This window comes from Fundulus heteroclitus, chromosome 16 (assembly GCF_011125445.2).
Source record: "Fundulus heteroclitus isolate FHET01 chromosome 16, MU-UCD_Fhet_4.1, whole genome shotgun sequence".
In the NCBI taxonomy this organism is placed as follows: Eukaryota; Metazoa; Chordata; class Actinopteri; order Cyprinodontiformes; family Fundulidae; genus Fundulus; species Fundulus heteroclitus.
Genome location: NC_046376.1, coordinates 9,806,912 through 9,879,000, shown reverse-complemented (window position 1 = coordinate 9,879,000; position 72,089 = coordinate 9,806,912). Strand labels below are relative to the sequence as shown.

The window sequence follows — 72,089 nt, the reverse complement described above, 5'->3', positions numbered from 1 at the left end:
GACATGAGATAGCACAAATCATTTAATGTTTATTAAAAACAGAAACTATGAAAAAAGGTGCCTTAAGCTCTGTTTCCCACCACATCTTAAATATAATTTTAGATTAAAAAGAACACTTGTCTTTAATTATTCTATAATTTATTGCAAGGATAGAAAAGCACAAATCTGAATAATTCTGAACAATCTGGTATATGGGGTGAAGGGATTTTGTGGTATGTGGTTTGCATATTAACACTTTATTCATCATTCATTCTATTTCTGAGGCTAAACCGAGTGCACTGTGGGGATTCCAGCAAAAACCAACAACTAACACAGATTATTACAAGATAAAACAAGAGAAACGTTGCCACTTTAATTAGTTTATTGAATGTTGTTTCATTTTGTTGTCACGGGTTATGCAGTTAAAAGATTTATGTTTGTGTTCCAGCTGTGGTTGTATTTCAGAATTTCCAGATTTGAAATCAGAAAAGGGAACAATCCTTACAGCTCATACTTTAACTTGGAAAGTAAAAAGTTTGTCTGCAACCATGAATTCAAAATCACATGCAGCTGTTTTAAACATTACACATAGTGATAGCTTCAGTAATAAAGCCTTTATTAGCACTGAAAAACCGTGAATTTGTTCTTGTTCAGCCAACAGTAGCAGGGGGCAATGTGTGCAATATTATGTTTATTTAAAAAAAAAAATCGATATTAATCTTTGTATCGATTTTTATGCACAGCTCTAGTGTACACTGCTTATCAGTCTGGTAAGGAGCTGGTAGAGCCCGATTTCAAAGGTGGGACTAACAGGGACAGCGTCATGAGGTTAGTCGGATGACTACGGATGTGACGTAAAAAACTCCAGTGAACATTTTTTTCTTTTGTCTGATATCTGAAGATAAATGGTGTACTCACAGACACTTTCTTAATCTTCCAAGCAACAAAAATCTGCATGTACCTGGACTGTTATGGTAGCAAAAATGCACTGCTGTATCATGGGTAATTCTGTCACCGAGAGTGACGCATCGTAAAGTCCCGCCTCCCGCGATGTGATTGGTCCAGTCTGGTTTGGGTTGTAGGGAATGGAACCTTCACAGACTGATTTACGCTCTGTGTAATTCTGTCCCACTGGCCAGGCTAGTCTTTTGCACCATGTGAGCCATTTCAGAAAAGCTGGTGTCTGATTTTCAGCTTTTCAGCTACACTTTGCGCTAAATCTAAGGGCTAAGTCACATTTTTTTTTTTTAAAGATCGTGTGACACTAGGAACCTTTATCTACAGTTTGACATGAAATTGACAGAGATTGAAGGGGGAAGACGGGCAATTAAGGCCCTGAGGACAGAAATCAAATCCTGAACAGCTGTGTTGAGGACAAATAGCCTCTGTATAAGATAAGACTTTATTCATTCCCGTAGGGGGAAAACTGAATTGTCTCAGCAGCAGACAGAGTCAAAAGGTGCACATATAGGAAGATAACTTAAAAGAAAATTATTAATGGAAACTGTGAAAATAGTGCAAGCAAAAAAAAAAAAAAAAACACTTAATTAAAAGAAAGCTGCAAGAAATATGAAATCTAAGGACATAGAAAAAAGAGGTAACAAATGAGGTGAAATATATTGGTATAAACACATTTATCTGTGTTTATTGTGGTCGTATTGCTGATATGTGGAAAGACCTTCTAAAGTGTTCCTTTCTGCACTGACAGCTACACTGCTCCTGGTTCACTGTTTTTAATCTGAATCACATTGATTATTTTTAGCTCTAAATCCAGAATACTTTCACTTCAAACCAAGTGAAACCAAGTGAAATAGATATTAAACACCTTTAAGGAGTTAAACTTTAATGTCCTCTTCATCACTTTGAAAAGGTGCATAAAAGGAGCATCGTCATTGTTCTTCAAGTTCCTTTATTAAAACTTTTTCCTAAAGCACACAACTTTCAAACAGATCTATCTTAGTTCTTGATAATTTAAAAATTTTACATAAAGAAATGTTATATGAAAATTTTATAGATTTTTTTTAAAGAAAAATCCACAATGTTCCACAACAAATCCACAGCAAATTTCTTTTTATATTTTATCTTAACCCTTTATCTATACAGGTAGTGTTTTTGAGACATGTTTTCATTTACAAAGGACACATGCAAATTGTGGAGGAGAATTTGAATGAATTTATGCAAATTCATTTAAGATGGAAGCAGTTCAAATACAAAATTGTATGAGTTCTTGTTAGAAATTGTCATGGTTGGTTTTAGGAGAATCTAAGTACGGAGAACTTTTGTAAAAAAAAAAAAAAAAAAAAATCAAGTCTTAACAGTATAAAAGAACCTTAGCAAAGAATAACTGGTGGCTACACAGGCAGCGAACTGCAGGATAATGGCATGTAAACAGAACCCAGAGTAGAGCAACAGATGAAACCAGCAGTGAACAGCAAGAAGTCAAAGGCTTAAATACTGAGGCTGGGGAGGAAAACGGCAAACAAACCAGAAGAGCTAATCAGATCAAGACGAGCAACAGCTGAGGCAGAGTGAAAGCAAGGCAGCTGAAGGCGGGAGACCAATTAACACAGAATAGAGCTGAACAGAACCATAAAATAAAAAAACGAGAAAATGGAGAAGTCTCAAACAGATTTCTGACAGGAAAAAGGTGCAAAGGTACAAAAACTGCTAGAATAAATGTGAAATCTAAACACCTGAGGACTGTGACAGAAATAAAGGCCTCTCTTGAGTGAAGTCCTTCTTCTTCTTAATGTCTGGTAAAAAGTCTAACAAGGAAAATAAAGTTTTTGCATTTATTTAAGAAAATAGGGTGTGTTAAAAGCTAATAAAAATGAGACATTTAAAATACACCTGTTGTGCAATTAAACACTTTGAAGTTATATAATATTTAATTAAATAACCATCAGTCAGGTATTGTCCTGTGTGTCTGATCCACTTTTTAGGCAGACCTGTGAAAACAGTAATCAATTCGACTAAAGATGCTGAGACATTAGTCCTTTATTCCTAGAAAGGTTCTTCAGGTGATAGATGGCCAAATGTAATGATATTAAATGTATTGATACTAAAGTTCAGTGTGGATGTTTAAGGAATGGAGGTTTATCTTAAAGAAGTTGGAGTAAGGTCAAATTTGCCTAACTAATTTAGAACAACAATTGGCATGTGTTCAATCCATTCACAGTGCAACTCAAACAGTTAGACAAAACGTTATTTAAGAAAATATTTTAAAGAACAATATGCCAAATTAGAAATAACCTTTAGGACACTTAATTATTTATGAAATTATTTATATGGAAATGATAGATTTGAATTGGTAAGTTAGGATGGTGGGAGGAAGCTTTAAAGGGACGGAAAAAAGTCATGTTGATAGTATATCTGGGTCTTGTGGCTAACCATGAAGCAATTAGCTTGATAGCTTTCTCTTAAGTTCCACAAAATACCATAAATCAACATTGACGTTCCTAATTAATGTTATATGAACACTCAAGACATTATCGGGCAATTGGGGAGCAAACAAAAACAAATATTATATTTAAACAAACTATATTTAACTTGTACTCATAGCAATCTCTTAGTGTTAGCATTACACTGAAAGTATTTCAGTGTAATGAGCAGATCAGAAAACACAAATGTTTACGTCCCATCAGTGTTTAAAATCCTCATGAAAATAAAGTTTGTCATAACCTTAAAACACAACCCAAAACACATTCACATCAGGCTCAAAAGACTGCTAGTTGGTAGCTCAGCCTGTCAGCGTTAGCTTCAGGTTCTAACCTCAGTTTAACCTTAAAAATAGAAGGAAAACACATCAGAAGTAAGGATTACCTAAATGTTTCATCCAAAACAAACATTCCCTGTTTTTCTGTGCCAAGATTAAAGTATTTAAATTTATGTTTTACATTACCGTGAGGCACAACACCCACATTTAAAAAAAAAAAAAAATAGAAACAAACTCACTCACAGGTTTAACTAATGAATAAAAAATCCTAAAAGTCATAACATTTATTGGCTCAAAAACAGGATTAATTGTGATGCATTTTATAATTACAGCTGAAATTTTACAATTCTGTTTATTGAATATACATGATCAATATAATTAGTTGCAAACATTTACCATTTTATAATTAGGAACTATTCACTAATGTCCATCAAAGCTAACTGGGATTCAGAATAATGCATTCTGTGTTGATGCCTCTGCTTTTGAGCATCATGGACTGAATGAAACGAATATGGTAAAAATTGTAATAAGATTAAAAGTTGTGACAGAAACTGGAAAATTGTGGTCCACGTGAAGCAACTCCCGCCAAAGCAAAAATAATTATGTTGATAAGGCCGTCCTGCAGCAATAAACCGCCCCCATATCCCGAAAGCAATCAAATGACTCCAGTGCCTCTTCATGCTCTTTGAACATAGCCACACTGCGGTTGATTTTTGCTACAAGGATTAATCAATCATCCTTGTGAGTCACCATCAGCATCATAAGAACCTAATGAGTTTCAGTGTGACAAAGTGCCTTGATAACAACTTCAGCTACAATTAGACAACTACTCACGTTCAACTTTTTCATTAGTCACCACATAAAAATGGCTTAGTGAGTAATGCTGCAGTGTAAATGCATTAAAGTATCTTTTTTTTTTCAGATGGACAAGGCTTAACTGCCACTAAAACCTGGTTTTCCACTATCATAGGTGCTAATAAAACCACATGAATATCATTGGAATGACACCATGATGTTATTAAAAAGTGAGGCATTTCATAACCTGTCACGCTGCACAGCAGGCGCTCCAGCTGTAATCTAGCACTGGACACCATCATGGATGCATCCCTGCAGGATCAGAAAGCAGTCATCATGCTTTTCTGCATCCTTCAAGCTTCTTTCCCCCCTGAAAGAAGGAGGAGGCTTTGTAGGAAGCAAAGCCAGTTGCCCTTCCTGTCCTGTGAAAATTCTGTGGATGGTGCAAATCATAAACGTAAATACCTCATAATGTTGGAGAGGAAAACCCTCACTTGGCTGCACTGATTCTGTGTCCTCGGCAGCAGCATGAAGGCTGGATTAGCGGCGTTTAGCCAGCACTAGTCTGAATCCAGTTCAAGGACAGAGGTTTAGAGTTTAAAATAGCTGCCAGATACACACAACATTAGCATTCTGGGGGAAGTCCACGTGTGTGAATGTGTTAATACTGAAAATGGTAATGAAAGGACAGGCCTCTTGTCTTTTTCTGTAGCCCTGAATTAAATTTGTGTTTTCTCTTAATTTTTTTAATGGTTATGTGGCAGTATGATACTGAAAACTGAAGAATTTTTGATTTTTTGGCAGAAACGTTCTTAAACTATAAGTATAAAAGAACATCATAAACATTCACCATCCTGCATAAAGTTTTTAACACCCCCTCCCAATTTCTTGTAACACTCACTTTCTTGTATTTTGACAAGAAAGTACTGAACAAAAGTCCGGTCACCTCTGATTCAAGCCTGTTTGCTGTTGTAATGACCAGGACAACTGAGAATTTGCACAGGCTTGTTGTTGTTGTTGTTGTTTTTTTTTTTTTTTTTTTTTTTTTGCAGCTTTAATCAATAGATCTCCAGGCTTTTTGGTGGAAAGATGTAAGTATGTCCATGTCCAAAGTAAAATCCTCAAAATTATTAGTAAAAAATAGTTTATAAAAGTGCAGCTGACAAGGAGGAAAATCCCCCAGAGTTCATTGCTACTGAAGGTGCTGTAGCCTAAAGTGAAAGAAAAAAAGTGCATTGAGAAAAAAGTTGCACAAGTAACAGGAGAAACTGCAGCGCTGAGAAGATTGTGAAGCAATGACTTTACAAAAACGTTGGGGAGATTCACCAGGATAAACATCAGAAACATCTTACCTGGGCTAAGAAGAAGAACTGAACTGTTAGGCAGATGGTTACATTTACATTTTGTTTAATATTGTGTCATATCTGAGTCTGGAGGAAGAGCAGATACGCTCATATTTCAAGCTTCTTAAAGTAAAGTGTGAAGTTTCCTCAGCGGTTGATGATTTTGGGAGCTATGTGATGGACCTACACTATTATATTAAGTCCAGAGTACTTCATGCATCCCTCAGCTGACAATGACCAGCAAACAGAGCTGACCTGAGCCCCAAAGAAAACCCATGGAGTATTTTGAAAAGGAAGATGACAGCCAACAGACCCAGCAATGTAGAGGAGATGAAGGTCCCTGTGGAAGCAGCCTGGGTGCCATAAAACACTTCACTGATCGTCTCCATGCATCGATCAGGTAATTCATGCAAAATGAGCACCAACCAAGTCATGAATACACAAAATGTATTACATGGACATACTTCTCTGTAGGTTGCCAGTTTGGGAAGGCAAATCTTTTTATTTTTTTCTTGTTGTAATTTAATATGTAAAGCTCTAGTTTACACAAATTTAATATTCTAATGCTCAGAGGAACTTTGATATGGGTTTTTATCAGCATAAATGATAGTTAATCAAAAATGAAATGAAGTCTGAAAACATGGATTACTGCCCTTTTTTATTTTTATTTAGATGTTTATTACTGACCTTGGGCAACTTTAAAGAGCATAAATATTGCTGTGAATGTATGCTTCATTTTAAAGGCATGCTGGGAACCAAAGCCACTCTTCTCACCCCTGGTCAGCTGCCAGTAGTAGGTTGTGGTGCAGAAGGTTTCGCAGGCAGATGGAGGGCATGTCCTCTGTACCTCCTACAACGCAACAAGACTCAGTCACAGCATGCTAGGACAGAATTTAAAGTTATGACCATTTGAAAAACTTTAAAAATGTCCTTTCCTTTCCCCTGGTCTTTCCTTGTTATGCTGCTTTGCCCGCAGAACAAATAAATACACTTCAGCCCCATCGCTTTTCCATACCGCACAGCTCCCCTGGTTGGCAGAAACATGTCAAACCTGGCAAATGAATAGCTCCCCTGGAACCCAAATATTGTAATTGCTACGATCCTGCTTTTCTTTCCTGAACATGGGGGCTTATGCAGGAAACCCCCACTGCCTCCCCCTGGTTCTAAGCACAGGGAAACTCAGTTTGAACGATTTAAAGCCTCTACCCCGTCAACCGCACGATTCCCATTTACGGACACAAAGGTCCAGCTCTCTGGTGCGCCCCGTCAGCTTCATGCCAAACACTTCGTAACATCAGGTCAAATTAATATTTAATGATCTCCACTGGGAATTAGAGGGATTGCAGTAGCAGATAATAAGAGAGGAAATAAACAAAAACTATGTGCCGCAGCAGAGGAGTGAGCTAGTTTGAGCTTTCGCTGCCAATATGTTTAAAATCAAACAGGCTGAAGAAACCCAGACTGCCACAAATAAAGAAAAATGATGTGCTAATTGACAGAGGGGAATGATTTAAGAGCGGTTTCAATTAGAGGCTGGTATTACATTTTTAATTCAAAATCTCATAAATGCAGGGAAAACCGATAACACTCACAGCAGGCCAGAATAAAATAAAACAGATGCTCAGAACATGTAGAACAAAAGATCGGTCTCAGTGTTTATGTAATGTCTGGATAACAGTTTTTTTTTAATCTCAAAAGCTGAGTCAGAATGTCAATAAAACATAAGCAAAAATGATCAACACCAATACTTAATACAATCCACATTTTCTCTAAAGGTAACAGGATTTCCAGAACACACCCTTTAATTTCCAGGTATGGAAGCTTGAAATATTTGTAAATTTAGCTGTAATTTCCAGAACGTACCCTGAAGCTCCAGGAAAGACCTTTTAAGTTCTGAGACAGTAATCCTCATTTTCATAAACACTCTTCCTGAGTCCTGTGAAAAATATTCAGTAAAACTGCTAAAAACTGAAAGGAAAGCTCTGGAAAAGACCCTGCAAGTCAAAGGACTGTAACCTGTAAATTCCATCCAAAAATCGGCTTACACTATCAGGTTGCACATCTCGTGAGAATACAGGATTGTTCCTGAAAGTTCCAGATTAGCAACCTAAATGTTCAGAGAAGGTGTCTCCTAACAAAGCCTGGTTCCTAAAAATAACCCACAAAAACTAGAAAGGCCCTCTGAAAGGCCATATTATGTGTAGACAGGAGATAATCAGTTTAGGAGGTAATAGAAGTCTATCGCCAACCTTTCACCTTTGCTGTTTTTTACTCTGACCTATTCCTGAACTCAGAACCTGTACCTTCTCCCCCCATGTTACCACACTTACCCCTGGGTGAAGTTGTAAACAGAGGGATGTTTCCTTCTCCTCGGTGATATTTAATAGGTCCAGCGGAGATAAACGGTGGGACAGAGTAGGTTGTGTGCACCAGGCTCTGAGGTGTTTAACTCTGAGACCTTTAAATGTGACCCCAGAGGCCACGGCAACACAGGTCTGCGCTGCTGGACTTCAGCAGGACGGAACAGGCTCACTTACCGTCGTAGCGAAGACCAAAAGAGGTCAAGAACCTGGATGCTCATTATTTCCAGACAAAGAAAAAAAAAAAAGAAAACAGTCATTTTGAATGTTTTTACAACTTAAAGGAATGAAGTGGGGTGTCGGGGTTCCAGATCTTGCTAATCACAACCACACGCACAAACCCTCCGCCGTTCTCTGCTGGTCGGATACCTACACGTTGAATTACGGCAAATTATTCTCTATGCAACCGAAGCGTTGCCTCACACACCTGTTTTTGATGAAGCAGCAATTGTGCGTCTTTTCTGTAAAACTGCGCCAACCAGTTACAAGCAGCTACAAGCCTTTGGAGCACGCCGGCTGCCATTCACAGCAGCACATAGCTGCCGCTCTCCCCGGGAGCTTTAGGAATATTTAGTCTTCCCAGTATGTTTAGAGGAGAAACCTGCGCTGTTATAACTAGGGGCATGTCCGAGATGTGTAATTGTTTCCATCCATGGTCGTGCTCTTACGAAGCTTGGCCAGAAGAGTAAATGTTTTTTTTTTACATCTCCAAACACACCAGATACCGGAAAGAAGTGTCCTTTAGCACGGTTAATTGATAAACGCGTAGAGACTCATAAAGTTGTGGCTAATTAGCCTAATGTTATCTGAACAGCTGGTCAGTGCTAAATTAATTATGCACAAGTGGTCAAGAAATGCCACCACAGCTAGCATGTAACATCTTTTACGTGTTTAAATCATTCAGATGTGAAGCTGGAGGCGTTTCTATGTCCTTTTTTACATGGGTATCCATTTCCTGGCTGTCCCCAAGCATTTCATGTTGAACATATAGAAATTAAGGGAAAACAGATTCGCGGAGAAGCAGTTTTCCCACCATTTCTACAGCTGTCTTTTTTATGCTTTTTTATAATTTTACTCATTCAGGTTATATGTAATTTACTGTAATTTACTGCAATTTACTGTGATTTTTCAAGCTTTACTGCGATTCTTCAAGCTGTACGCAAATGTAATTTCGTTCTGTACGCACTCTGTGCATACAAAATGACAAATAAAGTTGTCTAAGTCTATATATGCACAATTCTTTTTTTATGTGTAAATCAAATATTTTATTTCAGAATTCACTTAAAAAATCCTTAAAAAGAATACAAAATGTAATTCTTCTTCATGCAATCTTTGTAAAGTGCCTTGAGATGACATGTTTCATGAATTGGCGCTATATAAATAAAATTTAACTGAATTGAACTATTATAAACCTTAAGCACATTGGATTTTGCATTTAGAAGCTGATTTCCTTGCATATTATTTTAAACATTGCTTGGTAATTACTTGAGTTACAGAGCGCTGCTTGTTCACCTCCAGACCTTATGGCGTCAGGTTATTAAACTTTTGGCCTACATTTTTGCAAATACTAGCCAGATTAATTTTTACGGGTATTTTGAAAGCCAAACCTCATTCTTTTCTTCAGGTCTTTGCAGCTTTGAAACCAAATGTGAAGCAACTTTTGTGCCAAACTGGCAAATGTTGACAGCATCTTAAGCTACTGTGATCTTTGTGTTGCAAAGAAACAATCCCTTTTGTAAAACCCTAAAAACAAGTATTCTCTAAAATGATAGTGGGTTGTTTTTTTTAATAAAGATTTCTGATCTGAAACGGCAGCTTTGTCCTTATTGTGTGTTACACTTCATTGCTCAGCCCAAAACCTCAGTTTCAGCTCATTTTCGGCTATAATTACAGGCCTATTATTCTTGGGAACAGAACGTAACTGTTTTCATGGGAAATGAAAGACCCAACACAGTAGCATTAATGAAAAAAACTTTTCTAGGATACACAAACATTAAACAGAAGGATGTGAAAAACTATAAAAAATAAAGTAATTAGCTAACTTAAATTCTTCACCAGTCACCACTTTTCTTCACTTTGCAATTTCTCCTTTATTTATGCATTATTCACAGTTCTTGCTCCTATTAACTTTGTCATTTTTCCATTTCCATCGAGGATGCAGTGTTTTGCTGTATCATTTTCCTAGACAACGTCGCTAATGGAGCTGGTCACTGACCTTTTCTATCTTCTCTTTTTTATGTCCCAGAGAAGGTACTGCTGCCCCTGAGCTGGTGATCTTAGCTTTGTCTCTTTCACAGAGAAAACCGCTGACAGAGCTACTGCTACAAATAAATTGATGTAAATTCTTTGTTTTTCTTTCCATATGATAGGAGTCATGGGTCAATGCTTTTACTTAGGTCTCTTTCTTGAACAAAGACTCTGACAAAACTGTTTCCACATGCCTGCTCGGGACAAAGGATTGCTGAGCTTCTTTAATTTATTTTTTTCTCATCAACATCATGTCATTGAACAATCAGATTAATTTGTATTATATGACAATCTGGATTGAACTGCACGGACTGGACGTGCAAGTTTTTAACCAATAATTTGAGATAATCATGGCTGCCTGCTTTATTTCCTCGGGAGAAGTAGTATGTTGGTGAAGATTCTCAGTGATCCAGGTCAGGATTAGTCCAAAAAACGTTAAAACATAAACCAAATGGACTTCTATTCTTAAGCTTTATAGACCTGCTGGTGAGGCCTTTATAGAATAAAGCTATGAAGCTTGTAACTCCACACTATTCCAGACATTTTGAATTGAGAAAGCTTCTTAGAATAGAATAGAAGTCCAGTTGTTTTCATTTTTTAAGCTTTTTTGAATTTTCCAGAGAAGCACAACTTTTGATTTGATGATAATATAACTGAAATTGTCTGGTTTAATATTTTAATGTGTTTTTATAAAAAAATATTCCCTCTCAGAACCCTTCATATTCACATACCCACACATGCAGTCGTATCTCTTCGTCTCCACCCCCCACTTACCCCTCTTCAGTGGCCCACCCTCCCTTAAAAGCTTTCTTAATTATGGCACCCATTAAAGCAGGCCTGGCTCCTGGCTCTCACCGAGAGTAGCGTACGTACCGCTGTCCCTATGAGCCAGCCACATGCTTACATGCATTTATGCAACCACAGACACACATGCGTGTACAGTACACACAAATGCAATCACATAAGATAGTGTACAGTACCAAATGCCCCAACCAGACAACCGAACTGGCTCCAGTGGCATTCAGTCTTTTTAATTGTGTTTTCCAAAGTCTGGTGTCATTTAAGTGGTGGAGAGAGCAGAAACAGCAGGAGCAGAGCAGGAGAGGAAGGAAGATGAAGATAAAGGCCAACGACCAGCAAAGCCATAAAACACTGTGTCCGTGCAGGCCTACAGCAGAGGTGTGTGTCTGCTGCAAGATTATTCTCATTGAAAACTGAGAAAAAGTGGGGCTAAATATAGAAAGGCTAACAGGCAGAATGGATGTCTCTTAAGTAAAAACCAATTAGTACACTTCTAACTGTTGATTCTCCATCATAAAAACAGTCAATAGGAAGTCTGTAGTGAGCCTGACCTGAGCTGCGAGGATAGCGTGTATTTACACATGCATGTAGAAGTGCAAGTTTAAGTGCTCCCCGGCCAGTTCTACCTGAGCGAATATGTTCGTGTTCATTGGATCCCGAGGCAGTCTGGCCTACGTGAGACACTAATCTAATTGTCACTGTTCTGAAAGACGTATTTGACCCTTGGGTTTCTGGGGTCACACTTGCTTCCTGTTTGGACCAATGGGAGGACTCCATCAGTGGTCTGACAGGCTGCTAAAGCCGCTCTCGGGTTACACTTCCACGGCCTGGGAGCCGCACTGCTCCCGGGGCACTTTTTTAGAGATGTCCATATGTGATGTGGAGCTACAGGGTGGGGCCTTGGGAGGGACACGGAGCTACAACCTGACCCACTTCAAAGAGTCCCTGTCAGTCACATCCCTGGGGAGCGCCCTGCTGCTCATCGCCTCTGGCACTCCGACCGACGGGTCCAGATCGTGGTGGCTTGTGACGCAGGTCCAGCTGAAAGACCTTGAAGTCTGACACCTTCCCAGCAGACCTTGCTGATGGCCTTTCCTGTGTGTCTCTGATTCTCAGACCATCCCAGATGATGACGCTTCCACTTTGAAGTGTAACCTGAGAAAACCACATCAGAACCACAGTACTTCCGTGCGCTCAGCCATATAAGCCATATGGAGCAACCTGCTCCGGCCTCTGCCTTTAAAACGAAGCACTTAAAGTCAATGTAAGTTGGGGCGTGTTGCAGGCTTCTCTGTTATCAGCTTAGATGTCTACAAATGGGGAAGGCACAATGACAACAAAGCTTCTCTTGTTCTCTGGATCAGAATTATGCACATGAAAGCTTTTGGTGAGTGACGATCCTTTAAAAGGTGAAATGAATGACTTCCATTATGTGATGACTTTCAGTGGCGACATATGGATTATTTGTCTTTTTTAGTGCGCTTGTTGGTGTTCTGATTGGCTAAAGTGGAGGCACTCCCACTAATTCAGAAGGTTATCATCGTTATTGGCGGAAAGAAACACTTTGTCACCTCCATGCTACATTGAAACTGGTCGTATTTCTTCCAGGACAATTGTAGGACTGGATGTAGACAAGCCCTAGAAGCAATTTGTCCATAACTCTAAATGCCAATAATGTTCTCCTTTAAACTCCCACTTTCCAGGAGATGGATTTGATAAGGAACCCAAACCACCTTCATTAGTAAGCCAATGGAGCATGACCTTTTGACACAACTTCGATTTTTCACTGACGCTCTGCTCATTCTGATGCTCATTGCTCATGCTGATTAGATGAACTAAAAATTTTAACAGATCTCTGCGAGAAGGAGCTTTGACAAAAGTACAAATGCTTTCAGTCGCAGCCCCTGAGGCTTCCAGCTATAACAGTCCAGGAAATGTTTCAGAGAGGACCAACCAGCTTGTCCAAGGTCAAAGGTTACACAAAAAAGTCATTCTAGTTTAAACTATGTCCACTGACAAAGACTAAAGGGTGAATGTCATGCCTCTCAGTGGGAAATCCTAAGCTGGCCCAAGACTCCCTGAGATGTTTATTATTAGTATTAGTGGGAGGTTACCCACTCTAGGCTGAGTGGAAGTGCCACAGATGAAATGTAGAGGTGTTAAAATCAACTCCCTCTCCCCCTGATCAGGTTGTCAAACCCAAACAAACAGGAATGCAGCCATTTAGCGGCTAACACCTTTGGACATGTCTTCACATAAACAAAAGGTTGGGTCCAGGCCAGCCGGTGTGACACAGAGCTGATCAGAGGCACATGAGCCGATTCTAATGCAGGGCCTGGGCAAATACTGTGAATATATTAGGAACAGATTGTCACAGGGCTGAGATTTCATCCCTAATCTAATGCTAACGTTTGAAGGTTTCAATTAGACAATAACAAAAAAGTTTGCCAAAAATCAGAATTTGTCTGGTTTAGAAAAATAAAATATTTCTGAGCATTTTAAAGCAGTTTGTTGAAGACGTTTTATGGCCTTGAAATCAAGGTTTGGTCTCATTCAAGTAATTCAGGTGCAGGAACAAATTTTCTGATTCATACTTTTATGGTCCTTTTCAAATGTATGTAAACCCCTTCAACTTTTACATTTTATATTTTGTTACTTATAGCCACAAACGTATCTTCCGTATTTTATACGATTTAATGTAATGAACCAACACAGCGTGCTTAATTATAAATAGAGGACAAATCATAAAACTTTTTTTTAACCTAGTTTATAAATCTAAGTCTGAAGAGCATTTGTATTTGGCTCCTGGAAGTCAAAGCTAGGGCTGAACGATTTTGGAAAATAATCTAATTGCGATTTTTTATCTTAATATTGGGATTTAATTTATCATGTCTTTTTTAAACATATTAGGGCTGTACGATTTTGGCAAAAATCTATACTGCGATATACAGTATTTCAACCATAATTGTGCTTTAATTTTGACTTTTCTCTGCATTTACCACAAGCAACAAAAATGGCCTGTAGGTAAAGATGTTTGTAAACAAGGACTATTTAAAACAAGTAATTTAACAGTTTTTATTAATCTGAATATTATTATTCAAGAGAATAGCTTGTTGAATTGGACATCAATCCTTGTGAAACCAACAAACAAGTCTATGTATTAATCAGTTTCATCGTACTTAACGCTATGGTGAGATTCCTGAATGTTTCTGGTAAAACAGTATGATTATATAAACTCTAAAACAAATAATAAAATTAGATTATCTCACTGCTGCAACTCTCTTCCCTTCCATGTGGAGGCAAACCCACTTTAAACATATTAACAACAGCAAAAGGACTTGTCTGATCCATTAATTGTTACATTGGCAAAAATTGCAGACCTCTGCGATTTGAAAATTGCGTTCTTTAAAATTGCGGTTATATTGAAATTGTGATTAATTGTTCAGCCCTAGTCAAAGCTTTCTAGAACCCCATTTCCCTGCCATTAGAGCTCCAAGTCTTTTGGCGTCTGTGTCTACTAACTTTTCACACACCCAGAAACTAGAGCTATTTCCCTCTTTTCTTTGCAAAATAGCCAAAACTTGGTCAGAATGGAGCCTCTGTGAACCCAACCTTAAAGGTCTTAACACATATTTTCAATTGAATTTATGTTTGGACTTTGACTACAACCAGTATGACACAAGAATGTGCTTCGATCTTTACCATTCTATTGCAGCTCTCGCTGTATGTTCAGGGTTAGAAAGTGAACATCTGCCTCAGGCTCAAGTGTTTTGCACACTAACAGGTTTTTCTCCAGGATTGCCTTGAACGTAACTCTATCCATCTTTCCATCCACTTTAATAAACTTCATCTGCCTGCAAACGAAAAATGCATTCTGACAGCATTGCTGCCACCTCAATCCAGTTCAGTTCAATTAGATTCAGTTTAATTCTACAGCACCAATTCACAACATATGCCACGTCAAGGTACTTTATAAAAAGTCAATTCAATGAAATCATACAGACAGATTCCAAGTCAACATATATTCTACTGTAAATTGATCCTAGTTATCAAACAATGTCGTACAGTTTGGGTTATTATTCAAATTGGATAAACGTTTTCTACCCAGCTGGTTGCTTCAAGTTACTGTTTCATTCCTCGTGGACAAAATTGTAGCACTAGTGAAGAGTGGCTTGCATTGTGTCATTGACTTTTGCAGCAATCCCTCATACCGAGCATACATGTAGCGACAGGAAGAAACTCCCAGCAGAACCAGAACCAGGTTCAGCGTGAACGGTGTTCTGCCACCACTCACTGCAAGTCTGAGAAGACAGAGCGTACAAAGAGAACACAGAAGCGCTGATCCAGGAGTACTTTCTGTGTGAGGAAAAAGGTAAAAGAGTAACGGTAGAGCTAGCTCTTTGGCGGCTTCATCTAGGATAAAAACATTCAGACAAACTCTGTGCCAATTTTCAAGTCTAGATGATGATAGAGCGGCCATACAGTCAGTTGCTGTAAAAGCCCAGCCAAAAGCCACATCTATGAGGGAGACAGGGCCAAGAAGTCGTTACCACAGAGTTGAGATTAGGTCTATCCACAAAGTTATTTTGTCGTTTAGTCTGTGTATCCACATTGATGCAGGGTTTAGGGAGACCATAAACATTCATTTTGAAACCGGGTCCCAGAGTGGATACATTTCAAAACGGCGCTTTCATTTCTCCAGGTGTACAAGCGCATCTTTCAAAGATTCATTGAGACAGAAAGTTTTATTTTGTTTTTTTGTTTTCTAACCAAAGAGCTATTCCCCCCTTTTCACAATGGTCTCTGCATGGATTGTGACAAACCTTGAGTGGGGGCTCCTATGACTTTCTTTCTTCAATGGCTTTCTGCTCACCAGTCTTCCATAAAGGCCAGATTTGTCAAGAGCAGGACTAATAGCTGCTCTTGTGACAGATTCACCCACCTGGGTTATGGATTTATGACTCTGCTCCAGAAGAACCAGGGGCCTCCTGGCAGCTTCTCTGATTAAGATAATCCCACCAGAGAAAGTGGATATCCGTGTCTTGGTAGGTTTTCACTTGAGCAATGAATTGAATTTGCCCTGCAAATGTGTTCAAATCTTAGAATGTGATTTTATAATCTCATCCCGCTTTAAACGTCTCTTCAGCTTTCTCTCTTACTCTATGTTCTCCAATGAATGAACCATATTTAATAAATAGGTGACTTCTGAAAGTAGTTGATTGCACTGAATTTTATTTTTCATGACATCAGAGTAAAGGGGGCTGCATAAATATGTATGCTTTAGTTTTTTAGCTTATATTTATTATAGAATTATTTCTATTTTTCTTCCACTTATTTCATAATTGTTTATTCCACTGAGTATGACTTTTACTCAAATTTCCCCCAAATACACTGATGTTTGTAGTTGTGACATGACAACATGCGGAAATATTCAAAGGTATGAAAACCTTTTCAAGACGTTTCATTCACTGACCAAAAAATTTACCTAGACTAATGATTTCTTTAATATTAGAAAACAGAAACTGTGCAAATCCATCTGTAGTTACTGACTGAAAGGTTGCATCATCACAATTAATATATAACATGTTCTGAAGTTTAAGTGCTATACAGTTCAAAATGTTTAGAAGCACATGAGCGGGAATACTGTCATAAAGGAGAAAAACTAAGACATTTTATGTAATAGTTATTATTCCAGTTTACCCCAGATTAGCAACATGTGGGCCAACAAGCCTTCCCTGCAGCCACATCACCAGCGTGGCTAAAATGATTTGGAGATACACGTTGCTGAAGCAGGCCTGTGTGTCTGACTGTCCCTGTCCGGTCTGGAAGTGATCCACATTTAGTTAATGGGGCAGGAAAAAAGTAGCAAAATTATAATATGTGTTGCACTTCCTTTCTTTAACTTATTTAACCTTCTGTGGCATATTTAAAATTTACATCTGCAGATGAAGATGGAGGGACAACATATATCTTGCTGTTTTTTTCGTGTACATTTGAGGGAATTAAAAACACATGCAACCTTTCAAATACAAAACTGAATTCTTTGAGAGCTAAAAAAAAGAGGGGATTTTGGAGAACGCTCAATGTTAAACACAACTTTTTCAAAAGAAAAATAAGGAAATGCAAGCCAATGAAAAGCAAGATGTGTGTGGGATTACTGGATCATGGATTTACAGACTTCCCAAAGGATGGAGATTCATCTTTCTTCCTTCAATCCAAATTGTAAATCTCTCCTTTATCCACAGGTACCATATTTTGTACTACTGACATCTGTGATCCCATGAACTTTATTCCAGCTTTTTTTCTTATCGCCTTTCTCTCCTCTTCTCCAGAAAGTCATCGATTAGCAGGGGGACACGGTGACTTCCCGGACCTGCCACTGAGCAGCACGTGGGGATCAATCAGTCTATTGTTAGCTTGAAGTGCCTCATATATTTTTATCTCTGCAGCTTCAAGTTCAAGGCTGTGGATGAAAGTGTTGTGGAAAAAAGCTAAGAAAGAGGAGGTAAAAAAAATATATTTTTTTTCTTACTGCTCCTGCATTTATTTCGGCATTGCTGACTATAAATGGTTAAACTGACAGATCCAAATATTTGCAGGTTTTAAGTTTAGTATTTGCAAACCGCAAACCAAAAATCCTTGACCCAAATGTTAATGATTGCCTGCTAAGGTTTGTACAACAACAAAGATTTTGTTTGCAGTTATTAAAATGCATCCGTGTAAACTAAACTGTAAGACATTATGTCTGATGCTGAAATCTATAAAACCATAATGATTTAATGGCTCTGAGTTAAGTTTGGTTACAGCGCCCCTCAGTGGCGGATGGGCCTGCTTGGCTCAAAATCCCACCTAGATTTATTTACATCTCGAGGTTCAACAGACATCTTACGTAAATTACTATTTAAAAATCTCAAATCTGATAAATTGACAGCGAAAAACAAAAGCAACGTAATTTATTTAATGTGGTATAATAATATATTTTATGAAATATTTCTGTATGTCTTAGTTTTTTTTTTTTTTTTTTTTTTTTTTTTGTGAACGCCAATCAGGTAATCAGGTCCTGCTTTTGCATCCAAAACAGCCCTGACCTGTCAAGGGATGGATCACAACAGGTGTGCTGTGGTATATGGCACCAAGATCCTTTAGGCCCTGTAAAATACGTGGTGGAACCTCAATAAATTGGACTTGTTTGTCCAGCACATCCCACAAATGCTCAATTGGATGGAAATGTAGAGTATTAGGACAGTAAGTCAATGCTTCAAGCGTGTTGTGCTCTTCAAACCATTCATAAACATTGTAGCTGGGAAGATTGTGCTAAAATATCTCCATGATCTGCAGGGTGCAGTTTTGGAGACTCTCTCAACTAACCATCATTGTTTGGACCTTGTTAACATTTGAAAAACGAACAATTAGAATAGACGACATTACCCTTTGTTGTCAATATACAGTATATAATGAGATAGGAGAGCTTCGCTTGTTTGGTGCAGATACAAATTATACACAGAAATAATGCATCAACTAAATATAAAAGATACTGCAAATATAAATAAAATATAAAAGATGTAAATGCAAACAGACATTAGTAGTAGTAAAAAAAACAAGTATTAAAACTGAATAGACAGCAGCATCAGTGTCAGTGAGAGTCTATAACGCGTGTTGTACATTATGTTGATGGATTGTTGCTTGTGGGACTTCAGGGTGGCGGTGTCTCTCCAAAGAAACTGTTTTTCAGTCGGTTTGAAACGTGCTCTGATGCAGCTGTAGTGCCCCCTAGAGGCTAAAACCGCTGAGAACAGGATTGAGTTCTTTTTTTTTTTCTCCAACCCAAACCGTAGGAGTGGAGTGGAGATTTAATGAAAACAGACCAAATCAAAACTAATAGCCAAACAATCTGAGTGGCCAATGCTGGCATCAAACACTGAAGACACTCTAAAGCATTGGAACATCGGGAAGCCAAGGATAAATTGTTAAAACATAAAACAAAATATCAATTATTGAATATGAAGAAGTTAAATGTTTAAATGCTAGGAATGTTTCTTCCATCCCAGGTGACAAATGAGAATCATTTAGGTTGACTTTACAGTAAATATTTTACTTGTAGCTCCTTTAAGTTTATGTTATGATGTGTGGGTTGTTTGCAGGACCAAAGTAGAGACAGCAACCTGAGAGCAGCATGATGAGTAAGAGAATTTGATAATAACAAAAGGTAAAACTTACAGAAAGGCCTGAGGAGAACAGGAGCGCAGACAAAAAAAAACAACAAAAAAACAGGCAGTATAACGGATAAGTAACGGTCATGGTGAGGGAAGGATTCAGCAGGGCCCAATGTGAACCGATGAACATGGGCAGTGAGGAACGAGTGGATAATGATATTAAATGCAAGATGAAATGTTGGGTGATCGTGTGAAGCAGTTGCGCCAGAAGGATCGCAGGGATACACAGAGACGATCTTACCAAGGGCTAAGGGCTAAGCGCTGCAGAACCTTGTCAGGATGTCAGGAGATTACGAGAACCTACGAAGAACCTTGTCAGGAAGGCATGGAAGAGCCCAGGGAAGAGTTCTGGCCCGCTGAACACTGCAGTCTCCAGGGTGCCCTTAGAGAACGGCAATGCAACTGCTGAACCCTCTCTAAGGAAACCTGGAGAGCGGCGGTGGAACCAATGGAACCCACGAGGGAGACAGGGGAGCCCTGGAGAGCAGCATCAACACCTGTGAAACCCTCAGAAGAGCTCGGGATACAACATGGAAAGCCAGAGGATACCTCAACAGAATGTATGGACCGCTGCTGCTGATTTGGATGGAGTAGCTGCGGCAGGAGTGAAGAAAAGACATCCACCAGACTTTCTGGAACTGTTATGTGATGGAGCTGCAGAAAATAGTCAAAGTTGGTAAAGAGAAATGTGATACATACAAGCAAAAATATATAAAAAAAAATAAAAATCTGTACATGTCTACACACCCGTTTGCTACGAAGCCCCTAAAAAGTCCTGGTGCAACCGGTTACCTTTAAATGTCACCTAATCCGTAAATTGAAGTCCACTTGTGTGTAATCCAAGCGTCAGTATAGACACATGTTTTCTGAAAGGCTACAGAGGCTGCAGCACCACTAAGCAAGAGGCATCACACCATGAAGACCAAGACGCTCTCCAAACAAGTCAGGGACAAAGTTGTCAGGGTGGGGTTATCAAAAGATATCCAGATCTTTCATGTTCCCCAGAGCACCGTTAGATCCATCGTCTTCAAATGGAAAGCACATGGTACCACAATAAACCTGCCAAGAGAGGACCGCCCAGCAGAACTCACAGACCGGACCAGGAGGGCACTAATCAGAGGGCGGCACAGAGACCAAAGGTCACCCTGCAGAGCTGCAGAGCTCCACAGCAGATCCTGGAGGATATGTCTGGGTGAACAGTTATTTTTTTCTGCTAGTTTCTCCTATTTGTTGTTTGCTTCACATAAAAGAAAATAACACACCTTAAACGTTGGATGCATGTTCTGTCAATTAAATAGTCCAAACTCTCAACCTGTTTTAATTCCAGGTTATGTTAGTAAGGGACGTAAATATATTGATAAGAGACTGTACCAGCATGCCCAGTCATTTCTGTGATTTAAAATATAAAAACAATTGCAACTGTGATGAACAAGGGTTGATGAGGACCCAACTTTACCCTGACCATCCCACACAGTTCACAGGATGATAGAGGAGGTAAATTTTTTTTTTGAATAATACAAATCTCGCTGCTAGAGAACGGCAGCTAAAGCATGGGTGATCGCCAAGTCCCCACTGACGCCCGCTGGATGCCATCTACATGACAGCCAGATGTTTGGAAGTATTTTCTGTCCTATGATCACACACAGAAACATGGAGTTTACAAAGCAGTACTCGGAATTTAACTGGAGCCGCTTCAGTCGGATGAAACTAAATCGGAGCTTTTCCGTGAACAAACAATCCAGGCGGGGCTGATGTAAAACAAAGGGGGAAGATTAGAAGAAATCAGAAGAAGCCTTGTTACTGTGAATGAAATCATTAACTTTTTCAAATTGCAATAAATTGAAATAAAATCTGTGGCCTCTAAGTGCTGTCATTTTTGGCAGGGAGAGATTTGTATAAACTGTGTTATAAGCTACAGTGGTAACAATGATTTATTACAAAATAAATATTACTTGTTGTGAGTATTTTATGAAGGTAATCTTACAATGCACAAATCTTATTGGAACAAGATTACCTTCATAGTATTTTACCCAATCAGAAATTGTACCTGAATTAAAAGCTGGATTTTCTTATTATATATAAATAGTGAAATTGTGCTTTAGCATTAAACAGGAAGTTATTTCTAAGCTCCCTACAGATCTTTGCCCAGGGTGCCATAAAGTGTGGAGGGTAATGTTTTTAAATTGACATGACTTTCTGATTGGTGATATTACTATTACTATTACTGATTTTATTACTGATTCTAAACTTTGCCGGCTTCTTTGCTTCCGTTGCGACGCTAGAGGGCAGCGAACACCCATCTATCAACAGAGTAAACCCGGTCGCTGTCATTTCACCAAGCTGTCTGTTGCCTGCAGCCCCTCATTCAAACAGAATTACACTGTGAAATAGGATTACGTGTCAAGCAATGCAATGATTGAGCACAATTGTTGTGCTTTGGCAGGATCGTGGCGTAAAAAGGAAATACACAAACATGAATTTCCTGTTTGTCACGCTGATGTGAGTCATCTGTGAAACCACATTAAGATAAGTCGATCCTAGGTGTCAAATGAAGGGTATCTTAGCATCCTCGATGCTTTCTCTTTTGATATATGTATTTCTTTTTTTTAAGCAGAGTGAAAAATAGTAGTCTCTTGTCTGGTTCATCCCCAGAGAGCACGCAGTCTGACTTATTGCCCTATAATTATGTGCCGGAGTAAAAGTGTGTGTGTGTATAAATGAACGTGCTCTGTTTTAAAAGGAGTTTTACTATGTTTGCTGTTTCCTCTGATTGTGGATCTGGGAGCGGCTCTCCCTTTATAGGTGGCTGTTTCCTCTCCCAAAGAGCTCCCCCATACCCAAACCGGCTGAAGAGGAGGGTTCAAATTATATAACGCCACATTTAGGATTTGGAAAAATATCAAATACAAAACAAAAAGAAAGGTGGAGATTAAGAGACCTTTATCCTATATTTCTTCTACATCTCCTGCATTCTAATGACCTGTGGATGGATATGTTTACATGGATGCAGGACTAAAAAAACAGCAGTCTAGGAAAGCCTCCTTTTTTTCTCCCTAAACCTTTGATGTCTTGGTCGGTCTGGATTGGCACAGCCTCCGTCTGCAGCTCTGACCCGGCACCCTCAGAGGTCAGGTCCCTTGATACAAAGCCTGGGGAACCAATTAACCCCTGATCTGAGATCAATTAACCCGCGGTCTGCACCTCAACCGGACACTGGGTTGTCTTTGGGTGCTGCCTGCCTGAAAAAGTGAGAGTAAAGAAAAAAACAACAGAAAAAACGTCATCTGTGGGTTTAAATAAGTAGAAATGGAGCTGTTGGGGGATAGGCTAGCTAGTCTACGTAGTAATAGCTCACATTTCAGTTCATTAACCTATTTCTAATGAACTATGCGTTACTGGGGAAAGTCTTTATTAATCACGCTTTGCTGAGGTGGCGGCCAGCAGCCCATCTGAGTCCGTCACTCGTTTGTCAATATCCTCTTCAGCAGAGCTCTGGATCAATGGGTGGCCTGAAAAGACGACAAACAGTTGAATTATTGTATGTTGTGTCAGTGTCTGGGCCAATCAGAGTTCAGAAGCAGAAAATGCCTCTGGGAACCACAAGGCGGTGATTTCTATTGAATAACCACATATTAAAAGAAGATTTTTTTTTTTAAATCCAGCTCTGCGAGGATTGCTATCCCTGGCAAAACTGTGTCATGTTATTGAGATTTTGTCTGTTAGACCAACCCAAAATAACGTAGTAATATATTTATGAAGGGGAAGGAAAAGGATACATGGGGGTTGACAGTAAAAAAAGAACTTTCGTGTGGGATATTCTGCCCCCTTTACTCTGACACCATTAAATCAATTCAAACGCAACCCAGTTTGTAATTTATCATCAGCTGTGCTATGAAATCCTCACAGGTTAGCCATAGAGGACATTACTGGACAAACAGCATCAGGCAGACCAAGGAACACTTCTCCTCAAGGATGAAGTTTAAAGTGTTAGGTTTGTAAAACAATACCCCACGCTTCGAACGTCAGAACACTTCTCAATCCATCATCCGAAAAATTAAAGAGTGGAACAACCTACCGAAGACGTGGCCATCAGCCTAGACTGGCAAGCTGGGCGAGAAGAGCACCAATCTATAAGTAAATGTAGGGGACACATCAAACACATTGCTCTAATCTGACCGGGATCATTTTAAAAGGTGGTAAACTGACACTCCACACCACCCAGAGACACAGCGGCATCGATGTGATACATGGTGGTGGTGGAATCATGATTGTGGCGTTGCTGTTTCAGCAGGGACATGGAAACCGAATTGAAGGGAAGACAAATGGAGCTAAGTACAGTGGAAAAGACCTATTAGAGGGAAGTGTAGGTTCCCCTTTCACCTCACAGAGCTGACATGAAACGGTTTTGCTCAGTGCTTTTTTTTTGCCCCATAAACGCTACTTTTACCTTTGCAAACCACAAAATATTCAGTGACAAGAAAAGCAGGCAGAAAATGACTGAGGAGGGCTCCTTTGGGTTAGAAAAAAAAAATACTGGAATAGAAAAGCGCCTCAGAAAGACGGGCAAATTCTTTCGCTATTGACTGAAATAAGTAAGTGATTGAAAAGGTAACTGAACGCGATGAAGACTGAGATGCTGGATAGGAGGGGAGTGATTGAGACAAGGGGGAGGGAGTGGGGAGAGGCATCTGATAACGAGGGGGATATGCACAAACACACTCCCAGGCAGGGAGAGAGGGAGAAAAGAAACTGTTAAAAACGTCTGTTCGCTCCTTCCAGTCTCAGCATCGCTCAGTTTCTGCAGGAGGCTGCAGCTCCATCCCTCCAGGATCTCTACCAGCGTCACTGAGCAGATATGATCTGCTCACTTCCCACTCAAGTCTCCTCACTCTCAGCTGGGATCACTTCATGATTTTCTTTTCTTTTTCTTTTTTTTTTTTCTTTAAATGGATGACAACCGCCAACCGTAAATAAATGGATTTCGCGCAACAGAACTAATTTGAGTTCAAACACGGGATCTGGAGAGAGGGGGTGTGTGCGGGAGAGACATCAGAGAGAACAGGGGCGCTCCGAGTGAGGTCCTTTTGTGTTGTTTGTGGGAGCAGCACTTCATTGTGCCTTGGATATGGGACCGTGCGTCAGCCCAACGGGATCCGGATCCGGTGCCGTGGGAAGAGCATCCTCCTGAAGCAGGACAAAGACCCTCTTCGGGGATTTTTTTTTTTTTTTTGCCTTCCTTTCTTTGATTCTAATTAATTTCTTGAGGGGAGTGGAGGCTGTGAGTTTTACGCGCCGGAATGATGCGTCCCAACCGCGGCTTCATCCTGCTCCTCCTCAACGGAACCGCTTTGGTAAGAGAACAGTGGCTGTGGGCAAAAAAGTCACTTTTGGTTTTCACACACCTTGCTCATCCAGGGTGCAAAAAAAAAAAAAAAAAGCACCGCGGCAATTCCGTTTCAATTTAAATCAAGAAAAAACTTTCCAACTCATCTGAATTATGGCAGATTTGCTTGAGCCATCTCTGAATTATGCAAGTATTTCTTGTGTGCAAACATCCAACGGTAGTACTCGTCATTTGGTTCGACACTGCAAATGCTGCCGTCGTCCCTGTTTTTCTAATTAATAACCAAACAGGCTTGAGTTTGGCTTCGGGCAGTCAGGTGCGCTGCGCTGATCATTCCCAGGAGGTGCCGAGCGCTTTTATTGGCGCTTCAGTCTGCCAGCCAGCCATTTATTCCATACTTCTTTTTTTTTTTACTTAAAAATGTGGCAACGCATAAAACTACGGTCGTCTCCTCGACAACTGCACTTTAATTAGTCAAATAAAGCCCAAAATGAATACAAAAATTGTAACTTGTATTTAAAAGTGCAGTTTTTAAGATTTCACAATAGAAGACATTTTTATTTTTGCCCAAACTTTGTAAACTGACATGCTCCATGCAGGGAGACATGATCATATTTCACACATTTATTTTATTAAAAGCAGCATAATCATAAAGTGTGATTGTAGAATAATGACCCAAACTTTCTTACTGCTGGACCCGAAAGGGATAAACTGCAACTTTTTTTTATTATTATTTCAAAGACAAAAAATTTAAGCGATGAACTTTGAATAAATACTCCCATCCTTACATAACCTGCAATCAAATTTAAATCACCCACTCGTCTTTCATGTAGACGGATTCAAAAGCAGCTTTTTAATGAGAAGACGGCTCATGATTCACAGGAGAAAACTTGAAAAACATCCTTCTGTTCGGAAACCCCTGGGCTGACTGTAGCTCAGTCATCCTGGTGCCCAGGGAACGGACTCAAGAGAAGCACACAGAAGCAGAGATATTTAAATGATAAAGAAGCGCTTTAGTTCACTGCTGACCTTGTGATTCACACATTGAGGTATTATTGTGAATCTGGAAGTAATCTCAGTTGATCTTTTTTGTGCTTTGAGTTACAACAGGCAGCAGTTTTAAGGGAACTACCTACTTGCAGACAAAGTTCTTCCAGCTGCCTCAGAATTTGGAAAATGTTCCCCTTTTCCTGCTGCCCTTCAACCCCAGCGGAGATGACGGGCTTTGTACACTTGTTGTCTTGGTTCTGAGAGCTTCTCCTGACCTCCAGAGCTGCAGCCTGCTGTAACCCCACTAGGTCTCTGGCTAACGATAATGAAATTGATTCTGGGCTTTTTCCACTCCTCCTTGGCAGGCCATGTATCTGAATGAGAACATGACATCGCTCAGCACGAGATCTGGACTAATTCATTATCTTTGACGTTGATAAATTAGGAAGGAATTAATATATTAAGTAATTCTTTTATTATGCAGCAGAGGAGCACTTAATAATCTCATAAACCCCACTCTGCATTAAAAATTCTGATTTGGATTATTTTCTGTGGTAATTCCCAGACAGGGCTCGGTCTCGAGGGATCTTTCGCAAACGACGTCTATTAATACAAGGTGCCACTCCGCTTGTTGTTTATATGATTAATGATGTGTTTCAAATGCTAATTCTCCATATTTGAAGGGAGGGTTATGAATAATCCAAACCATCTGAGTTGTATAATTGACTGCTTGAGAATTGTTTATTTTTGGCGGCGTTTGGTGTTATTTTTCATCAGTGAAGCTTAGTAAGCTCTCTGGATTTGGATCGCTGAGCTCAACAGCCAATGTGCATATAGGAAGGCGATAATCTCTAGAAAATGTGTAATGATAGTTGGATATTTAGCAGGAATATGACTTCATATACTAAGCATGTGTGGGAGGGGATTGGATATTTTTTTCACTTTTACAATGAAAAGTTTTCAGTTTAATTTCCCCAGTTAAAATCTTACATGTTCCCTTAAAACTCATGGATGCGTTTTACACTTTTTATTAGATTCACAGAATGCAGGAGTCATATTTAAGTAATCATTTGAAAAACTAGACATGCACTTATCAGGTTTTACCAGATGTACATTTCCAGCTCCCTTTAAGGCCTTTTTTCCCCTTCCTATTGACTACAAGACATGAAAAGGGAAATAAAAGTATCCAGCAGGTTCTTTTTTAGAGGTCATAGTTTCGAATCCAACAGACAATGAAGGAATTACAGGATTTTTCCCGTCTATTAATCAAAGCATATATCTCTAATATTTATCCAGTGTTGAGTAAAGATTAAAAAGTGTTTCAGAGTACATGCTGTCAGTTGTTACATGAAGAAACTGAAAACAGGTACAGGTAAAATCCCGATGCTTTTAATGAACAGAAAGAAAAATCATTGTTTGACCTGCAGATCAGTGACCAGAGTGGATCACTGAAAAAAAATTGGTTGATTACGATCTACGGCCCATTAATTGGTGCGTCTCTAAAAAAAAATATATATATATATTTCTGGTTAACAGTCTGCAAATGACATACAAAAGAATTACCAATTTGTAGACATAACATATAATCTGGTCAGATAGTAAAGATGAGCAGGAAGAAGCAAAGTTTGGTTGAAAACAGAAAGATTTCTAATCCTGGCTGAGAGTAACACAAACTTTCATGCAGAAAACCTCCCGAGTGTAATGGTTTGTCCACATGTAACTGAGGGATGCGTGCACAGCAGAGTGCAGAGCAGTTCATGTAATCGGGATGAATGGGGTTAATTAGATGTGCTCCTCTCTTTTTCAACAAAACGGGCATCTACCAATAGAAGAATGAAGTGCCCTCAAACAGGACATTGAACTCTGCTGCTGCTCGGGACAAGAGGCCATTTCTATCTTCAATTATTTCCTGATCGCTCCCCTTTGCCTTGAAATGCACTTTTCCTCCTATTCAGCGTCCCAGTTTAAAAAATGTTTTAATCAACAATGTTAACAGGAGGAAGACCAGACCGCGGCGGAACATAACCTTCATGCCCAGCTGCTTGTCCATGCTCACGCTGAGCACGAGGCTCTTCAACTGAACATTGTTCTGGATGGGAGCTTCAGGTTGCCTCTCTGCGGCCGTGAGAGCTAGAGCGGCTTTATTCAGCGTCTGATTGCTTTCTGTTCAGACCGGCGTACGCCATCATGCCTGTTTCTCTGAAGTTCATCCCTACAACTGAATGCCCACTGTCTGCAGACGGGATCTCTACAATGATGCATATTCTAAGCTCATAATGCCTCGCTCGTATGTATTTGCAAGTAACCTGGCATCCGGACAACACATTAAACCGTTAAGAACTCACAGTGAAAAATTCCAGGTTCATTTATGACGTTGCATCAATTTAACGAATCATGTTGAAACACCCAAAGACCCATAGAGCTAGAACACATTTCATAACAGCGGAGAGATTGTACACTTCTAAGCGCACATTGGAACAAATACATCCAGGAAGCACACATTACAGCTAAGACAAGTTTGCATACTCATGCCTGCCTACATACACACACTGGCTGCACCTGAAGATTTGCGTGTGAGGTTAAAAAAAAAAAAAACAGACGGAGACTGACGACGATTGTGACCACATCAGGCTTGCCTCTCTTTCCCGAGCTGCCACAAACTCTCAGATTCATGTTTCTCAGAAGCCTGTCCACCTCGCCGGGTCAGCCACCTTGTCCTTACAGATACATCCCACACAAAGCAGAAAAATCATCCGAATCCTAAGATAACCAAACCGTCTCCGTTAACGGCAACCCTGCGCGGGGTCGCTGCTCTGGTGCTCTCTGTCGTCACTCTGGCGGTGTGCATGTCAGAGCTCATGAACCTCCGCCGTCCACAGTGTGTCCCACACAGACGCTCAAAAGGAAGGGAAAGAAATCACTCATGAAAGTGGCATTTCCGCTCAGGCATTCTGAACATGCTGTCCCTTTGGAAGCACATGAAACATTTATCGGGCAGAAAACCCTCTGACGTGAGTTAACTCTAAAATAAATATCAGAAGGTGCTGATGTGGGATCTTCCATTGACGAAATAAACAGCTGTAAAAGTTGTCAAAACTGAGACGTGAATACTTTCACGCTCAGGATCTCCAGTTTTAAGCACAAAATTATACAACCTGCTGATGAACAAGATTTGCTTGAGTCTGGATTATATTAATTTCACATGGACTGTCAATACAGAGAAAAACAGCTTTTCAAAAAACATTTCTTTTCCTACAACCCTCTGTCAAACAGAAAAGTTGAAAACCAATGAATAATGGGAACAAAGGTTAGGTTAAACAGGAGCTAAAAACAAAAGAAGTACAAGTTTTTGCAATACTTTTGAATAAATAATAATATAATAATGTTAAAATTTGAATTAAATTTAGGGTTTTCAGGAAGAAAATTCTGCCCTTTTAAAGTGAGGAAGCTGTATATCCAGAAAGAGGAATATGCATCACATTAAAAACTTTATTATGATCACAAAAAGTAGAGGAGAAATTAAATTTTAGAAAGGAATGCAAAAATCAATCAGACAATTTTACCTTCATTGACTCTTATCAGTTATCAGCTGAATATTTAACATTTTTAAGCTTAATATAACGCATCAACACTCAACTTTTCATATTTCTCAGCCTATAAATGCATCAACCAACAAGATGTTCTTTAAAACATTCTGTTTTGACTTGGGTAAAAAACAAAGGGTTAGCGACATATGCTTTGTTGCATCTAATCATCTAGAGATGATTTTGTAATCCCTTTATTTTTATATGCAGCACTATAATCTCTATCAATTAACCCACATCTTTCTTTGTTCTTTAATGATCAGTATTACATGTATTTGTAGAATTTTCAACAGAACTCCTTCGAAGGAGTTTGTATGTGTCAGAACAGACCCATGCTACAGGAAGACTGCAACAGCTTAAGGCCTCCTGCTTCCCTTGAGCACTTGGATTTAATCATGCAAGTCATGTTAACAGAGTCAGTGTTCATGGCTAGTTTAATTTCTTCTGCATGATTCGGACCTGTGATCACATTTATTAGAAAACGGGTTCCAGATTGTAACGTTTTGAAAACATCCCGGTCTCCATTGACGTCGGAGAAAAAAAACAGACAAAACAGAAACCGTCCTCTATGGGGAAACCCTGACACATTATGACTGAGTGGTGACGCCTTCTTTAAGTGTTTATACCCACATCAATGTTGTTGAGTTTCACAGACCATAGCACTGCTAGTAGCATGGCAGGAAAATTACTAGGGACGATATAGAAAAAAAGCATATTGATAAAATCGAAATCATATTGATCTATATTGATTATTCTCAAAAAAAAAAATTAAACATACATTTTAAGTGCAGCCCTGACCATTTTATGCTGTTGCTTAATGATCAATTTTTAAATAAATGGATTCAAACACAACCCTTTAATCTGAAGGCTGACGGAGCTTTCCTGGGTCTGTGTTTGTGATTGGTTGGGAGGATTAATGATTGTAGTATTAACCTACATGATAAGATAGAATTTACTGTTCTTTTATTGAACTTTTTATTGACCCTTTCTTTCTATTGAACCACACGTCTATTGATCAATATTTATCATTATTAATTTATCGTCCATCCCTAATTTCTACTACTGTTGTGTGCATGGAGATTGTAGTTAAAATGAATTGTAGATGTGTTGTCAGACATGGAGCAATAATCCTGTTTTTAATAGATTGTTGTTGTGCAAACAGAGCCTCATTCATACTGTACTGCCCTGAAATGGTTTTCCTCCTACCTGCCAGACAGATTTGAATACGTCACCTTTGGAAATACCAGGTCCTGAACAGCCCGTCTAACTAGTGGTGTCCCACAAAGGTCTGCGCTTGGCTGCTTCTTTTATTTTTGTATACCTGCTTCTTCTGGGCTGTGTCATCAGTCGACATGTGAGCTCCTCCCATTTAACACCTAACTCTATTTAAGAACAGACACAAACCCCTACTTCTTCAGGCTTCCCTCTGTCTGCAGCCCTCATCACCTGCTGGGAGGAAATACAGACATGGATGAGTCTTTCTCCAGTTAAACGCCACCTAACCTCTTCAGGTCCAATAGCATTTCTTAACTCTATAAACTTCCCTGGCTCCCTATTACCTAAAGAAGTCATTACAAAATGGTCCTCAGCACCGACCAGTGTATTCATGGCAATGCTCCTGAATACTTACACCCCCCACTCATCCACCTGCTCCCTCCTCTCACATAACATCAACCTCCTGCATCTGCCTCTTACTTTGTCACAGACATTGGGTGATCGGGCCTTATGTTCAGCTGCCCCTCGCTTCAGGAACTCCTTCCTCAAACAGCTGAGAGCTCCATAGATACTTAAAAAAAGAAAAAATTAAACACTTAGATTTTAAAGCAGGATTCTCCGGCGATATCTGAGTTTTTTTGTGTCACTTTTTATCATATTGAGCTTTATTCTAAATTAAATGTATCTTTTTTTTTCATTTATTCTTGAAACAAAACATTAAAGTTTTTCCCCTTCTTCCTAACTCCCTCAAGTCCATAATAAAGGTCACAGGCTTAGCTGCAAGTAGGCACCAAAATCAAATTCTCTTTAGACAGATTTAGTTTTTGTTATAGTTCTTTGCAAGTAAATCCGTCAAAATGAGAATCAGTGCCTATGAAGAAAACCAGATATAGTTATCAGCTGATCATTGTGCCACTAATTCAAACAATTTAACACAAACTTTTTATAATACAAAATAATCAGTTGATAAATTGTATTATTTTAACTTTTCTGTTGTCCGGCACAGTGAATTTACATATCTACCTTTGATAACCATTGTGCATATTAGCCAGAGAATAAAAGAAATTACATGAAGGGCACACTTTTATATTAAGAATGCTTTGATGGATGTACGCAGGTTCAAAGATAATCCGCTATCGTTGATGATCCTTAAACAAGGATGGTTTTGTGGTTTTGTGGCTTGACGCTACACCTTCATTTTCATTCAGACAAGCAATAAGCCCTCCCAGAAACAATATATAAACATGAGCAAGCAGTGAATAAGGAGGGTTGAACCACCTGCCTGGGAGGGAAAACCAGCTCGACTTATTCACAAGCACAGCATGCGTGAACCCAGAGGGTCACCTGATCCCTCGCAGACCACCCAGTTAGACCCTCCCTCAGGGTCCCGGCCGTCCAGCTGCAGAAAGAGAGAGGCAACTCACTGACAGCCCTTCATAGGCGAGTAGCTAGCTGTCCTCAAACAGAAAATGTTTACAACGCATTGTGGCACTGCTCCCTTGGAGAAAAAAAAAAAAAAACGGTGGAAGGATATCCGTAGGTTGGCTCAGAGAGAGCAGTTACAGTGAGCCGCTTAAAGAAAACCGGCATGCAGGCTTGGGTGGAATGAGTAGGTGGGACTCCCAGGGGATCCGGATAAACATGCCTTTGACTTTCACACTGGGATGAATAAGTACGAACAGGAAAATCCTCATTTCAATTTTAGAGAGCTGCTGCTGGAGCTGATATTAGCAGAAAGTCTGCAAATGTGCTGTGAAAATTCAAACGGTTATGGAGAGAGTCAATATTAAATGAACGTTTCATTGTTTCCAGATCTTTTGGCAACTCAACAATATTAGAAAGGGCGATTTGGGACCGAGGGATGTGGGTTTATTGAAGGGGGAACACCAGGCTGTCAGTGGAAGGTGTGGGGGGGAGGGGGGGGGGGACCAAAGCTTTCCTGATGCTCCCAGACACATGCTGACCTCATCTCGCTGGGACTAGAGCCGTTTGATATCACGCTACAGTAAGACCAGTGAGCGAGAGCACATTTATATTCTCAATTCTCTGACAATCTGTAAACAGTCAGTTCTGCATGGATGAACATCAAGTGTGGTGTTCACCAGCACGCCGGCCAGTGACGGTACACTGATTTTCAGGGTCAGCGTGGTGCACATGTCCAGAACAGACCTGCCGAGGAAACGTACAGGGGTTTTCAATTAAAGTGCCGCGCACAGCCACTGGGAGGGCAAGCTTTTGGCCGACTGCAGAAATCTTCCATTGATTTTGTAACTGAACGGACAATGAACTATTGCAGAGTATAGGGCAGCAATTATCCTAAAATCGTAAGAGCCAAAAAAAAACCATCTGTCTACAGTAAAAACTCCACTTAACAGTGAGGGAAGTTTTGATACTTCAGTGAGAGTATAATTCACTGTATAATTAGTGGATGCATCAGAAATTGAGACTAGACATTTACTGGCTTATAAAGATTTCCTGTTTTCTCTGAGATGTTGACATTGGGGAACAACAAAGCAGAACAAGTAACTGTTCGTTAACCTGGAAAGGTCTTGTTCTTTTAAAAAATTGTCTAGCTACAGACCATGGGGACAATCCAAACTGGCAACACATCTTTCAGTGATAATTAATATTTGAAAGATTTGCCACTCTCACAGTCTCCAAAAAATCCAAACATGCACAAAAACATAAAAGCAAAATAACATTGTTAAACATTCACAATCTATGTAATCTGTAAGAGTTATTGTTTCACACCCAGGCATCACTTGTAATAAAGTTGAGTTTGAGCCTTTCAAAATAAGACCAACATTCATACACTGCTGGATGTGGAAAACCTTTATTGCTTTCTTTTCTTTTTATTGATTCCTCTGTGTTGAAATAGTTGTGCACATTTTTTTATTATTGAACATTAGAACATTGGTGCTTTCTCTGCTCACAAATAATAATAATAATAATCAGTGAAAAAAATAAGGAGTAGCTACATTAACTCTGATTGGTGGAGATAAAATGTTTCTGCTGGAGATTTTCTCCAAGGTCTGCTGCAAAGAAAAATTGCAGGGCTCACAAGATTGCTTCATCTTAACTTTGTCTGAATTCAGTAAGTATATGTAACATTGACCATAAAGGAAAATAAATGTTCTGCAGAAAATGGAGTCAGTGACAACAAGTCAAGTTCAAGTTTGTTTATAGGACACTTTAATACAGTGCTGGAGCTGAACAAATCAATAAAATGTGTTTAGCAAAAATTAAATATAAAACAGAGAGGACAGTACGCCCGGTTGCAAAGTGACTAGTGAAGGCGGACTAATAAATGTTTGAACAAGCAAAATACAGACAAAAAGGAAGAAAAATAAAGAACAATAAAAGCATGGTCTGCTGAAGGAAAAAGAGAGTAAAATGCAGAATAATTCAGTTTTGAAAGTCAAACTCAAACGAGATTAAAGGCTAAATATGCATGGGCAGGCTACTCCAAAGGCTTGGTCGCCTAGGGTCTTCAGGTTTGGCACTTTGAGCAGAAGCTGGTTACCCGTCCTTGGGGTTCCAACTGGAATAATAAAGTGAAGCAATACTGAGAAGTATTGAGGTGCCAATCAGTTAAAAGATTTGAAAAGAAATCAAAAAATAGCAACCAGTTAAATGATGCATGAAAGCATATGTCCCTAAATATTATCTGAGTTTTACTGACCAAGCAGAAAAAGAAATCCTCATTGGTTGTGATGCATTTATTGAGCAGTAAAATAAATCAGATTTCTCTCCTGGTCACAAATTAGAGCCTATCAAGGCAAAATCGTCCAATTTTGAGCACTGGATGATCAATTAGTACATCAAAAATCATGAAGGACTGATACAGTTTTCATGAAATTACGACAGTTGCAAAATATTTTTGATTGCAGTTACTGTTAAAGTACAATGCTTTGGAACAAATGTGGTATAAAGAATATGTGTATATGTGTGTATATATTGGAGAGGATAATCTGGTCCAAGTTTGAATTGTCTGTATATCAAAGCTTTTACATTGGTCTAATTTTAATGCCATAAAGGATTAAAACAGCAGACTTTAGTACGTTCACAAATGGAATAAAGATCTCTATAATCTAAATCTGTTTTCTTCAGAATTACATTGCACAGACTTGATCTGTCTAACATGCCTGTCATACTACTGAGTGTCTGCCTTTCATTTTGATGGTTCAGGAAGACATAATGTCTAAGCAGAATAAAGAGCTGACATAGCTTTACTACTGATGTAACACTGTAGCAAACACAATTTGATTACCCAATAGACCAGGCCGCCACACATATTTGGTGATATCCGAAAATTCCACCATATGGTATGAGGGGCCTTAAGGGACATTATTCTGAAACTACTCTCACACACACTACTGAGACACTCTCACACACCCAACTGAAATGCTCTGATACACAATACTGAAGCGCTCTTACATGCACTACTGAAACGTCCTCGCACACACTACTGAAACGCTCATAGATACTACTGAAACACTCTCACACAAGCTACTGAAACGCTCTTATACACACTACTGAAATACTCACACACGCTACTGAAACACTCTCACACACGCTACTGAAACACACTTATACACGATACTGAAACGCTCTCACACACGCTACTGAAACTCTTATACACACTACTGAAACGCTCTCACACACGCTACTGAAACGTTCTCACACACGCTACTGAAACACTCTCACACACGATACTGAAACACTCTCACACACGATACTGAAACACTCTCACACACCCAACTGAAATGCTCTTAAACACACTACTGAAACACTCTCACACACGATACTGAAATGCTCTGATACACAATACTGAAGCGCTCTTACACGCACTACTGAAACGCTCTCACACACGATACTGAAACTCTCTTATACACACTACTGAAACACTCTTACACGCACTACTAAAATGCTCTCACACATGCTACTGAAACGCTCTTATACACACTACTGAAACGCTCTCACACACTATACTGAAACGATCTCACACTTGCTACTGAAACTCTTATACACAATACTGAAACACTCTCACACGCTACTGAAACGCTCTCACACACGATACTGAAACACTCTCAAACACGCTACTGAAACGTACTCGCACACGCTACTGAAACGCTTATACACGCTACTGAAATGTTCTCACACACGCTACTGAAACGCTCTTATACACGCTACTGAAACGCTCTTATACACACTACTGAAACGCTCTCAGACACAATACTGAAACGCACTCACACACGCTACTGAAACGCTCTTACACACGCTACTGAAACGCTCTCACACACGCTTCAACTGCAATTAACTGAAAAGATTTCTGTAGTATGTGTGTCAGTAGTTTGTATGAGAGTATTTCAATGGTGTGTGTGTGGGAGCTTTTTGTTAATGTGTATAAAAGCATTTTAAAAGTATGTGTGAGAGTGTTTAAGTAGTGAGTATGGGAGTATTTTAATGGTGTGTGTGAGTGCTTTTTACTAATGTGTATAAAAGCGTTTCAGTTGTGTATATAAGAGCGTTTCAGTAGTTTGTGTAAGGGCTTGTGGTGTTTGAGTTTAATGCATGAGAGCATGTCCATAGTTTGTATAAGAGCATTTCAGTAGTGTTTATAAGAGCAGATTCAGAATAATGTCCCTTATTAGTATTTTAGATTTTAAACTAGAGTCATACCCTAAAACTCAGTTTGATCCTAAAAACTGTGAAAAAGCCCTTTGGTGTCAGAGAAGCAGATACTAACTCTGACCTTCTTGGTAAAGAACGAATAGTCGCTCTGGGCTCAGAAATAGTTTATATCTTGTCTTTTTCAGTGGCACAGCATACATAATTTAAACCTGGTGGAATAACCCTTGATGCTGATTGTTGACCTGTCCGGCAAAGTTTTTGATAATCAATTCTGTCAGTAAAACACAGAAACAACTCAATAAGTGTTACGACAAGCCTGAAGTGCTTAGTTTCATCTTTGGAGCTCATTCTAGTAGCTTACACTTACTTTATAACACAAACTCACATCCAGACAGGGACTATTTGAGGCAGACTTCATTTTCACATCAAATGTTTTAGGGTTTTTATTTAAAATGATCTTTTGCCAAAGGATTTCATAACTCCTACAGTTTACTGTCCAAATGTGTACACACTGTAGATGATAGTGGTCCAAACCTTTGTTCACCAATTTTCTATTGAGTTGTTTTTGTCTTTGTTTTAAACTAAAACTAGTGGCAAAAACCTGGTATTTAGCTTAGAAATTTAGTGCAAAAACAAGCGTTATCTGATGAGAACATTAAATAATAGGAGCGTGATGCCTTGTGATATTGAAACAGCGCCGTATTTTACATCAAAGTGAATATTTACATTGGCAGCAGGACTTGTAAAATATGGCCCAGATGTCATGCTCTTTATATTAAGGTTAATGCTTTCAACTTGACATTCACTTTGATACTTTCATTTGAGGGAGGAAAGAAAGTAGTTCTTGAGTTGTCATGTTGGTTTGAATTCTTACAAGGCTGGCTTGAAAATACTATTTTACTATAACATTTTGAATTGCTTGGCAGCATATTAGGTAGTGAAAAAATAAACTCTGGAAGACTGGCAGGCAGAATAAAGAGAATATTTAAGCTCTGTCAGATTCATATGAGTGAATAACTATTAGGTATTGTTAATGTTAAAGTTAACATCTGGTTCTTAGTTCCTTATCTGAGCTGTCTTAACGGCCTGTTTTAAATGTTTTGAAGCTCGGACTGTATCTGATCTAAAATATCTAAACCTGAACTAAAATAATCTAGACCATGGGTGTCCAAAATTTCAACTAGATCAAGCAAAATCTCAAAGTTAAAAGTAAATTGAAAACTCAAAGTTTTTATTTTGAATTGATTTATTTTTTTACTTGTCCAGCAATAAATTAAACATTCAATATTTCAATGAAACAAAGCAGTCAGATTTTTGGTGCAGCGTCTATGCACTTTCTGGGTCTGTTTTTGTTTGTTTGTTTGTTTTAAAGAAAATTATTTTATTTATTGCAAGCAACAAACACGGCACTTTCTTCATAGAACCATCCCTGCTTTTAGCCAAGTTTAATAAATGAATCGACACTCGTCTGTTTTATAGTATGAAAGCATGCATAAAGGGCCATGCAAAATTGTTCAAAGGGCCACAAATGGCCCCCCGGCCATACTTTGGACACCCCAGGTCTACACCGAAATGATATTTTAAAATAGAGTTTTGAGAGTTATTAAACTGCTATTCTACTAATATTTGGATTTTCAACACTAACGCATTAAGATAACTTTAGAATCAGATAACCATGTAAATCCCGGTATTTGGACTTGTCAAACCTTGTCTCGAATATTCCGCACTGAACATTTACTTGGAAAAAGTGGATTATTTGTTTCCCAAAATCTCGTTCTTAATTCTTCTCATGAACCCAGTATTGTGTATTACTTCAGCTTCTTAGCTGAATGTATTTTTACACCTCTCTTTATTGAGAAGGAATGTACATGAAGTTTTCTTTTAAACTTTATTTCTGAAATGTTACCTGACTGGTGTTAATATTGCACTGGTGGCTTTAATCAACTGAGTTCAATCAGGCTCTGCTTTGGACTCTGCAGTAAAGAGCTGGGGCAAAAGCGTCCCCTCTCTGCCAACTTGTCAATACCACATAGTGTAAAAATTTGATAGGCAATTCAGAGCCCGGCTTCATTCTGAACATACCAAATGAGCTTGGTACCCCAGGGAGCCACACACCAACTGAGCCTGTGCAGAATGAGCCAGGTGAAAGGGCTGAGGATGCACGACGACTAGATGGATAGGAGAAAGAGTTAAAAAAAAAGATTCACCGTGGTGCGTTACTCACCCACAGCAGACTTTAAGATCCCGTGACCCCCAAGAAGCGGGAGTAAATTATTCATTGAGAGTCAAATGGCTTGTTTCTGGTGAAATTACCTTTTTCTCCCTCACCTCTTCTTAGATCTACACAAGCCAGAAGAATAATTAGGCCACTGCCATTTTCAGTCTTTAATCATGTAACAGAGAAATCTCCTGCAGTGAGCATATTAGATCTGGAGAGGGGTGAGAGGTGCAAAAGGGGAGGGGAAGTTGAATGAGGCATTGACAGGCACAAAGAACTTGGCTACTTAGATCTTAATAAAAAATTAATGTCATTTAAAAGATGAAGGCTTCAGCTCTGCGGTCAGAGGAAAGCAGGCTGATTATTGAACTTGTCAGCTCCCCAGGACAAGTGCACCGTTTAGGCATTTGTTGTGCATTCATTAATCATTTGACCTTTCTCCAAGTGTTGTTTTTGAATGAGAGAAAAAGACAAAACAACAAGCAGAGAAACTGACACATTTCAACGAAATTTAGCTGAAAATGCCATCAAGAGGGCGGGAAGAAATTCTGTACTTCTATTGCTTATCTAGACTTGCAAAAAGAAGCTGTCAGCCCAGAACCTTTACGCTACCATGTAATTTCAATTTAATACATTTTGTAAAACATGGTGACATTATTATGATGTGAAATATTCCCTTTTCTTTCAGTTCTGACTTTGATTTCTTTTCCGGCGATGCAGGGAAGCATCGTGCTCTAGAGCTGCTACATGTAAACGCTCCACTTTGATCACCACCTAGTCACCAGCTTCGTCTGTCTGTCACTTGGTGCTCGGTAGAAAGAGTAAGAAACAGCAACCTGCTGTGCTCAAGCACATACAGTCAGGATAGTTAAACCCAGACACTACGCCGAGGAGATCAGAGAGGAACAACACTGAACTTTTTTCTGTGGTTTTCACTTGACATAACATTTGTCAACTGTCTGTACTCCTGTTAATTTTGATTATAAAAGCAGCTGGCGTATTTTGACTTATTACAGCGACTCTTTAGTAATTCTTTAAACCTGGAATGTTTTTTTTTTTTTGCCATCAAATGAATTGCCTTTTTGGAGGCCTAACCCTGTAAGAAAACTCACCAACGTTTGGGTGTGTCAGTCATGGTGAAAATGACGTATTTCAAGGGGAATAAATAGGACCAAGCCCAAACAGCTCTACTGCGCCTCCTAAATAAAGCCAGGCCAACCGGTAGAATGTGGACATTTGAAATTTGGTACACAGATACACTGTATGCTGAATTTCCCCACTGTGAAACAATAAAGGAGTTTCTTCTCCCAAACTATTCGCTCCCCTGCCTTTACTTGTGTTTGAACTTAAAGGCATACTATGCAACATTTTTCAGTTAATTAATGTGTTCCATACCGTTTTGGATGATTAAATGAGTCATTTCAGGTCGAACAAAGGTTTTCTCGGCCGCCCTGGTGGTCTGTGGGGGAAATACCGCACTTGCAATTTCAAGAGCCCTCGGCCCATACCCACAGGCTCAGAAGTCTCGTGCAAGACCGCGAGAGTCGGTCTTGCTTTTCGGCGAGAACTCCATGTGTTTTTGCCCTGCCATTCACTATATGCACGCGCGAAAGCAACAACAACAAAGAGGGAAACTCAGTTTCAATTTGCTTTGGTTTTGCATTGCTATCTGCTATTTAACAGGATAAATGCACCCTCACAAAAAAGCAACATCCACATTATGTGCAAACTGTTTGGAGATGTCATAGAATATGCTAGTGAACAATTTCCAACTACATATCCTGTCGCGGCCTGCATATCTGACTCATCATCTGTCATAACTGCCTTTAAGGATGGCTGAGCAGACAGATCATACATTATTTTCCACAACAAAAAACTAACATAATCACCATTCTACTTGTAAACATATCTGGGAACAAGTTGATTATTTAAGTTGCTTAAGTCTGGACCCAAATCATTATCTAAGGTACATTCAGTAAATATGCCATAAATTATATTTTTGGACTGTAACGATTGATTGGAGGAACTTTGAAATACAGCGCCTGATTTGTCCTGTGTATGCGCCTTTCAGAATGCTAAATATACACTCATTGGTCCCTTTATTAGGAAAGTCTTGCTAGCCCCATGGTGGACTTTTGCCTTCTGGAGTCTTTTAATTCTTTATGGCATAAATTAAACAAGGTGTTGCAAACCTTCCTTAGAGATTTGGGTGTATATTAAAATGATGGCATCAGGCAGTTGCTGCAGATTTGTTGGTTTAATGTCTGTGGTATAAGTCTCTAACCTGGCTCTTGCCAGATGGATGTAGTTCCGCCAAGATCCACACGGCTGCACACATCCATCTGCATCCATTATGTGGTATTGAGGGATTTCAATACCACATAAAATATACAAGGCAATCAGGATCGCCGGGGGTGGAGGGAGTGTAGGGGAGTGGAGATGGGGATTTAGACAACAATGGCAGCTCGCCATTGTCTACCGAATAGAAATTCTTTACACCAGAACACCAGAGAACGGCTTTGAAGGTTTTTGTTAGTGGAAATGATGTTTTCGTCCTTCTCCCGACCAGGTTTGACAAGAGCTTGTAGCACATCAGTAGATCTTTGGTAAGCCCCCTCCTTCTGAAATACATCTCCAATGGAACAGTCCCAGATGTATGTGTGGAGCGCTGCAGAACTACATCCATCTGACGAGAGTCAGGTTAATAAGTCTCCTATTCAACCATTTTTCACAAATGGCCCATTGGATTGGGATCTGGTACCTGTGGAGGCCTTTGGAGTACAATAACTTATTATGATGTTCAAGGAAGCAGTTTGAGATGAATAATGGCGCATAAACCAGAATCAGCACTCAGAAGGGGTATACACTACAGAGGTTCACAAAATGTGAGAAAAATTGTTATTTCACACCATTACACCAACACTTCCCACCTGTAGTGTTGATTGGAGGCAGGTGGAGTCACTACTACCATTTTGTTTATACTAAACTCTGATTATTCCAACTGAATAGCCTCCCTTTGTTATTTTTCCATACCTTAGTTGTAATTAGTGGTTATTTGAGTCTAGCGTTTCCTTTCTCGGGCAAACAGGACCTTTTCATCTAAACAACTGGTACTCATGGGATGTTTTCTTGTTTGACATAATTCTCTGTAAACTTGAGATGATTTTGGCTGAAATTCCCTGACAATCAGCAGTTTCTGAAACATTCCCAATAACAGTCCTGCCACCAAGGACCGTGCCTCAATCAAAGTCACAGAAATCCTCAAACTTCAACCTTGTGTTGTTCTGTTTGAAAGTAATTTGCTGCACTGTTATTGTGCAAACAAATAATTGAACAGGTGAAATTTACTAAAGGGGTGAGTGAGTGTATATTGCACTGGATTTTATGTTCTTTCTATTACTACTGGCCTGGCATATCACATATGTAGTTCAGGAAATAACAGTAGAAATTATGTTTGTGCTTGAGGAACATGCATGGAAATATAACAAATACAAAACCTGCACTTTGATTGGTACAAATCTTTGTATATTCCTGTTTAAAAATTAATAGCTTTGCACCAGTTTTGGTTCTGATGACAATGTCCTACTCATACTACAAATATTAGCAAGACAGACTTAATTCTGATTTATAATTTGTACCATTTTAAGTTCTAAAGTTGACTATTCTGCTTATCAACATATGTTTCAGCCTCCATATTTGAATCCATCATGGTTTGGGGATGACCAGAGTCATAAGACCAAAGCTCTTGCATTTGTAACACTTTCTCTGTCTGAATTGTATTCCTCAGGGGAAAAGGTTGGTCAAACGGGATAGAAATGCCTCTTAATTGACATCAGAATCTGTCAAAAGTATCTTATCCATCATAGTGTTGACTAAAACCAGCAAATCACCTTGGAATATGCTTTTGTGTAACAATCCCGATTTACTGTGATTCTCCCCATTTTCTCTCAGTCCTGACGACCCTTTCTGACATCGGTGACTCAGATGTTCACGGTGCAGTGATAAAAGTGTGCTTTCAGTCTGCTTTTTAAAAAAAAAAAAGCTTTGTATTTTTGTGAAATACAGTAATGGAAATACATAATTTATCATTTTGCCCTTCAACACATATTTGAGATTAAGCATATTTGTAACTAAAGCTTTTAGCTAAAAACTTAGTTATGAGGAACCGTGTTTTTTTCCCCAGAAATCCTGGAGAAGGGAGGGTTCAAGCATTCCAAAGTGAGTCAGTGAGTGTATGGAGAACGGTGGAGAGTGGGCAGCCATGAAGGATGTAGATAGGTTAAACATAGGGGCAACCAGCCAATGAACAGGCCTTCCAGCAATTGATCAGTCTTGAAGACTGTGGATCACTCTGTCTCTTTCTACAAAGGAGTTTCACCAGTGAAGCAGAGGGGGAAAAGTGACCAGGACAACAGCCTCACAGTACAAAAATAAACTCTAGCAAGGCCAGCAAATTTTGACCATTATAGCTAATGAAGTGGCAGAGAGATTATTTCTCAGCTAGAGTTTAGTACTGCTGTGTTGGTGAGATGATGGGATAAAGCTGTGGTAACTACAGCCTGTGACTGGAGCTCCCTTAATTAAAGAGAAAATGAAAAACCTGTAAAGGGAAAGAAAGAAAGGGGATATGATCAGGACTGCCAAGATGTGACATTGTGTGCCGGAATGATTTCTACGTCAAAACCATAGGTTTTATTAGAGAAATGTTTTTTTCTCTTAAATGGTCAGGTATGAGACTGAAAAGGAATTTAAAAAGTTGCCAAACTCAAAAGAAAAACATTTACAGTAAAATAATTACCCACAAGCCCAGTCTGCAGTTTTACAGGGAGGTAGGGTACCTCCCGGTTTTTGGCTACATGGTAACGATGCTTTAACAGCTGGTGCTGATTCATCCTCCCTCTTCGAAGATGGTTCAAGAGGTTTCACACCAGGGCATCCATTACTACAGCCAAGTTTCCCAAAATCTTTGATAGCAATGCTACATACCTTTGTTAGGCTTAATTTTCAGAGCTGGCTACAATGTGCACAAAACTCCAAGGTTGGAAGCCCCGCTTTCACCTAAAACTTACCTAGACACACTGGGCAGACATCTTGTGCATCCAACTCAGACTGGAAAAATCTCCATACAGCTGTGCAAAGGTATAAGTTAGGTCTGAACACCTGGCTAGATTTTATTCTCCAGAGGCAAACTAGGGACCACAGATAATAAAAGTGCAGGTGTAACCAATTATCTTCAAACGTACCCATAACTCTACATAATTAGAGAAATGAACTTCATTTGTGGACAATCTGAGTATCACATGATATTATGAACCCATCTTTTACGAAAGGCGCCAGAGGCTTCAGCACCAATAAGCAAGAGCTCCTTGATCTTCATGGTGTGACACACACCATGAAGATCAAGGAGCTCTACAAAGTACAAGTCAGGGTGGGATTATCAAAAAATATCCAGATCTTTGAAGTTTCCTGGAGCACCATCATATCCGTCATCTTCAAATGGAAAGCACATGGTACCACAACAAACCTGTCAAGACAGGGCAACCCACAAGAACTCACAAACCGTGCCAGAAGAGCAGGAGGTGCAAAACTCCACAGCAGAGACTTATTGTGGTCAATAAGACCACAATAAGCTGTATGCTCCATAGAGCTGGGCTTTATGAAAGAGTGGCAGAAAGAAAACCCCTGACTGAGTGTTATCCTGGCCTCACACTGACTGTTGGGGGTTACGGTCCTGATCCAGTTCCGGTTTGCCGTAAACCCCCGCTCACACTGCTCCTAGGGGAACAGCGATCAACTACCGGCTCCGGCTGAAGAATGGCCATTCATAAGAACAGAAGTTCACACTGTCCTTTCTGTTGCTATCCCTCATAAATTATATAAAAAAAAAAGCTACGGTTTAGTTTTTTGGGAAAAAACTTGCTATCTGCGTGCACAGTAAAATGGACTCTGTACCACATTCACACAACTGCACATTTACACATTTGCACATATGCTTTAGACTACTGAACTACTGAAGCCACAAATGGACTCTGTACCACATTTGTATTTGCACGGTTTTAATAATACTCACCTGAACACTGTAAAATCGCACACTGTCTATTTCCCCTGCATTGTTTACATTGTTTACATTTCAATTGTTTACATAAATCACTGCTGCACCTTTATCCTGAAATTTACTACAATTTACTGTGATTTTTCAAGCTGTATGCAAACGAAATTTCGTTCTGTACGCACTTTGTGTTTACAAAATGACAAATAATAAAGTTGTCTAAGTATTTTTCTATTGTCTAGATATCCTATTTCATCCTCCAAAAGCCTCTCTGTTTCCTCGTGTTTCTGTGTTGCCAATTTTTTTTTTACATCAGTCAAGTTAGCGTAAATTGGTGGTGGTGGGGGGATGGCGGACTTCAATCCTGTCTTGTGACTGACTTTTCCTGTTTGGCTTGTGATATTTGGGAGCTTGAACCGTGGACCGCTGCGGCATCCAGTCAAACTTCCTTCTTGTGAAATTATTTGTGGCGCCGCACGGCCTCGGTAACCGGACCCGCACGTGGCTGATGTGAGTGGAAACATGGATTTTTAATAATTTGGGTTCTTTGTCGCGCCAGAACCGTATCTGCGCCGTATTCAGTGTGAGCCCGGCTTGGTTTTCTGTCACTTTGTCCTGTTTGTTGTTTGCTTCACCGTAAAAATACATCTGCAAAGTTGTTGGCATGCTCTGTAAATTTCAATTCCAGCCTGTGAGGCAACGATACATGGAAAATGCCAAAGGGGTGAACACTTTTGCAGGCAGCTGTAGATCAGCTTAACAATCATGGGATTACAGTAGTAATGCTAAATGTGAAAAAGATAATTACTGGTGGTCAGCAAGTTAAATTAGCCGCTTATAGCGACCCCCTGGGTAGGTGGCTGGCTCACCTAGAATCCCAGACCTGCAAGGTGAAGGGAAGTGCCAAGAAGCTGGAAATGAGAGTGTGTAGCAGGTATATGCTCCCTGGAGAATACACGGAGCTACAGCTATCTCACTGACTTTGACAGGTGTGTTGTAATGACATCCTCAGGTTGGTATAGAGAAAGAATCATCCTCATACTCAGGTGTTGTAATAAGTGGACAGACCAAAAGGGGAATTTAAAATACCATTTCAAAATCTGATAAAGCATTAAAAGAGACCAGCTAAGATCACTAAAAGAAGGTTTGGCTACTTGACAGCAAAATATAAAGAAATGAGGGATGAAGTAAGTCTATTGTAAGGTACAGTTTGTCGTATAACAACATGCAGTCTCAGATGTCTTTAATCTAAAGGTCTGTCGCCAGTCCCCAGGCTCTCTAAGACTAATGGCACAGATTTTGGTTAATTCAACCTCTGATCGCTGCTCTATATCACAACACTGTGCACTTGTCACCAAGGGAAAAGAGTTAAAACCAGGTACCTGTCACTTCAGCAGGCGGATTATTGCCAGTGGAGCAGGAAGGCTTATGAGGATCGCTCTCCTCCCAGAACTTCCTGCTGGGAGAAAGGCCTTAGGCCCGCGCTCACTGAGCCTGAATGACTCACAATTACCACCGCGGCAGAGCCCACAGTCACCTCCCATCCTCTCCAGCCGTTCCCCTGACTCACTTTGCGCACATGACAAATGACAAAACCAATCCGAACCTCCGCCCCCTCTCTGAAGCCCGACTGCCCATCGCCTACACTTTTCCTGCAGTACTTAAAGCCCCAATAAGTCGCGCCAAGTACCATGAAATGCAACAAACTTACGCTGACAGAAATTTGTTCTGACATTTCCAAAGTGCCGTTACACCATGTGTCTGGTTAATTTGTCATTGAAGGATGACTTGTTGTGCCCTTTGTGAGATTTGGAAGCAAGTGAGTGATATAGATATACCCAAAGCAGACAATTTAATGTTTGGTGATTAAAATAATGTCTGTGCATGCACTTTGAAACATTCGGTTAAAGTGAAAAAGTTCATTAATCTTTTGCCCTAATAAAACAAGACCAAACTCTAAGGTTATTCTTCACCATCTCAATTTGCTTACAGGGCAGAAGTTGGAAGACTGCTGATAGTTAGATCCTACAGCTCATATACTTTACTAGTTAAATGCAGAGAGGCAAAAGAGTTGTAGCAGTATGCAGTTTTCACAGAGTGGAATAAGCAGCAGAGCTTGTTAAAATCTCCACAGAAGAAAAACCTTTTTGCACAAAAATGGCACAGGATACATTGTTCACCAAAGTATGCATAAAAACATACAAATAAAATGCTAAATCCAATCTGACTAAAAAAAAAAAAAAATGTTGCCGCATTGGTCATTACTGCAAAAAAGCCCAGCCTTTTCCTTCCTGCCATATTAAGCTCAGTCTAACATTTGTCTCTCACAATGATGCTGCACACTGAATCTGACACCTCCAGTGGTGCCAGACACTGAAATCTTCTGTTCAACAATAGCACAACACTGGCTCCGTCTCTCCTCGTGCTCCTCAGCCTCTCTGGCTCCGCGCTGAAGACTGCTTAAAGCAAAAGCTACTGCTAAAAACGGTTTGCGCAGATACACTCTTTCAAATAATTGCAAGAATAACGCTAAATGTAAGGGTCAGTTTGAACGAGATCAAGCGCTTTCACAACTGCAGAAGGCACCTTTGTAGAAAGCAGCAGGAGATAGAAACAGCCCAGTTGCCACCAGTTACTGAAGACAACAAATCAATCACAAATTAGTCCAATGAATAGAAGCCATGGGCAACAAAATGTCATCAAAGTATTGCATTTTAGGCTCTTTTTTTTCTTTCTCCCTGTTGGAAACTGTTAAAATTAGACCCAGCTCTGTTTTTCTCAAATAAGCAATCAAACCTCTCTGAAGGCATCCTCTTCAGGGCAGCCATGGGCACCTGTAGGGAATCTAAAGGACCTGAGCGGCAGTGTAGCGCAGCGGCAGACAAGCAACTAGACCAGAGGACGTCTGGCCTGCAGCGACCCAGCGGGAATAAAACCAGATTAAGGGAAAACGGGAGTCCACTCAACTGAGTCCGAACATCAGACCACAACCACATCACCGGGAATCCTTTTGTGGCTCTTGAAATGCGATGCCTATCTTTATGAAAGGAAATACATGTTTTTTTTTTTTTTTTTTTTTTTACAGAGACAGAAAATCAATACCGCTGACTGACTATGCCGCAAGTTAACAAATGTGACTGAGCTTTGAGAACCTGGAAGAAAAATGGAATAAAAATGAGTCAGACATAATAATCCTGACTAAGCCTGTATAAGGAAGCTCTGGCAGTCAAGACAGTCACTGGATCAGAGCACAGACAGCGATGCATGCATTATGCATCACGCTAAAACCTATTCAAGGGAAGCGCGCACACACACATATTGCATTTGCATCACTTATTGTTTGCATTTACACCAGTCAGAATTCCCAGCATGTGCCTGTGTGTGTCTTTGTGTGTTGGTGTGTGTGTGTGTGTGTGTGTGTGTATGTTCTCCAAATCGAAAGGATACAACAATGGTGAAAACTTCCTTGAGACATTAGACAGAAGCTACCTGCTAATAGATCATTACCACTGAATAATTATCCATTACTTAGTCACACATTTACACACTCTTCACAAAGCTACTGCTGAGCACAGCAGCATCTCTTCTCCTTCTGTCCTTATCCCCTCCCCCCAGCTGATGTTAACATCTGACAGCTTTGTTTGTGTGCCGATAGTTTTTTTTTTCTTTAATTAGAACACTGGAAGTCTTAATTGGACATTACGCTTTATTCCTGGGCCCTCCTGCCGGCCCATCTCCCCTTCCTCTAACTCTTTGATCTTCTGACAAAATTTTCCGAGGCAGTTGCAGCTTCCTCCGCACGCTGATCGCAGTGCTTAAGAAGCAAGAAAGCTCACTTTCGCACACAGAGAAATTCTCTAGAGTAAGCAGCATATTTGGAGTCAGTGTCATTTGAGGTTTTGACACATGCACGCCCCTGTTAAAACAGCAGTTTGAGTGACTTTGGAAACAAAATACCATGTTGAATAATTACAAAATAATTTAACTTTTAAAGTAATATTTTTTGGGGGGGGAAGTATCGTGGAAAAAAACAGGTTTAATATTGTGTTTGAGTAAATGCACATTATACACCTTTTGTAGCGGTGTGGTCCACTTCAAAGTATGACACAAAATTGTCAGTTTATCTAACTTAATCAAAAGGCAGGGCAGAATTGTTCTAACCTGACTCCTCCAGATGTATGTCGTTCGGCCTAGCTCCAGTCACATCCATCTGGGACTGATCCATAGCAATTGCCTTTATTGAAGGCTGGGCCTTATCAAAAATCCTTGCAAATGATTGGATAAGCCACTTGTCATCTTTATCGACGTGCTATTTCAACCACTTGTTTTTTTTGTGTGTTTGCGGCTCTAGAGGCACACGTTTCATTGACAGTGAGCTGACAGGAAGAGGGGGGAAGACAGGCGGCAAAGCGACTGCGTCGAGGACTAAAGGCCTCCTAACATGGTTCATGCTAACCGCTAACCGCTCCGCCGCGGACGCGCCCCGGAAAACAAAACTTGCCAAATCAGGTCGGGAGAAGGGCGAAAACATCGTTTCCACCAACAAAAGCCTTCAGAGGCGTTCTCTGATGTTCTTTTAATGAAACAATATTAGGTAGATTGGACAACGCGGAAGAAATAGCAGCATCAATGTTAACGCTTGCTTCCTCGATGCGAGCCGCCATTGCTATCAAAACAGTCTCATGTCACGGTCGCTTCTCCACTACATCACATCTATGAAACTCCAGCCCTGCGTCCTGATTGGCCAGACCATAAAATTGGTTGGAGAAATCACTCTCTATGGGAGATGTCCCAGATGGATGTGAGTGAAGCTAGGCGGAACAAAATACATCTGGCGGAGTCAGGTTAGAATTGTTCAGGGTCAACAGCAGGAATCTACAACAAGTAAAGGCAGTGTTGTACATTCCTCATATGCCTGGATGATGTAGGCTTCCATAACAAAGCCATTTACAAAAAAAAAAATTAAGCTTAACTAAATGTTGTGGGAAGTAATAAAAACTGATTCCCCAGTTACTTATTGAAGAAAGGAAACATTGAATTGATCGGGCACTTTATTGAGAATCAGAGCAGAGATAAAAGTAATCGCACCCACGCCCCATCTGCGCCCTTCAGCCTTGATCTGTCTCTGCCTTCCGTTCCTGACTGAAGGCAGGAACGGACTGGCTCCCCACCCCTGTACCGTCAGTTCACCATTATCGTGATGAAAAAAAAGGGCCGTCAACGTAATAATTTCGTCATCATCATCGTTGATTGAAAAAAAAAAAAACAACTCACAGGCTTAACATTTCCAATTCCTCACAATAAATACACAAGCAATTAACCCCGGCAGAGCAGGGAACTAGGGGAGAGTGGAGCCGATGAGCATTACTCCAGGTGAAAAGTGACCTTTAGGAGCCAAGCTGTAATTTTTCCATCCACACTAAACTCTCCTAAAGCCTTGTTGATTATGAGATATGGTCAGAAAAAAAAAACATAATTGAACTTTACAGATCACAGTTCCATATGTTCCATATATTTTCCACAAAACTGCACTGTACATATCCATTTAAAGTGACACCTTCAGTGAAACATGGTGGTCGTATCATCACGACCTCAGTGACCTCAGGGTTACTCTTCTTTAGGTGGATGACACAAAAGCCATTCACTTGTCTCAAAATAAAAAAATGTTGCGACAGCCTCGTAAGATTCCAAGTCTAATGCTGACAAAATAATTATTGTATTTTTTGGAAGTCGCATCAGTCAACAAATCAAGAGAAAATTAAACATATATAAGTCGAACCGGACTATATGTAAATTTTTTACATTTATTTCACACCATCCAAGACTAAAACCTAACATTTAATCTGGTAGGGCAACATATTCAATCACACAATTGCATCCACAACAGGCTGAATAATATGGAACATATCTGGGAGGTTGAATGGGGTTATTTAGCACAATAAGACCAGCAATTCCAACTGCCATGTTACCGGGGTTCTCACCAGCAACGGAAAGTTGTCCATATTACTCTGAAATTAGACTGTGAGCATAACGGTGCTATGTGCTAAGCTTTCAGTACGACGCAGATGTTTCAGAGCAACATGGAGATGTCAGTACAGCTGTTGAACGTGCATCAGCGAAGTTATAAACCACCTGGACAGCACAAGCTAACGCTAGCTTAGCTTCATGGGTTCTGTCTGGGCTCCCCCTTCGAGCTGCCCCGCGCCACGCTCTGCTGCGTGAATGCACCTGAAACACCAAAAACAACATTGTCTTTGTTGTCTAAAAGTTAATGTTTCAATTAATTTTTAAGCATAACAGGAGCAGCATATTGTCACAAAGCCTAGAGAGCCCTCTTGTGGCTATAGATGGTAATGTTTACTCCTTGGCTCATGTTGGTCAGTAGTAATTACCATTTAATAACGTGTTATATGTTTGATATCCGTCACACCTGACTATAAGTCACAGGAACAGTCCAACTATGAAACACAATGTGGGGCTTATGGACTGAAAAATACGGTAGTTGGTTATCTGACAGATTTGGAAAACCTTTCCAAGTCCTGTTGTCAGATGCTGATGGGCTCCAACAAAAGAAAACTGTATACTGAATTTAAATCCCAAGATTTTTCAACAGAAGTGTTTGTACATTATTTTAAAGGTTTGCTTTTGTGTCAGAGATTGTACTGTTAGTGAAAATAAGATTTAGCAAATGGCAAAGCTGATAATGTACATGTTTAGTCTGAGTGGGATAAATGAACCTGTGAAGCCCAGCTGTCAGAGAAACCCAGGGAGCGTTTTGTAATTAAGGTTCTTTATTGTTTTACAGCCTTTTGAAGAAAATTGGCCACTCTAAAAACTATTGATTTAGCTGAGCAGGACCACCAGAGCAATGCACCGCATCTGAATTCAGTTAAGGTGTACATTTTCTTTAGGAGGCTGTTCTTTGATCCCTGTTGGCCCTAACTGTGGCCCACTGTGCTCAGGGAATTACATCGCAGCTATTTTCTCCTGCAGCTGAGGTAAATTAAAAAAATTGATAATACAGGTGATGTTTTATCCCGTTATATATATATGTATCATTGATAGAATGTCACGGTAAGCATTCCTTTAGATGTGAACAGCAAATGAGCTATCGATTAAGATTTCATTTGTTTTATTTTGTTTATTTTAAAATACTAATGCCTTCTCTATTTTCTCCTTTGATTCCCATCTTCGCCGACTACCCCAAGGTGGTGATGGGTCAAGAAGATGACTCCCCAAACTCCAAGAGCTCTTCAGATGCCTCCTCCAAGACGGTGGGCCTTCTGAGCGGGCAGGGTTCTCACTCACCCCTGAGCCGATGGATGCAGCACAGTAAAAGCAGAGCTGCTAATTCCACCTCCCTGGAGCTGCCTTACCGCTCCCCAGTCCCCTTCTCCAAGCAGGAGTTCTCCAAGCAAGAGTTCTGGGAGATGTTAGGCAGCGACCTGCTCAAACCTGACACCTCCAGCTCCAGGGTCAAACGCAGGCCGATTGTCAAAACCGGCAAGTTCAAGAAGATGTTTGGCTGGGGAGACTTCTACTCCAACATAAAAACGGTGAGGCTCAACTTGCTCATCACCGGCAAGATAGTGGATCACGGCAACGGCACGTTCAGTGTGTATTTCCGTCACAACTCAACGGGCCAGGGCAATATCTCTGTCAGCCTGGTCCCGCCCGTTAAGGCGGTGGAGTTTGACCTGGAGCGCCAGAGCGTAGTCTACCCCAAAGACTCCAAGATCTTCAACTGCCGCGTGGACTACGAGAAGGTGGACCGGAGCAAGCGCACCTCGTTGTGCAACTATGATCCATCCAAGACCTGCTTTCAGGAGCAGATCCAGAGCCACGTGTCCTGGATTTGCTCCAAGCCTTTTAAAGTCATCTGTATCTACATTTCCTTCTACAGCACGGACTACCGCCTGGTGCAGAAGGTTTGCCCGGACTACAATTACCATAATGAGATGCCCTACCTGCCCTCAGGCTAGATGAAACATTGAGGGGTAGGAGAGAGGAAAAGGGGGGGGCAGTGACTGAATATGTGAAGAGGAAACTAGGGCGTAAAATTTTGCAGTGGCAGACACCTTAAAACAAAACAAAACATGTAGCCTGACAATTGTAAGATGTAAAAAAAACATATATGCAAACTACAGTATGCAGTTAATTAACATCCTGAACTGGCAGTAAATCTCTAGCGCCACTCACCGACACGTTCTTACCTCAGTCCTGTTTCTAAACTCGAACATCTGGGCAGCATTACTCCAACCAATTTAGTCGTTTCTGAATCTTATCTGAATGTCCTTTTTATTCGCCCTTTACAATTTTGCGCCTTTGCAAAGTCACACGGCAGTGCATTAATTGAAAGTGGTCTTTTAAACGGTGCGGTAATTCAGCAGAGAGCTGCAGACAGATTCAGCGTTTATGATAATTATCATGTCGTGTTTAACATTGTGCTCTCTAAAGATGATTTAAACAGACCACGGGGAACATAAAGTATTCATTTGCTCACAAAGTGCAGATGAATGTGGAGTGTAGCCAACCGCAGCGTCATTAAAGTGACGCTCAGACCTTTGAAAGGGCAGACTTTTTTTTTTTATGGGAACTCGGTGCCAAAACAATGCCAAAACTTTTACTCCGTGTCTTCAGGTCCAAACACCGCATCTGCATTTCACTGATGATATGTTTTCACCTGGTAAATCTAATCCCACAGTATCACTCAGTTAAATTCCCTCCAAATAAAATGTACAAATAATAAAAAAAAGAAAAAGTAATTGCTTCGCCGCATTTCAGGGCCAGGGCTTAAGACAAGCTCGGCGTGAAGGAAATAACGAGATAGTACGCCGAGGCAGAATTGGAACCTCCACACTGATGAGAGAAAGTACAAGGTAGTGGGGTGAGAGATGCAGAGATTCACAGAGCTCTTTTAATTAAAGCGGAGAAGGAGACGTGGAGTATGCAGCGCCTTCTATTGTCCCTTCTGTATGAAAAAGATTACATTTTGTTGCCGTCAGGATTCCTGATTTCACGCCTTGATAACTTTGACTGGGTAAGGGAAATTGCTCTCTCTCCCGACAAATACCGAATTCACCAAAGTAAACCCGGTTATCTTGAATAAATGAAAATATTATCATAATAATTACACATAATTTAATCTCTTTGACGTAATTAAGGTCTCAGCAAGAACGCAAAATGTATTCCTAAAAATCATGTCGGGAGGAGGACGGATAAGAGGACTTCGAGGAGGATTATTGTGATAATTTCACATGGGGCCAGCAGCCACAGTTTAGCCTGAGTTAACTGCCCTCATTAAGATAAATTGCCACTAGCTGACCCTTCTCGTGTTACTCTAACAAACAATATCAGTGGAGAGCAGCGCATAGTGAGGAAAGTAATCCTATAAATGCCTACTATGTTTTGCGGCGAAAGGTTACCAGTGTGCCGTTTATAAGGACGCGATGACTTTTTGGTTAATTAACGACGAACGCTCACAAGACAGGTGTGAGGAGGCATAAAACGGCGGTATCAGATATCCAGTTGGATGCCAATGTTGTGTGACATTGGTAATAAAGCACCGATATGGGCACAGGAAGGAGCTGAAGCAGCATGCTGGAGTCCCAGGTGGGCTCAAACGGCAGTGAACGGCCACTGTAAAACCCTTCTGTGGGGGCGGCAGCATTGGGCCGGATCCAGTGTGTCGCTTTGCTTACATAGCATTAGCACAAAGACCAGCGTTAGGACAGAAAGAGAAGAGAAAAAAAAGAAAAAAACAGTCTTGGCTTTACGTTGCCTTGCCCAAATGTTCACTTCCCTTAATCTTGTTCACATGTTCTCACATTTAAACCGTAAATTTCATTGTATTTCATTTGAATTTTGTGTGACATGCTAGGACAGCAAGACTTTAGTAAAAACATGTTATCTCCATAATGTTAAATATTGAGGTGATGATTTTTTTTTTCACCCTGTTACAGAGAATGCACATGGAGGGAGTCTAGCCAAGCGCCCGTTATTGGGATGCAGAACATGAATCCATGGTTCATGAAATCCAATATTCAGCCAAACTTTGAATCCAAGCAGTCCTTTGAGATTGGGACGTCTTTCATGTTGATATTGCATTTATGATTCTATTTCTATTAATAGACTTCTCATGATTGACCAATACAAACTGACGCATAACAATCATGTGCTCTCTAGTTTTCAAATGTATTCGCACGTACAATTTGAAAACTGTGGCACTTAAAAATGTACTCATTCACCTTTAATTTGATACCCCTAAATAAAATCTGGTGCAAACATTTGCTTTCAGAGGTTTGCTAATTTGTAACTAAAACAATTAATTCAGGTCTCTGGTGTTCAATTTAATTTAAATATGAATGCGGCTGCTATGTGACAGGTTTAAAGATTATTTATTTTTAAAGTAGATTAGGGAAAGGAACCATAATGAAGACCAAGGAACACAGTAGCCAGGTCAAGGATAAAGTTGTGGAGAATTTTAAAACAGGGCTAAATCATAAAATGATATTCCAAGCTTAGACTATTTTAAAGAGCACTATTCAGTCCATTATCCGAAAATGAAAGGACTATAACACAACTGCACACTAAGAAATGCCCATTGGCGAAACATGGTAGTATAGCAGCATCCTGCAGTAGGGATGTTCCCCTTCAGCAGGGACAGAGAGCTCAGTTAGGGTTGATAGGAAGATGGATGGAGCTCAATACAGGGCAAGAAAAACTTGTCCAAGGCTCCAAAGGACTTTGACACTGATGCAGAGGTTTAGCTCTGAGCAAGACAGCCCTGAAAAGAGCCGTAGCTGCTTTAGAATGATTTAGATCAAAGCATAGATGTGTTAGAACGGCCATGCGAAAATTAAAAGAGCAGCTGCTTCAGAATCTTTTTTATTATTATTTATTTAACCTTTATTTACACAGATATTCTCACTGAGATCCAAAATCTCATTTTCAAGAAGGCTGGTTTGATAAAACAGAACAAACAAATAAACATGTAAAAACAGCAACGACACAAGTAAGACTGTATTATAAAAATAAGGTAGCAGTCTGTTGCAAGACTTGAAAAGTGGCGTTGATAGGTGCTGTTTGTCCAAACCGACCGAGCTTGGGCCACTTGAGAGAAAAAGATTCCACCCTGTGAATGTGCAAAGCTGTTAGAGACGTACGAGAAAAGACGTGCAGCTGGGATTGCAGCAAAAGGTGGCTCTGCAAAGTAATGACTCAGAGAGCTGAATACAAATGGCCGCCCCAGATATTTATCTGTAAAAAGCAGAAATCCTGAAAAACCCCTGTCGGTGTTTCTTCTTCACAGTTAGGCACCACTTTGTGTTGGTCTATCAAAAAAAACACAAACAAAATAAATTGATGTTCTAACATGAAGAAAAAAAATGTGTAAAGAGGTATGAAGTTAAAGACAATGTTCTGCAGGTCTGCACATGGAAATATTTTTTTATTTTATTTTTGCTTTTAAATAGCAGATGTGTGCAGGTGACAGGCAGCAAATTCACCAGCGGCTATCATGTCCCATGCCCCCTGTCCTTCTGTCCTAGATAGATTCCTTTAATTAACCAGGGAACCAAGAGTGACCTGGCCAGGACGGCAGGTCAATACACGCTGTTCTTTATGGTTGTTTTATCTGGGCAGTGATTTTATAAAACGTTATATTAGCCATTATATATTAGCCAACCTCTGCCTCTTCCCCTACCATATCAGCTTCCATAAAGCTAATATGGTTGTGGCACGAATCAGAAAACACGAGATTGGCTGGTTTCACGTCTCAGAAAGAATAAATAAGTTCAGAGTCTTCGTGGAGAATATATTATAGGTTAGGCAGCAGCTCAAACTGAATACCTGACGCCTGTTTGAAGGTCCTTTCCCTGAACTGCTGGATTGAATACAAAGTTTCAGATGTTTCAAATGCATCAACCAGCATGAATGAACCCAAGCTTTCCTCTTTATTTTAGTAACCTCATCCTCCGGTTGGTTCTGCTTCTTTCTGCATCAAATGTCTGCATGTTAGCCCGCTGTCCTCACATCTCTGCCTATTTGAGTTTGACCCTCTCTACCTCCCTTCTGCTGGAGCTGAACCCCGCTGCGGGTTGTTCCTCGCTGCTGCCTAGCCCCCCCTCCTCAGCACACATTCCCGATTTGAGCCGGCTAATCTCCATGAGCTTAACGTCAAGATAACTGAACATCAGCAGCGTGAACTCCATACAATTCCCTTCTACATCTGTATTGCATTAAAAAAAAAAAAAATGTGTGCACATTTGGTCTAAGGATGCACCGGTTCAGCTACTTCTCCACTCCTGTTCAAAGCATCTTACACAAACTCCTGGATCGGGGGTGACGTGCAACGTCCCAGAGAGCATGCCAACGGAGTACTGAACTCAACTACGCCCCAGTAAGCTCAATAACCCCATCCATCCTGCCGATCCCCATCCCGCAGGGCATCTGGAAACTCCAGCGCGGTGGAATCAAAGCTCGGAAACATAAGCCCTCGGCAACTCTGACAAAGGAGAGAATAACAGAGAAAGGACACATGTTGGGCTACGCACTGACAAGAAGCTCCATCCTCTCCTCCTCACTGATCCTCTCAAGTATACAGCAATACTCTAAATGAGATGCCACCCTCCTCGCTTCTCCGGGGGAAGTCAGGAAAAGGCTGCTGAACTGCGATTAAGGGACGGACATGTTGCTGTGGGACGGAAGGTGTTGTTACAGCAGCAGCCTTACTATTTACCCATCTGGTGCCAAAAGACGTGTGAACATTTGGCCTTAGAGGCTGCAAGACTGCAGTGGTCCATTCAGAACAGAATAATTACAAAATAAGACTGTTTAAACATGAATATACATATATAAATAATATATATAAATATATATATATTAAAGCTAAGAGTCCTGAGATCTGAATAAAGTTGTATTTAAATGTGGGTCATGCTGTGAGGTTTGTCTGTTTTACCTTTCCGTTCCTTTGCTTTTCTCGGTGTCCTGTGAATGATCAACTGTACGGATGGTGTTATGGCTCTTACTGTGGTTTCTAATATACTAGAAACCAATAAAGTACACAGAGGTACTTACTCCACTTAAACTACAGAGAAAACGAGCCCCGGTCTTCTATCTGGCTGTACTCCATGAGCAGGTGAAGTGTGTCAACAACACTGCAGTCTCTGTTTGCTCGTATTTGCATACCTATACTGTGTGCGCCAGGCGCCGGTGGCAAAGAACAGATGTGATGGAAATTTAGCTCAGGGCCGTCGCAGATATACGTGCGGAGAGAGAGGAAACGGGGGAGAAAATGGGGCTGAGAAAGAAAAGGGAAATGTTTCAAGTGGAGTGATGCCAATTAGCCTCCTTTTTCTGCCCTCCCCTCACTCTTTGTTGTGCCTTTGTTGTGCTACTTCTCAGCGTCTTTTTCTTTTTAAAATGGAGCGGGCGATAAATTAATTTTACGTTTTAATTAAATCCCAGACAACGGTTAAGGTGGGGGCAATGAGTTCAAACATTCAGCTCACAACATTCCCTTTAAACACGATCGATTAAGGCATGGCTAGCGGCAAAGCCAGGGCCTCTACCCCATTACCTCCACCCTCCCTTTGTTCCCGTAAAAGCTCCGCCTGCCTCGGGATAACCTTGCCTGGGATGATAAAAGGGAAACAAATGAGTCAAAATAGAGAAAGAAGAGGAACTTTATTTAGAAGAAAGGAGAATGGAGGTTAAAATGAACTGTGGGAGCAGCATGCTGGGTCACACACAGAGACCAAATGAGAGGGGGAAAAAAAAACAATCCAATGTGCTGCCTTGTTGAAAAAAGTGACATTAGTTATAAACCATGATAGTCAACAGAGAAAACCATAATTTGTTGGTGTTTAAGCTGTGCAAAGCTCAAAAAGATTGAAGAGACATGTAGAAAGAATTTTCTACATCTTGAGCAGTTGCTGTTTCAAAACCTCCAAACTTATCCAAGGTGCAGTCGCTTTTTTTTTTTTTTTTTTAGCAAGATTCCAGAGAAAGTACAAAAGCTAGCAGAGTCCTCTGGAGCTGTACGGAGCATAGGGTAATGCAGTACGGCCCTCCCCAACCCGTTGCTGTGTGCAACCGTTCGGCAAAATGAAAAAAAGGCTGCCTTCGTCGTTTATAAGAAAGAGAAATTCAGCTGTCCTGAACTTTACAGAACGTATTTGTAAGCTACAGGAGGATTGCCCATCAGAATGATAAAACTTAGCAAGGGTATAATCTAAAAATATGCGCAGCCCCATTAATCAAAATAAGAAGTTACCGAATACTATATCTGTAATAATCTACACGTTGTTTTAGCAGCAGTAGTAAAAATGTAAGCTTTTTCGTTTTAAATAAAAATAATAGATATACATTTCTGTTTTACCTTTTTGTATAAATAATGCCATAAAACGGTTATAATATTTCTATATCATCATACTTTGAGAATCTCATTCGGCTTGATGCCTTTGTGTACAATAGAAAGTGGAAACCAGATATTTATTTACACTGTAGTAAGAAAGCCATCATTTTTTGTTTCCCTCTGTCTGACATTAAATCAGACTAAATTATTCTTATTTGAGGTCAGTTAGGGCTAACAAAATTACTTTTATCTTCTAAACGTCAGAATAATATGAGCATTTTAATAAGCCTGACGGGCCTACAAATGGGCCCAGGTGAGACAGGTGTTTAAGCTCCACCTCTAAGCAACGTGAAATAAACCCTATTTTCCAAATTGGCCTGCAAGAAGAGGCTTTAATATGACCAGAACAGTTCACCATTTTTTCCCTAAAATATTTATGGTTTCAGAGCTATTTAAAGTTTCTATAAACATGGAGGATGTTTTAAAAAAAATGGTTCAAACTGCCCATGTCCAACATCACGTTGAAATACAGAACAAAACTCTTTCCAGTTTTGTAAAGTTCGTCTTTGTAACACCATGTCTTGTGGCGTATTTTCCGTGAACAAGTTTTACGCATTGCTTTGTGCAATGTTCACATCATGCCGTGCACAATGGTACATTTTGATGATACAAGGAGTAAATGCGATGACCAAAAACTATTCAATATGAATAGGAAGTCCTACAATGGAAATCAGCACTTGTATTTGACCAGAATCCATTGAATGAGGTGAAAAACACATTTTGCACAATTTTGGCACATTTGGCTAAGTTGTGCCAAAATCGCACTGCCTACTAAAGGCAGAAATATGCTTCCACTGATTCACTCAAGATTTGCTGCAGTTATAGTTATCAAGTGTCACTATAACATCTGATGCTTTTCCTAGGTTTTCAAAGGGGTGGTCATGGTGTTTTGTAATTTCTATTTGGAGAAAAATGTGCTTTTCTAAAAATGTGATTTTCTTTCTTTGTTCAATTACCAAAAAATCAGGCAGTTACAGTTGCAATAGTGGTTCCACTGGAAAAAGAAATTCTTATATCTTACCATTACACAGGTAACAGAAGTTTGCATTTATGCTTTATAACCATGGAGTTGCACTTGATTTATATCAGTTAAGTCATTTCAGGTGGACATTGGTATTACTTATTTTGATAGAATTGCTGTTTAAACTGTATGACAAAGGTCAGATATTTTAGGTATCCTTCCATAACCTTACTAGAATCTTATCAATTTCCTCCTGAAAGAATCGATATAACCAAATTAAGTTTGTAGATCACCTTGATCACCTTCACAGCTCTACTCATATTTTCCATGGGACTAAGATCAAACCCTCTTCAAAATGTTGATTTTGTCGCCCCAAATCCACGTCATAACTAACACGTTGGTATGATTAGGGCCGCAGGCCATTTTAAAACATCTTTGCACCAAAATAGTAACTTCTGATTACTTCAGTATTTTCCAGAGGCGACACTTTAAGTGACAAATAACAGCACGTAGTCAGCAGAAAGTTTAAGAACATACAGACGCACTCATTCAACCGGAGCATCTCAGCACTAACACATATTTATTTCGGCCTACACACAAAAAAAATAACCCCAGTTAGAATCAAATTGGGAATGCAGAAAAATAGGAAGTCAAACACAATATGATAATATATTTTTATTTTGTGATTTATGTTAACTGTGTCTATACTTTCTTTCCTGGAACCTTGATAGTGGCTGTGCCCTAGCGCAGTAGAGAATGTCTTGCTCCTTAAACGATGGCCATTGGACTTTTCCATGGTGTTCATACTTACACATACAGTAACCGAAAAGAAAAACATGGCGAATCCAGGCCTCTAGGAATTCTAATACCTGAACAAGACCTGTGGGCGTCCACGGTTCTCTTCCTAACATTTAGGCTGACTTCTTTTGATATGTCCATTATGTCACTCAAGGAAGCATCCACACATCTCCCTCCACTTACCTCAGATGTTTTAATTAACTAACAAGAAGCTCATAAAGCCATGACATTCCCAGGCATTCCAGGATCGTTTAAATTCATGGTAATCTCAGTGTATGCAAACTTCTGCATTTCAACAAATTAAACGTTTCTCAAAAATATCTGTCATTACTCTGGCATTTAGTAAGTAGAAGTACATTTAGGAAAACTGCCCTAAAGCAGGTCAGGATTGGTCTGAATCTATGTCAGAAAGTGAGAAACTAATGTGATGTTTCATTATGGTGCATGTTAATGTCTGCTTTTATCTGTGTATAATGAGAAAGAAGGAGGAGTCAAGATCAAACTGGATGACAGAAAGTCCTTGTTACTGCTTTGTGTTGGATATCAAGATTATCAGCGTCTATCCTGCAGGGTAATAATCATCAGTCGTTTCCTTTCATGACGAGCTACGCCGCAAAGCCGAGCGCTTCTCTGCCGGTAGATTGTTGCACTCTTCAACATCATCCCACACCAGCACTGTTGACAAAGACAAAGCAAAAACCGGGACGCTCTCATTTCTTCACACTTTGAACTCATCAGTGGGGATTAGGCTGGTGGATCAGTCTGTTGATACACAACTGAGGGTCTATTAAAAGTCTGATTTCATTACCTGATACGAACCAGGTCTCTTCTTCACAAAGCTTACACAAAAGCAGCGGAATTAGGTTAATCTTCTTGACATCCTTTTGTTTTTAAATCTGCCTTTTGTAAATGATTTCTTAATTTAAAGAAGTAAAATGCTCATTAATCTCCTTTTATATGGCATAGCTGTGCAGAGCCCCCCCCCTACAAATCCCCTTAAAAAGTTTGTTATTTTAGGGTTTTAGAATCTCAGATGATATGTTAATATGCTAATGAAGAATTTTGACCTGCAGAAAAATACACTTTAATAGAAGTAACTCAAAATACTGTCAGAGGGAAGGAGAATTGTCACCCTCTTTCAGCTCTAAGCTTTTACATAGAGAAAATAAAACTTATCTGGTATCCCACAGGTTCTAAAGTCACTTAGATCCCACCTCATGTGCACAGAAACCAGTTTCCACATTGTCATCAGTACTAAAGAACGACAAAGCCAAGATGGTAAATATGTGTGTGTAAAAACTACAGTAAATACACCCAATGACTCTTTCAGTATCATTTTTAGCAGAAAATAAACTCACTTCACGCCCTCATACATTATTACTCTACGTTGAGCCGCTAACTTTGGCTGGACCATTGTAACACCTTGGTTGTTGCTGTTTTTTGCCATTTGAATTGTCTAAGCCTTGTTTTGGATTATTGTCCTGATGATGACACAGTCTGAGTATAGATCTTGATGTTGGTCAGATTCCTTCAGAGTACCTTGGTATGCCTGCCACACATGCACCTCTCCTCTCTCCCACTGAGCCCTGGAGAAAGGCACCAGCGCCCAGACCATGGAGCTACAAAACAAGCCCAAATCATCACATCTCTACCCCCATGCTTGAGAGTTCAGCTGTGATGTGTTTGTTGGGTTTGGGATTTGCCAAACACGGCTTATGACCAAATATTTCTACCTTGGTTTCATCCATCAGAAAGACATTATTTCAAAAGTCTTTTGTTTCCCTCAAATGTAGTCGGATGAGACTTTCTTCTAAACTAGGCTTATTTGGTTCCTCCTTATCTAATTGTAGTCTCATTAGCTCAAATATTTCATAATATCCACATCCTACTAATCAATCAATGTTTATTTCTGTATTTTTGCTTTTTCTATATTATTGCTTCTCTGATTTACTCAAGCCTCATATACATTTGAGGGCCGTCAGATTAGCCAGGCAGATAGTTTTAGTTTTACCAAAAAATAAGAAACAGGTCAAAGGGGATACAGGCATCTTCTTTTCCTGTTTTAAGTCTTAAAACACATTCAGGCTGGACTCAGTGTGAGCTGATTTGCTCATTATTGTAACCGTGTTTCCATGTCTGTCTAATGTCTTGCTTTTTATATTTTATGTCATTTTAAATTTGCACAGCACTTTTGGGTAAACCTGTGTTTTTTTTTAAACAGGCTTTCTAAATAAAAAGGTTTTTGGATTTATGATTAATCTTAAAGAAATTGCCTTATAACTCTTGCTAATCAGTTGAGCAGCATCAATTCCTTCTCTGAGGGTAATTGCTGATTTTTTTACCACTTGATATGAGGTGAACACATTTCTATATGCTACAGAGCAGCAAACTAGCAAAATTTTAAAGAGGTGTTCATGCTCGCTCGCTCACTCACTCACTCACTCACTCACTCACTCACTCACTCACTCACTCACTCACTCACTCACTCACTCACTCACTCACTCACTCACTTCCATGCTGCCAATGATCAGTTAATCAATGCATTTGATTAGCAGCCCATTGCTGCTGCTTTCACCTTTTAAAATTTAATGGAACCAGCAAGGGAGCACTCAGTTGTTGTTGTTGTTTTTTTTTGTTTGTTTAGTTTTTTTTTTACATACAGCTTCTCCATTTTGGCTTCCATGTTGTTTAATAGGATTGAAAGAGAAATGACTGTGTTCGCAAAAGTACCGTCAGTGTTATAAAGGATCCGTTCCAGTGTTTTGTGTGACAAACACCATTAGTGTCTCACATCATGTTGGACAATGCAGGTGTTATAGACACTGATTAGAGCTTTTGTTACCTGTATGCTACTTCCATCCTGATGCAGCCCCCCCCCCCCCACCCCCAGTGCATTCAAGTGGTGTTCTTAGTTAATGTGCAGCATGTTGTGAGCTCGGTGGTCACGGTCATGCTTTCACAAATATAAATGCAAATGCACACATGTTCCCGCTACCCACACATGAAAAAGAAACACACTCTTTCACCTGAAGCACTTTCATGCTCCAGCATCTTAATAGTCTCTGTTCTGTGCCATGCTTATCACTGAGCCGCCCCCCCTCCCCCCCTCCCTCCCCCGCCCGAGTGGAGCGGACAAGCAGCTGGGCCAGGGCTGTGCATTACATGAGATGTGCTACATCAGACAAGGACAAATACAGGATCGGCCTGTCAACATCCCCGCCGATTCTTTTATGACGGAGCACTACAACCCGCATCAGGCATTCACAATGCAAACTGGACACACACCGACAGAAACGCTGGATGCTGGAAAATTACTGTGCACTGAAGAGGTTCAGGGAACAATCTGGGGGGAGCTCTTGCAGGAAAAAGAAAAAAAAAAAAGCACAGATGGCCTTAGGCAACAACATGTTGGGAAGAAGAAAGAATAGCTGAATAAACTAATTAGAAAGGCAGAATTTCACCTCCACAAAGCCAACAAATCCTCTCAGAAAGTATAAATTATGAGAATGCGGGGCTTTAAGATGTAAATAGTACGGTTAAAGTTCAGGGTGTTATGCCTCACTGCCTTCTGGGCCACCGTAGAAAAAAAAAAAGTGTTAGATTGGAGGAAGTGACAGCGAATAGGTTCCCGTGTCAGCTAATGTCAGCGTGAAAACTCAAGCTACGCAGTGGTTTTAGCTGAAGGCCATGATGAAGATTATTAAGACATTAGAGCTGCAATCTCTGTATTGGCCTTATCTGTGTGAAGTGATGGAGAGGAGGAGTGATTTAAACCCTTTGACAAGGCTTTAAATACCAGCCAGGGATCACAGTTGTGCCCTTTGGCGAAGTAATTATTCACTGCGTCAGAAGACGATCAGGTGCGGACGTGTGGCCATGCATGAGCTCGTCAGCCAGGACTGCATCGGCATCTTTCCGCGCGTGTGCGTGTGTGTGTGTGTGTGTGTGTGTGTGAGAAAGTGAACCAGGAGGCTGTGAGGGAGGTGTGAAATGCTACAGTTTCTTCCTCCGTTTGTGTAACTGAGAAGCGTGTATGTCAATGTCTTCAGAGGAGAGCGGGGATGTTCTGCTGGGGCCCCGCACCAGACAGTGGAAACAGACAACAAAAGGCGGTAAAGGTTAGGCTTCCACTACTCCGTTTTTTTACTGCTTATAGCCTTCAATCAAGGGCTGTGATTTCTCTCAGAGAAAGCCTCCCTCCTGACGCCCAACCAGAGGGCTGATTGGAAGATGAAAAGCTGTCTTTTCGAAACCGCAGCCAGTTGGATTTGTTTGTGCTGGTTTTGCTTCTATGCTACACTTCTCTCCACCAACTCACACACGTCTCTGCAGATTTCTTTCTGCTGACAGTCCAGTCCTCAGTACTGCAGGACTATAGCTTGAGAATTCAAACACACAGCCATGGGCTCCCATGCTTTCGTAATCATTTGGACTTCTTCTTCTTCTTCTTCTACACATGCAAACACACAGTTTCTACCATTGGGCTGCAAGACTCCCAAACACTGACTCTACAAGGTGAAAAATGTCAATACTGTAAATTACTGGTAACTGTTTATGGTCTCGCACTGCTGTATATTTTGTATATATTATTTATCATTTTATCACTTTTACAGGTACTTTTTTCCCTAATAGTCTCTTGTCTGGCAATGTGACAGTAAGAATTGATGTCTTAATGCAAAAAAGAGCCCTACTTTCGCCGTAGTGCTCCGCTTCATTTATACATGCGAGAAGCTTTGTTATAATTAATGCAGGGAATGTTTCATGTTATATGGACATTGAAACAAGAAGGTAGAAGAGAAGAAAAAAAATGTGAAAAGAGAAAGAGGAGAGGAAAGGGAGAGAATGATACATCCTCTGAGTCTACTTCTTCACCTGCAAACAGAGATGTAAAAGGAACAGCACAACCAGCTGATAAAGTATTACAGATACAATCAAGTAACGCCTTGATACCATTACTGAAGAATATATAGTATTAAATAATACAACATGTATAAACTGACAGCTAAAGATAACAATACAGGTTTTCTGTATAGAAGTGAGTCTGGATCCAAGCACCTGTAGGTGTTGGTGAGAGTGTGCTTGTATGTGTAATGGTTATCCATGAGAAAAATGCTCAATGGTGGTTGTGAGGAGCCAAAGACCCCCAGAGCTCCGAGGCAGACGCCAGGGGAACCAAAACCCCAGATGCCTGAAGGGACCCCCAGAGTAAAGGTGCTCAAGAGGGACAAAAACAGGAAAGCTGCCTCCAACACCCAAGGGAAGAGGAGAGACGGCCCCAAGGAAACCCGCCAACAGCCACAATGCCGAAGCCCCGGGGAGCCGAGTACTTAAAGTACAAGTTAATGAGCAAATTTTAGGAGAACTGTCCTGAAATTTAAAAGATGACACTCGATATAACTGTATTATGTTTTGTGAAAGTTGTACAGTGACAATAAAGACTTTGAACTTGAACGCACACACACAACCAGAAATTCTTATCTTGCTATGTAGTAAGGAGCGTGCCTTCACTCCCAATGACTTCCATTGATTTTCATTTTCAACTCTTTCAAATGCCGTAACCCTGACAATAACCCTAAACCCAACCCTTACCAGTGCATACCTAACCCTTAAGCTCCAACTCAATTTACACCTTGGTCCTAAAACTTACCGTTTGCAAAAAACAGAGTGAAGACCAGCAAAATGTCCTCACTTTGGTACAAACAGTCCTTCACTTTAATGGTGAAATCGGAAAAAGATCCTCACTCTGATGCTTAAACAGGAGCGTGTGCACACACATGCATCATTGTTTAAGATACAAAGTGAGGACCGGGCCTTGACTAGACTTTCATTCATTTTCAAGCCTTTCTATGGCCTAACTCTAACCTTTACCAGTATATACTTAACCCTAACCTAACCGACACCTTAGTTCTAAACCTAACCCCTAGCCCGGACAAAAGGGGAGGACCAAAAAGGTCCTCACTCTCCATCAAAGACCTCTATTTACTAGTAAAAATTGCAAATAATGTTCTTGCTCAGCTGCAAGTATAAGAACACACACGCACACACACATACTTCCTCTACCTTTTAATGGGAAAGCATCGGGCTGCTCGAGTACATGGTGAGGATGTGTCGACTCAGCTGCACACAATAGAGAACACCTCATTTCGCTCTCTCCCTCACTAATAATATATATTGGCACTTGCAATGGTATTTAGAAAAAAATAATCAATGCTCTTTTGTGCGCGAACTTTTCTTCTACATTTCAAGTCCTTCAATTTTCTAAATGATAGATCACAAAAACATGTTTGAGACCTGTGTCTAACTCGGGGGAAAAAGCTGAGCTGCGGGTGGTGGAGGAAAATTGCTACCCGGCAGCAGAATATCCACCTACAGATGCTCACTGAAGATGGCACCAGCAAATATGCTCTGTAAGTAAAGTTCACCTGCAGAACACTAACTTGCTGCTGATGTGCAAGCAGTTGACCTCGGGAATTTCCTCACAGACACGGCAACAAATGCAGGGGAGTTGGTTTTCAGGCAAAATGGAAAGGTTTTGTTGTGACTTCTACCATAACATATCTCCTCTTTTCATGGCTCTGGGGTGGCAGTCCTTCTTTGTTTACTGCTCAGCAAAATAAACTTAAAACGAGGAGCATTTTATTTGAAGAAAACAAATTTTCTCACGTTGATGTTAATGCATTCAGCTTTAAACCAGATATTCCGATCTTAAGCTTGCCAACTTTGTTTTGCTCATAAATTCAAATTTCCTCAGGTCTCCAAGATGGTCAACAAAAACAGGAAAGTAAAGCTGTTGCCTCTTTTATTATTAATGTATAATCTCAGAACACTGAAAGACATTCTTTTCTTTTTTCCTATTTTCATTACAACTAATTGTTTTTGTGGAAAATAATCAAACTTTTGCCTTTTTGTTTAAAGAAAATGAGTAGCGATATGGTAGAACCTGTTAACAGTTCTATAGGCATCAAACTACTTATCTTTTAAAAAAAAAAAACATCTAACTGTCCCCTCCTTTACTGTAAAACACATTAAATAGAGAGTTTTTTATATATATATGCAAATGATGATGAATATTACTGTATGTTCTAAAGCTGCATTTAAAATGTGTTTTTAAAGTCAATAAACCATTAACTTATGGCAATTAATTAATCATGATTATCAATTACAAAATAAAGATCATTGCAATGAGTAGATGAAAAAGAACATTGTATTTCTGAATTACCTTTCAAAGAAGTGCTTTTATTTTAAAAGAACTGAAAGTGTCTCAGTCATAGGTAAGTTAAGTTTATTTGTTCTGGGTAGACACAAAGTTATTTATTACAGAGTTTAGGAGGCATTTCTGAAGCCTCTATTTGGATGCTGCAAATAACATGAACAGGTTGGTATCAACCACTAATTGTTTTGCAAAACCTAACTCCAACAATCAGGAAAAAAAAACTCCTGACAAACAGTGCTTTGCATTTTTCATGTTTTGTTGCCTCACAAACTGAAATTAAAATGGATTGTTTGAGAGTTTGCACTGTTTCATTTATGGAATATGCCCACAAATTTGAAGATGTGTTAGTTTTTTGATTGTGAAACAAACAACAAACAGGACAAAATAACAGAAAACATCAACGTGCATAACTGTTCACCCCACCTAAAGTTCTTTGTACTTTGTAGAGCCACCTTTGTGGAAATTTTATCTGCACATGTCATTAGCTCAGTCTCTCATCTTGGCTTATTTCCCATTCCTCAAGTTTAAACTGCTCTAGCTCCTTCATGGATGGTTTTCACTTGTAAACAACACTCTTTAAGTCCCACCACAGATTCTTAATTGGATTGAGTTCTTGACTTTGACTAGGCCATTCCAGCACCTTTAAATGTTTCCCCTTAAACCGCTCCAGTATTGCTTTAAAAGTCTGTTTCGGGGTCATTGTCCTGCTGGAAGGTGAACCTCCGTCCCGGCCTCAAGTCTCTGGCAGACTGACACAGGTTCTGCTCCAGAGCATCCCTTCACTGAGCAGCATACATCTTTCCATCGACTCAGACACGTTTCCCAGTCCCTGCTGCTGAAAAATATCCCCACAGCATGGTGCTGCAACCACCATGTTTCATTCTGGGGGTTGATGTTTTCCTTCGTGGCCAAAAAGTTCAATTTTAGTCTCATCTGACCAGAGCACCTTACTCCATACATTTGGGGAGCCGCCAACACGCCTTTTGGCAAACTCAGAATATGTCTTTTTTTATATTTAACATTAAGTAATGTTTTTTTCCTGGGTACTTTTCTCTAAAGCCCATCTTTATGGCGTGCAAGACTTTTTATGGTCCTATGGACAGATCCGCCAGTCTCTGCTGTGGAGCTCTGCAGATCATTCAGGGATATGTGCTGCCTAATACCCTACTTAATACCCTCCTTGCTCAGTCTGTGAGTTTTAGTGGGCAACACTCTCTTGGCAGGTTTCTTGGGGTACCATGTGCTTACCATTTGAAGATGATGGATGATGGTGATCCTGGGGTACACTAAAGATTTTGATATATTTTTTATAACACCGCCCTGACTTGTACAATTTTGTCCCTGACTTGTTTGGAGAGCTCATTGGTCTTCATGGTGTGATGCCTCTTCCTTAGTGGTGCTGTAGCCTCTGGGGCCTTTATGAAAAGGTGTGTCTATACTGACAGATCATGTGACACTTAGATTACACTCAAGTGGACTTGATTTCACCAGTTCTGTGACTTTTTAAGGTGGCTGGTTTCACCAGAACTTTTAATGGACTTCACAGCAAAGGAGGTGGATACATATGCACATGCCAATTTTCCTTTTTTTTTCCTTTTTTTTTTTTTTGTATGTTTCTCATTTCACTGCAATAGTCTGGCGACCTGCCCAGGGTGTACCCCGCCTCTCGCCCATTGACAGCTGGAGATAGGCACCAGCACCCCTCGCGACCCCACAAGGGATAGACGTGTTAGAAAATGGATGGATGGATGTTTTTCATTTCACTCACCACCATAAACTATTTTGTGCCGATCCATCCCATAATTTTTTTTTTTTTTGATAATTTAACTTAAAGGTTGGAGGTAAACAAAAACCATTCATATTTTGGATGCTTTTTTACATAATAGCACAGTTTTACCATTATTTTTCGGACTATAAATAAGACCCACTTAAAATTCTTAAATTTTCTCAAAAAATTTATGGCGCGCCTTATATATAATTACCATTGTGCTTGCTGACCAATTTTATGGGGTACAATGCGCTCAAAAATCTGTTTAAATGTGTAAGTACGACTTTCGTTAGACCATGGACGTGGTGCTACATTATAAACTTCTCGGAGGCAAGAAGTCTTTACAACTGTTTTATATGTGACACCGAGTTTGATACACTGAGCCTCTCCAAGCAGGCTTAGACTTAGACTTTCTTTATTGTCATTTTGTATGCACAAAGTGCATACAGAACGAAATTTTGTTTTCATACAGCTCAGAAAAATTGCAGTAACTCTACAGGATACCTTGCAGTGAATTACATTACAGGATAAAAATGCAGTATAAATTGCAGTCAGTTACAGGATAAGTTCAATGGACTTCCGGATAAAGTGCAGCAGTGCACAGTAGGGCAGTTGAAATGTAAACAAATGTAAACAAATATGCAGTAAGTTTCCAATAAAGTGCAGCAGTGATTTAACAGTAGACAGTTGCAGTGTAAACGGTTATGCAGTAAGTTTCCGGATAAAGGCGGCCTCCAGGTCGCATGGCATTTTAGTCCCTCTCTGTTCTCACTGACAGGTGGGAGCCTGCTGGAAAAGAAATGGCTCTAGGTGCTCAGCTAGCTAATCACACATCTTACCATTCTTTACGCCACTTCATCCAACTGGCAGAAAGTGTGGGAATTGTAGGAAGTTGCCACAACAAATGTAGGCGACAGTACTCCTGAGTATGTGGGAGTCTTTAGGCAGCCTGTGCCCGGAGTACGCGCCAGCAACAATAAACCTAGTAAGTTAATTCATTATAAAAGTTATGTTTATTTTGGCCTTATGTTAGAAACAGGACAGTGTAGTCCAGCTACTCTGTCCTCCTGACAGAGACGGATAGAGAGCTGTGGACATGAAGGGACGAAGTGATATTACACACTTGGGAAGAATATTTAGTGTGCCTTATATGTGGACAAAGACGCACAAAGACACGTTAATTCACAGTGCGCCTTATAATCCGGTGTGCCTTATGGTCCTAAGAATACGGTAATACTGCATGGAGAGAATTAAAAATCCTAACAAAAGGTTTTTTCTTAAATTTTTATAACTACAATGCTGAAAACTGTTTTATAGTAAAGCAGCTTTAACACTGCTGCTTTTTAAATAGTTTTAATAATCTGACAGTTAAGGAAGCATCTTCAATCGCTTGGAATTTTTTCATCTTTTTTATAAGACACGCTGGCATGCTCTGTAATAAAAGCTCCAGGTTTTATTAATAATCTCCAACAATAGCCAAATGCCTTAGAATCCAGTCTGCAATGAGTATCTCAGCATGCATCCTTCACCGTAACACTAATTGCTTAAAAAACATCTCTGTTATAGATATTGTCTGTGGTCTCAACTAGAACTGTAGACAATTTGCTGACTTCTCATTTCAGCGATAGATATCTCAGTTCAGCAATTATTTCCCTGCTCATTACCTGTGGAATATTGTGAGCTCCATCATTTGAGGCAAGGCCAACTTCTGCTTAAAGCACAAAATGTGATCCCGCGCTAATGTCAGTGCACCACAACTAGTTTTTACTTAATAAATCACTCATTAAACAGATAAACCCATTCCCTGACACGAGCTCCAACATTTTACTATCAGAGAATAACTATACACCTTTTGGTGAAGCTTCAGTTTGCCATAATCCATGGACCTTCTGATTCTAAACATTTTACTGTTACTTCTAGTCTGTTTTTTTTTATTTTTTATAATTTAATTATCGAGGCTGCATGGGCCAAGGGATTCTAATTCATTGTTGGATGGCTCCCACGTTATGATGATTAATGACGGATTCTGCAGAGCCCTCGCTTTTGTCTTTTGGAAGATATATGTACAGTTGTGTGTTAGAGATCTTTTCAATTCAGGGTCAGTCTTTAAGGATTGGTAACATGGTCAGAGTCCTAACCCAACCCCTGACACACACACACACACACACACACACACACACACACACACACACACACACACACACACACACACACACACACACACACACACACACACGCACGTGTGATTGAGACGTCGGAGAAAGGCAATTCCTTTCAGTCTGAGGGATTTCTTTCTGCATCAAACAAGTCAGGCAATTGGAATTATGACCAGGGTCAGCGCTCCAGATGAAACAGCCATCGTCCTCTCTACCTGTTAATTCACTTTCCACCCATCCCTGGCCAGCCGCCGTCCTTGACTCCTCTTGACCTCAAAGCCTTGAGGGGA

At 40.1% G+C, this 72,089-nt stretch overlaps 1 protein-coding gene across 1 annotated transcript; it reads left to right on the top strand.

Moving 5' to 3' along the window:
* The first annotated feature begins 24,155 nt into the window (after positions 1 to 24,155).
* Positions 24,156 to 53,063, top strand: LOC105937471 (neurexophilin-1). Its single transcript, XM_012878797.3, has 2 exons — positions 24,156 to 24,804; positions 51,696 to 53,063. The coding sequence occupies exons 1-2, from the start codon at positions 24,751 to 24,753 to the stop codon at positions 52,467 to 52,469; spliced, it is 828 nt and encodes a 275-aa protein (XP_012734251.1). The 5' UTR covers positions 24,156 to 24,750; the 3' UTR covers positions 52,470 to 53,063.
* Positions 53,064 to 72,089: the final 19,026 nt, after the last annotated feature.

Coding starts and splice junctions, on each gene's coding strand:
- LOC105937471 (XM_012878797.3), top strand. CDS start 24,751: ATGATGCGTCCCAACCGCGGCTTCATCCTGCTCCTCCTCAACGGAACC. Junction 24,805..51,695: donor TCCTCAACGGAACCGCTTTG/GTAAGAGAACAG, acceptor GACTACCCCAAG/GTGGTGATGGGTCAAGAAGA.